Source organism: Mangifera indica, chromosome 1, assembly GCF_011075055.1.
Source record: "Mangifera indica cultivar Alphonso chromosome 1, CATAS_Mindica_2.1, whole genome shotgun sequence".
Taxonomy (NCBI): domain Eukaryota; kingdom Viridiplantae; phylum Streptophyta; class Magnoliopsida; order Sapindales; family Anacardiaceae; genus Mangifera; species Mangifera indica.
The window spans coordinates 17,637,548-17,709,636 of record NC_058137.1 but is presented as its reverse complement, the minus strand read 5'-3'; the positions used below and the strand labels follow the sequence as shown (position 1 = coordinate 17,709,636).

The 72,089-nt window shown below is 31.5% G+C and overlaps 3 protein-coding genes across 5 annotated transcripts; 2 read left to right on the top strand and 1 right to left on the bottom strand.

Moving 5' to 3' along the window:
* The first annotated feature begins 23,459 nt into the window (after positions 1-23,459).
* Positions 23,460-24,107, top strand: LOC123209822 (histone H3.2). The gene has a single exon (XM_044627983.1). The coding sequence runs from the start codon at positions 23,566-23,568 to the stop codon at positions 23,974-23,976; it is 411 nt and encodes a 136-aa protein (XP_044483918.1). The 5' UTR covers positions 23,460-23,565; the 3' UTR covers positions 23,977-24,107.
* Positions 24,108-42,510: 18,403 nt separating this feature from the next.
* Positions 42,511-54,011, top strand: LOC123220589 (magnesium-transporting ATPase, P-type 1-like). Of its 2 annotated transcripts, XM_044642856.1 has the most exons (8): positions 42,511-42,843; positions 42,972-43,088; positions 44,041-44,267; positions 44,355-44,566; positions 44,694-44,796; positions 50,813-51,183; positions 51,424-51,910; positions 52,825-54,011. In XM_044642856.1, exons 1-8 carry the CDS (start codon positions 42,663-42,665, stop codon positions 53,971-53,973), a joined length of 2,847 nt encoding a protein of 948 aa, XP_044498791.1. In that variant the 5' UTR covers positions 42,511-42,662; the 3' UTR covers positions 53,974-54,011. The 2 variants fall into 2 exon arrangements, with proteins under 2 accessions (XP_044498791.1, XP_044498802.1); XM_044642867.1 differs by lacking the exons at positions 44,355-44,566; positions 44,694-44,796.
* Positions 54,012-54,019: 8 nt separating this feature from the next.
* On the bottom strand, positions 54,020-60,336 carry LOC123220595 (probable glucan 1,3-beta-glucosidase A). Of its 2 annotated transcripts, XM_044642883.1 has the most exons (10): positions 59,893-60,336; positions 59,670-59,785; positions 59,445-59,564; positions 57,828-58,013; positions 57,108-57,266; positions 56,361-56,530; positions 56,125-56,277; positions 54,857-55,209; positions 54,466-54,645; positions 54,020-54,339 (listed from the first exon to the last, which is right to left on the bottom strand). In XM_044642883.1, exons 1-10 carry the CDS (start codon positions 59,966-59,968, stop codon positions 54,254-54,256), a joined length of 1,599 nt encoding a protein of 532 aa, XP_044498818.1. In that variant the 5' UTR covers positions 59,969-60,336; the 3' UTR covers positions 54,020-54,253. The 2 variants fall into 2 exon arrangements, with proteins under 2 accessions (XP_044498818.1, XP_044498829.1); XM_044642894.1 differs by lacking the exon at positions 59,893-60,336 and having other exon boundaries at positions 59,666-59,746.
* Between the last annotated feature and the right edge of the window lie 11,753 nt (positions 60,337-72,089).

Here is a 72,089-nt window from a genome sequence, read left to right as displayed (position 1 = left end):
AAAAAATCCAAATAAAGAACGGGTTGGCTTGGCTGCCAACCCCTTGGCGTTAGGGTTTGGCATCACCAGCCCCCGAATTTATTTTTTCCCTATTTTCTTACATTCCAGTCAATTTTATGTTGTTTATTGTTGTTATTTTATGTTGTTTTTATTACTTAAAATTGTTATAATATTGTATTGATGGTTATAAAATACGAAAATTCAAGTCTGAAAAATTTTTAGACGAAGAACGGGTTGGTGTCACCAACCCCTTAGCGCCCTTAAATTTATTTATTTTTCCTATTTTCTTACATTTCACTCAATTTTATGTTGTTATTTCATATTGTTTTTATTATTTAAAGTTGTTATAATATTGTAATGATGGTTATAAAATATGAAAATCCAAGTTTAAAAAATTTTCAGATAAAGAACTGCCAACCCCCCAAATTTATTTATTTTTTTCTGTTTTCTTCCATTACACTCAATTCCTTTTTTTTTTGTTTATGCAAGCTTATTGTACATTCACGTGAATGAAGGAAATAAGCATTTGAAAGTATTCCCTGTAAGTTTCTCTACAATATTCCTTGCAAAAATATTTCCCGCTATATTCGCTTTGCTTCTTAGGGTATTATATATATATATATATATATATATATATTATATGATGTATTCTTTGCATATTCAACGCCAAGTCCTTCAGTATGTGCTCTTCATGAGTGGCTTCTTAGATTATCTTTTCATGTGTTGTTTCTATATGAGATTGACGTCAAATAAAATTTAGGAAGATAAGATCAAGTGAGTTTATAATTTTTGTAGATTTAATCTAAAAAATTTAAACTCAAAAATTTTGAATTCGCTTGATCTTATTAACCCAAATATATAAATTTTGTTTCAAATATTAAGACTAAATATCTACACATGTTCTTTCTCTGTAATATATAAAAAGAAAGAAGCAATATTGTTGCCTTTGTTTTGATTTTTTAAGATTGAAGATAAAAGCAACTCAGGTATTTTAACATATAAAGTGGTAAAAATGTTTAGAGTGTAAAAAATATGATACAATTGTATATGTGGGCCTCAGTTAGGGTACAAATTTCAATTTTCCAATGTTTAATCATGATTTTTGGCAAATTATTTTATGCAAAATGCTAATGATTTCTCAAATGTAAGTTTTTGCACTGTAAAAACACCAAATATGCTTTCTTCACAATTTTCCTTCAAAAATTTGAAATACATGGTCATGCCTCAGAAGTACACGTCTGTTTACTTTTGAGATTTTTAAGTTTCCAGTTCTAAATAAATACACACCTGTGTACTTTTGGTACTCAACAGACACATGGTCATGTATCATGGTTTTTAAAGAAAAGCCTGCTTCCTTTTTCCTCATTTTCACTCAATCCAAAACCCTAGCCATCGTATGCCTCTATCGTAAAACAACTCCAACAACTTATTTCCTATCAAATTGAGGTTGGCAATGTCTCTCTGACTGACATTGTCTTCTTTCTTCATGAAATCAAGTTTCAAAGTCATCAGGTCTTCATCTTTATCGAACATGTCACAAGTTCTTCCATTATTCAAGCAAATTGATATTGGACTTCGTTTTTTTAACCACTATTAGCATCGTTCTTTGTCTATAATTGGCCCTCAAGCCTCAGTTCTCTTCATTCCCATCCACGTTGCAAAATCTCCCTCAAAATCTAAGAAATTGAAAATGACACCAAGAAGAAAAACAATTGCTCAACATTAGGCATACGAAAATAACTTCAGGATTGTAATGAAAATCAAGAACAGTGATACAAGCATCAAGAAGTCCAAGCAAGGGTATTTTTAATGGCCGTTACTTTGATGTGAATATTATGAATAAAATTGGTGTTAGAGGTGAATTAATAGAGACAATTAGGAGGATCAGATGGGAAAAATTATTTATTATGCATTTGGATGTTTATGAAGACTTGGTGTATGAATTCTATAGTTCTTTATCGATGCATATAAATAATCACAAAAAGATTATTGAGTATATAATGAGTTTCAGAATAAAATGTGATGATTACAATGTCACATCTGAAACATTTGTTGAATAGTTAAGTATGATAACAAGGGCATTCTGAATACTCTGACAGGGTGGACATTGAATTTTGTATAGCATGATTTGGGTGGTGTCAAGCCATATTATGCAAATTTGACAAAATCAATAGGATTTAACCTTTCGATCATAAGAATATTACACCGGATATTGCCTTTCACTTTGAACATAGGAAAAAGAACTAGTGGACATGTATCGTTATGGGATTTAGTTCTACTAAAGGCCATAATGGATGGAAGACAAGTGAATTCGGCTAAATGGTTAATCCATAAGATTTTTTAGATTAGGGATGAGAAAGTGGAGATTTAGTTCATGATGATTGTCACTTTTATTGCAATAAAATTGCAAGTTTCTCTCGAGGAAAGTGACAAAGCATTCATACAAAAATTTAAAGTTAATCAATAGATTAACAATGATCCACTATTTAAAATGAGATTGATTGAAAAAGCTCAAGGTGGAGGATGGCATTTGATCTTGGTTGGAGGAAATCAGGAAGAAAATCAATCGAAAGATGAATAGTTGATTGAGGAAGAGCAAAAGGTGCTTGTTGTGCTAAGTGATCCTACAATGTTTGAATCCAACTCTAGACAAAGTAAAAGAACAAAGATAGATAAGGTTAAAGAGGAGATATCTCCTAGCTATATGGATCGACTAATGCAATATATGGAAAGGAGATTTGATACAATTGAACTATCCCAAAATGTTATGAAGTCAATAGGATCAACTTACTAGTCTGAGAGAAGATTTCTATCGAGATCGGGCATTGAGATGCCAAGATGATTTTCCCCTACCTCAGCCATGATAGTTTTCATTGCATCTCATTTTGATCTTACTCATTGCATATCTTAACATTTTTTTAAGAACATGATTTTTTTTTAGTACTCAAGCTTACTCTCGTATTTATTTTGTTATTTATCTTGCTTATAGCTATAGACAACATAGATATCTAGGTATCAATTTTAAAACTATGTATCGATACCTAGTTGACATAGATAGATAGTTTTATTTTGGATACATTGTGGATGAGTTGATATACTTGTTCAAAATCTTATACTTGATGATAATAAATATTGATTGAATGGATTATTTGCAAAATCTTGTATTTTAAGGATTGAAATTGAGTTGATTATTTGAGATGAATAAAAGTTTGGTGTTTGGAAAGAAGTTTGGTTGATTGAATGGATTATATGGAAGTGCAATTTTTGTTGTTTGAAAAAGGGATTTATCAAAAATATAAGGAATACTATGCCAAAATTTTTCCAAAATCTTACCAAGTGAACTTGCTTTGACACCGAAACTTGGTAATTATATTTGCTAAAATGTGTCAAAGTAAGAGAGAGCATATAGTCATCAACTAAGAGAGAGAGAGATTGGTTTGTTTTAAATGATAATGAATTATTATTAAGTTAGAAATGAGTTTGGGTTTTGAAAAGTATTTTTTTTAAATGGTTTATGAAATGAAATGGCTAATGGAATAGTTTTATGAATTGGTTTTTCTAAAAGGTTAATGAAAAGAGTAAACGAAATTGATTAATTGCAAATGATTTTCTTAAAATTGAAATTCAAATGAATCTTGAGTTTAAACTTATTATTACTTTTTGACTAATGCCAAAAATTGATGGTTTGAATATTGCAATTTTCAAGCTTGAGAAAAATGTATAAATTTGCGATAATGTTAGAGGGAGTTTTTTTTTTAATTGCATATTTTTATTCAAACTTGGTTTTTGTCAACAATTATAATAGGGGGATTGTTGTTTTGATGATGCTAAAAACACAATTTGAATATTTAACATTGTCTAAGGAATATCTGAAAAACATTACTAAGTAGACACAATTGAAAAATGCAGAAACAAAACATACACGCCCGTGCATCATGACTACACACCCACGTATCAAGCCAACATAAGAGAAAAAATGGTAGTGTATCCTTTCCATACAACTTTAGGCAAAATTTAACATACATGCCCATGTATCAAGCTAACCTACGAGGAAAAAGGTCATGTATCCTACCCATGCAGCTTTTGGCAAAAGTTAACATAGTCAAATAAAACACACGCCCATCACACTACCTATCCCTTTCCTGTCCTTTTATGTCAAAAACGTTTTTAGAATTATAAAGGTGTAAGGTAGAACACCTATCTCAAAAATAGGGATGCTTGCCCCTCAAATGGCACATTCAAAAATTTGACCATTGGGAGCTTTGATCAAAGATTGACCAAGCACAAAAAGTGAAAATTGAAGAACACACGCCCATGTGTACGTGGATTTTTGTAGAAATTATTTGTTTTGATGCCCAACGGATGTATTATCCTAACCAATGGTCATATGAGTTATTCCAGTCATCCAAGACTATAAAATGAATACTTTTTGATTGGGAATATGTTAGAAATTGCACATGTAAAATCATATACTCATTTTTTCCTCTAATTTCTCTCTTAAGCTTACAACTCAATTATTTGAGAGAAATTCTTGTAGTTATTTCTTGTATCAGCCTTATAGAAGCATTTACATTCATTTTTCAGTACTTAAACGAAATCCCAGATAAACTATAGTGGTGGGTGCAATCCTGAAGAATTAGTGTACATGGGTAAAATCTTGTAAAACTATTGTAAAGAGATGTTATCTTTACAAGTGAAACTTCAAATGGGTTGCCTGAAGAAGTGGATGTAAGAGACTTGGAAGAGAAAGCTCCAAGCCACTATAAATCTTGAGCATTTCCTTTCCCTACTCTCTCTACTTTATATTTTATGTTTTGACAATTTGTTGATTGTTGTTGATGTTTAATTACTTGAGTTTGTTGGTTATTAGATTCGCTTGAATATCTTGTTGAATTTATTTGTTTAGATGTGATTTTTTATAAATTTGCTTAAGGATTTTTATTTGGTCAAAAGTTTTTGATAATCTTATTCACACCCCCCCCCCCCCCTTTAGGATTATTAGCCATTTAGAGTTTTCCAATTTTTAATTTAGTCCTTTTGTGTGAAATTATGATTATATCTAAATTATCATGGAACTAGAAATTTAGGAATTAACATTGTAATTGAATCTTTGAATTGAATTACATATTTATACATGTTTGTATGAATGAGATATAAATAGGATGAATATGTATGTTAATTTTGTCAATATAAATTGTGAAATATATCTAGGGATTAAGATGATAATTGACACATTTATGCTTGTAATTGATTTGATATTTGTAATTGTAATTCATCTCATTAATTAATAAAAAGATTTATAGTTATTCAGTTCTTATGTTTGTTTATTATATGATTGTGCAAATAACAAACCTTTAGAATTATAGAATTATGACAAGGGGATCAGACGACTAATCGTGGGAACTTTATCCATACATTAAGTGACCATTTTAGAAATGTCTATAATCCCAACATTATAATGACTAAGGGCACATGTAATAGTGATGAGATTATCATAATGTTAAACGACTCCACTGAAAGCTGGTGAAAGTTTTCACATATTAAAGTTGTTTGCTAATAGTTTGATGCAACATATAAATGCACGTTATAGATGTATTCATTGGATTGACCCCACCAAAGGGTATACATATGGATAGTTGCTCTAGTGCTTATGGAACAAATTCTCTTAATAACACGAATGTATGTAATCCTTTGACTTGAGATTATTAGACCATTTAATGTAAAGATCAGATGGTTTGATACTATCCAATGTATCACCATAATAAAGGTATCATAAAAGTAGTGATTGGTCATATTGTGAGATACGTAGACGTTATAGTTTATCAATAAAGGATTTGTCACTCTTAAGCACAGGAGAAGATATCTCATATGCCAATATTGAAAGATATTCATGACTACTTGAATCTGTGGCAACAATGTGATGAGGTTATTGCCTAATTTGTGTAAGTCGTATAAAGGAACTACTAAGATGACACACTTTTATATCTAAGCCTCGAGAGATATCTTTTGAGTAGCCATGACACTTTGCTAAAGGCCAGTATTGGTTTATGTTTGAATTTGACCTGAATTTAGACACTGTTAATTCAATAGAGAGCTTATAGGTCACATGCATTAAGGGGTTGATACGAACCAATAAACAAGGATCATTTGATGATAATCCTTGGATCATGGAAAGAGAGAAATGAATGGATGTGTTTTGACTGGAACCATTTGGTGTGTACGGTCTCATGTGGCATCATGCAAGTTAAACCCATTTAAGAGTCCAACTAAGCAAGGCCAAATGATGGATGAAGTCAACTAGTTGAGTTAACTTATAGGTAAGGTGTTTTAGTTAAACAAGGATTCTTTAGAGTCCTTGTTTGATAAAAAGTTTAGATTAAGTTGGAATTCTAATTTCATTAGAATTTTAAGATTCCTTTTTATTAAAACTTTCAATAAATTAAAAGTCTTAATTTAATAAGAACTTTTAGACACTTCATCACCTAAGTAGTTAAAATCCTAACTAATTTAGGATTCATACACACCTTATAAATAAAGGTGTTTAGTTTAAGTAAAAGGTTTTTTTACAACAAGCCAACACGTACATCCTAAACACACATCTTCACACCTAAAACCTTGTTGACGCAAATGCCCATTATTTTGACCTTCTTCTCAGTTTGTCATGATCTTATTTCCAAGATCTAGTTGATAGAAGCCCTAGTAGCCTTCTTTCTTGATCGCCTTACATTCGTGTTTTGTGTGGATACCAAGGTGTCTCCTCAAAAAGGTTGGATAGTGATCTTTACATAGTCATGTGAAGTCTTGGATAAGGCAACAATGCATGTATAATTTCTAAACACCCTATATGTGTTCAATATATTCATGAATCTATACATTAAATGAGTATCCTGGATGGGTTTTAGGATCTTTGATAATTTTTAAAATTTTAATTTCATTGTGATATCAGTTAACAATGCTCTAAAACCGTACAAGTATAATGTTGTAAATCATGGTGGTGGTGTTTGGTAACCTAGAAAGCGAAGAAATCAGAGACGAAATTCTAAAAATTTCTAAACACACGCTCATGTATCTTCAGGAAAATTCTACCCTTGTAGGTTAAAGACATAAGAGTATGGAATTCAGAATGGACACATACTCATTTGATATGGGACACACGATCGTGTGCCCTATACCAAGGATATACTCCCATGTGTTTTGAATGTATGTTGTGTGGTTTGAGCAATATACCCCCCATGTGTGATGGATACATACCCTTATGCTTTTGAAGAAATTTGGAAATAAATATTAAATCTATTAATAAATATATGACACATTGAACAAATAGTTCAAATCAATGGTACTTATAGCACACCAAAAAAAAAAAATAAACTACAAATAGTTTTTTACAATTTTGCTAAAAAGAGTTATTAATTTAAAATGAATATCTTCTAGTGATGCGAATTTGGTGTTTGGTGATACAATGTCAATTTTAATAAATTTATTAATAAATATATGACACATTAAACAAATAGTTCAAATCAATGGTACTTATAGCACACCAAAAAGAGAAATAAACTACAAATAGTTTTTTACAATTTTGCTAAAAAAAGTTATTAATTTAAAATGAATATCTTTTTGTGATGCGAATTTGGTGTTTGGTAATACAATGTCAATTTTTTTGTTTATTCAAAGTAAGGGTAGAGATTTTGTAGATTAAAACTCTTTCTATCAAATGAAGAAGATAAAGGATATTAAAATTTTTTTATCATTATAATGTTATATAATATTTTGTTTAAAATGTTCGGGTTAATTCAAGTTGACTTCATGTCAACCATATTCCAATCTGATATTTTAAGGGTAAATTCGAACTTAACCCAAACTACTTTTTATATCAAAAATCATAACTCTAACCCTATTTTTTTCATATCAAATTAACAAGTCATGTCAAATTTTGTTAAGTCAATCTCTATATAGTTGTAATTACTCTAATTATTCTTGATTTTTATTAAAAATTTATTTTTCTATTTGGAGAATGAGATTTGGTTAATAAGAGTATTAACATGTTTTAAAGATCTTAGTATATAATTATTTAGATCATATGTAAATAAGATAAAATTTTATATTGTATTTTTGTTAAGAGTAGATTTGGGTAATTCATTGGATAAATTAAAATGTTAAAAATAGTTTGATTTGGTTCAAACTTAGCTTGTAATTCAATTTAATACATCAAAATAATATCGTTTTATCTATTATTGAATAAAATAATATTATTTTGTTAATAAACTATAAATTTGAATTACAAATTCAAAGTCATGAATTTAAATTAAACTATTTTTAGTCAAATCGAACTCAAATTACCTTTAATTTTGACACAACAAACTTAAACTAAATTTAAGCTAAACATTTATTCATTCAAGTTAAATTCAAATAAAAAAATATTTAAATTCGATTTAGATCATATCCTTCCTTAGATATATGATATATTATAAGTCATCTGATCACTTATTTTATTCAAGAGTTTCCCTCCTCCCTATAAAATTTCCCTCTCACTAATTCCACAAAATATTTAGTTCCCTCATTCAATAACTTGGTTATCTCAATTATCTCAATTCCAAAGTTTTCTCTTACATCTTTATTAAAAAAATATTGGAAAATGTTTAGCAGATTTCTTTGAATGTTTGACTGTTTTTAATAAGTTGTGCTTTAATTATTAAGAAGTAAAGCACACTTTTCTTCCACAATTCGCGCTTTTTTCACTTTCTGCCACTTTTGATTTCTATAAGTTGGAGTTTATCAATCGAATCCTTCATTTTTGACTGTTGCTTAACTCCCAAGTTTAACCGGATCGTTTTTCACTCCCACGATTGTTTCAACTATTTCTTTTTCTCTCCGGTAAGTTTTTCTTCTTTAATCCTATCTTCAGTTTGGACAAATTAATGTTGTTAAATTTGTCTTGTGCATATTAAGTGTTTGTGAAAATTGGTGCGAAATTTTGACAATTACTTCTTTAATTTGATAGTTAATATTTGTGTACTAGAATTTGATTGTTAATGTACTCTTAATATCTCAATATTCAAAGATAAAAAATTTAGAATGTTAAATACTTTTTGCATTGTATTTCGAGTCTGGTGTAGGCTAAACGAAGTGGACTTGATAAGAACAAACAAAATTTTAATAGGTCTAACCCCCAATTGACGGCCTAATTTCCATGCTTCGCAATTTTAGAAGAGGCGACAAGATTTATTCGTACTTAGGGGTTAGTCTGTGAAATTTAAAATATCTCATCTAAAAGAAATCAATTTAAAAAATTTTATTCGTCAAATTTGAAATTTTTAAATACTCATTCATTATTGGTTATCATTATCCAAATTATAATTGTAATTATGCTTAATAATATTAAATTATGTGTTGCTGAATTATAGATAATATTTTCTAAAATAAATCAAGGAATAAAAGAGACTGAACAGGGATAACGTGGCTATCTACCCTATGTTTGGTCAAATTTCATTGCTTTACCGTTTGTTTAAACGGCCATTGTTGCCTTTAGAATCGTTACGGCGTGTACTTTTCCACAACTCGCCGGCGTTGGACAGTGCCATCCTCAGGCGGACGCAACAGAAGAATGTCCTCTTTTGCTTACCCATAAAGAAAGAGAAATGTCGACCCAGGTGATGAGAACAAACGTGTCAACTTCAATAACAATTGACAATTCACAAAACTTTGTTCGATTACCAGTGCAACCCTTGTATCTCCGATCAAGGAGCTGCAGAATAATCACTCGTTCTCTCTTGTGATTTTGATCGTTTTACAATCTAGCATCTATCTTTCGAATGGAGGCCAAGAGAGCACTTAGGGCCTTCCTTCCCTTCCGCGAACACCATCCTCAATCTCTCACTTGAATCAATCAAGATCTGCCATCACATCGGAGGTATGCAGCTAGCCAAAGCCAATTGTCACAGGCTGAATTTTCTCAACTTGCCTATGCGGCATTCTCGATGGGTCGTCTCTATAATCAGTCTTGCATGCACCCATATTTTAGCTTAGGATCACTAGTTTCGTCCTGCCTTGGACTCATCACGGGAGCGACTCTAACTCCCGACCAGTTTGTACAAGGTTGGCCTAGTCCCCTCTTAATGCGCTATCACAGATTGTGCACGCCCTATGGCTAAAGCACTCCCAACTACAATTACTACATCCACGAACCCAAAGATCACGTACACTCACTTTTAAACTCCCCATCACTTGTAGATGTCCAAAGCCCTGTCACGGCTCCCAACCTGAGCCGGTGACAAACTCCCCCACTCAAAATGGAGCACGCCTTCGTGCTCCGCTCAACTCGCAAAATACCACCAGTCCTCCATTGGCTGCATCAAATGACCACAAGATGAGTGTCCCCCATATTGGCTAACATGCAAGGTAGTCCAGCCAGTTCAAGCCCCATGCAGTTTGTCCATCTGTCTAGCCCCTATCGTGTATCTCCATTCACTTGGCTTTTGAGCTTTGTTTCCAACTCACCAGTTGGCCCTCATGAAGAGCTTAACTGAGCTTACATCAGCCTGCCATTGCTTGCCATTTGCCAACCCATAAGCACCCACTTGGAGCCCAAGTCTATAAGCCACTTGTATGCTTGTTTGTTGCCAACTAATACTTCCTTTAGTTGGTGCCCAGCCCACCAACGAATTTTGTTTTCACCTTCAAGCACATTTTGAACTGAAACCCACATATTCGAAAATATGGCCATGCCCACCCCAGCATAGTGCATAGCACCCAAATCCGCACGAGCACATAGTCAAGTTTGTTTTGATGCTAACAAACCCTCCCCCCTCTAGAGAAGCTAGACACCATTGTCAATGTATTCTACAAGTAGTCTTGAATCTGCTTTTCAAACTACCATGAATTAATATCCCTCTCCCACACAGCATCCTCATCACCTTTTTATAAGACTAGCAAGTTTGTCCTTCTGTTTTTCTTGCTAGCACCCAGTGTTATGTGATCCAAAACATTAGACAGTTTTCTACTGTGATCAACCCAAACTGTGGGAGGAGCCCTTTTTGCCTACTACCTTAATTCATCACCATCTGAATGATAAGGCTTCAAGAAGCTCACATGGAAAGTTGGGTGAATTTTTATCCTCTCTATAGTTCCTACCGATAAGCCATGTTGCCAACACGTTTCAGCACCTGAAATGGCCTATCATATCTTTGTATTGCCTCTTATGGTATCAATTATTCATCACCTTCTCCCAAATTTGAGGGTTTAACTCCAATTTAAGCTCGTTTGAGCTTAGCTTGTTTTAAGCTTGTTTGAGTTGAGTTCGAGTTCAAATTCGAATAAGCTCTGTTTGAATCCAACCCTACGTCCACACCGTTTATTATAAATCACAAGTCTTTATAGAGTTTCCTCAATTAATCTTCCACATAAGTATTAAATGGGCTAATACACTATTATATTGAGACACATCCAACTCTAGAAATTCCCCAAAGCATGTATGTCGGAATAACGCCTTTGATCATCGTCAGGCCTCATTCTAATCTATTCAAAGGCCTCCTTTTTCCTTGTACTATGATGTAGACTCTAAGGGGCTGTTTGGTTCCAGTTTTTGAAGATTACCTTGGTAATCTATCTTTCATTCCCTTGTTTGGTTTATCAGTAATAAAATATTACAGTAATCTTCTATTACTAATGTTGATGTGGCAGGTAACATAGATGGTAATCTGATTACTATATTTTGAACTAAAACCCACATATTCGAAAATATGGCCATGCCCACCCCAGCATAGTGCATAGCACCCAAATCCGCACAAGCATATAGTCGATTTTGTTTTGATGCTAACAAACCCTCCCCTCTCTAGAGGAGCTAGACACCATTGTCAATGTATTCTACAAGTAGTCTTGAATCTGCTTTTCAAACTGCCATAAATTAATATCCCTCTCCCACACAGCATCCTCATCACCCTTTTATAAGACTAGCAAGTTTGTCCTTCTGTTTTTTTTGCTAGCACCCAGTGTTCTGCGATCCAGAACCTTAGACAGTTTTCTACTGTGATCAACCCAAACTGTGGGAGGAGCCCTTTTTGCCTACTACCTTAATTCATCACCATCTGAATGATAAGGCTTCAAGAAGCTCACATGGAAAGTTGGGTTTATTTTTATCCTCTCTACAGTTCCTACCGATAAGCCATGTTGCCAACACGTTTCAGCACCCGAAATGGCCTATCGTATCTCTGTATCGCCCCTTATGGTATCAGTTATCCATCACCTTCTCCCAAATTTGAGGGTTTAACTCCAATTTAAGCTCGTTTGAGCTTAGCTTGTTTTAGGCTTGTTTTAGTTGAGCTCAAGTTCAAATTCGAATAAGCTCTGTTTGAATCCAACCCTACGTCCACACCGTTTATTATAAATCACAAGTCTTTATAGAGTTTCCTCTATTGATCTTCCGCATAAGTATTAAATGGGCTAACACACTATTATATTAAGACACATCCAACTCTAGAAATTCCCCAAAGCATGTATGTCGAAATAACGCCTTTGATCATCGTCAGGCCTCATTCTAATCTACTCAAAGGCCTCTTTTTTCCTTTTACCGTGATGTAGACTCTAAAGGGCTGTTTGGTTCTAGTTTTTGAAGATTACCTTGGTAATCTATCTTTCATTCTCTTATTTGGTTTGTCAGTAATAAAAGATTACAGTAATCTTCTATTATCAATGCTGATGTGGTAGGTAACATAGGTGGTAATCTGATTACCAGCTTCACCTTAGGTATTTAAATATTACTAGGGTAATCTTGATTTTATTATAATTATATTATTATTTATTAATTTTTGGGACAAAAATAAATTTATTTTTAATTAATATGACAAATAATATAAAAAATATCTAAAAATAATTATATTCAAAGACATTTAAGTAAAATAATTTACTAGTAATCTTTTATTACTTTTAACCAAACACAATAATTATTTATACCTACCAAATTTTATCAAACATAGTAATTATTTATACCCAGTAATCTTTTAAGTAATCTATCTTCAAGGTAATATTTCTATTTTGGTAATAAAATATTACCCAAACCAAACGCCCCCTAAATTAGTGAAGAATTCTTCTCATTAGCTCGATTGGTTTCCCCCATAAAAACCAAGCATTTTTTTTTTTTTATGCGAAGCTAAGTTTTATAATCCAAAGATCCATTCAATTGGTTAATTCTAAAGAAGGAACAAATTTACTTATATATACAAAATATGAATCAAAATGTTGAATTCAAATTGAAAATAGTTAATTAAAGTTGGAATTTACCTGAGATTATATACACTTTGGTAGTATTTGGTTTGAAAAAAACTTTATTACTAAAATTTAAATATTACTTTAAAAATAAATTACCTAGAAAATTATTAGGTATAAATTATTATTGTGTTTAATAAAATTTGATAAAAATAAGTAGATATAAATAATTATTGTGTTTAATTAGAAATAATAAAAAAATACTAAGATATTATTTTATTTAAACACCTTTGAATATAATTATTTTAAAATAATTTCCATGTTAATTGTTTATTAATTGAAAATGATGTTTTTTTGGTCTTAAATAATTAATAAATCAGAAAATAATTATAATAAAATAAAGATTATTTTAGTAATAATTTAATAGTAAATGTGAAAATAATAATCAGATAATTCATTATATTACTTGTCACATCACAATTAATAATAAAAAATTACCAAAACTTTTTATTACTTTATAAATTAACCAAAATAATATTAATAATACTTAAACAAATGCCCTTTCATGTTTGTATACAGCAAGACTCAAATATCAATAACCCCTTATTTGCGTGTAATTACTACATTGACGGCTCATTCTACCCTCTCAAGATTTTGAATAATTCTTACTCTTCCTCCTTTTGTATGGCCATGTCAAAAGGAATATTACTTTTGTATGGTGTGAAATTATAAAAATTCGTCCTAGATTCCATGCCGATGAATATGCTAAGTTTAAATTTATCGGCGTTTCAACAATGTTTCCTCTATGGATTAAAACTTGATTCAATTCCATGTAAATAGATTCTTCTTATTTTCAATATCAACAACATGTTCAACTCAATTGTGTTCTAAAACCTTAAAATCGTCAAACCACATTCATAACTCAATCACAAGTATAAAAATCACCCAACACATGTACAGTAGAACACAGAAAAGTTCACGAATAACTTTTCTTTCCTGTCCTTTGGAATTGAAAATCAATAGTTATGTTCAAAGCATAATGACCCTTCACTATCATGTCAGCAAAGATTGCCAGAAAAAATTTAGAAAATCGAAGAAGGGCGTAGAATAAGATTGATTAAATAATAATTGATTTTCTAGACATGTCAATTTTTTTGTCAATTGTTTGCCAAAAACAAATCTGGAAATGTTGAGTCGAAATTTCTGAAAATAATAAAATTATGTATATAATTTTTATGTTTAATTTTATATATAAATAATTATATATTATCATATAATTGTATATTATTTTATTTTTAATTTTAAATTATCTAATTATATAATAATATATCATTATTTATATATAAAAATTATATACATAATATTACTCTTTTTGAAAATATAGGAGAAAATGTGTTAGAAGTCACATTACATAAGGGGACAATTTTGTCAGTGCAAAATATGATGTATGAGCATACTGATTGGCTTTGTAGTTATTTTTGTGTAAAATACACCCTATACAAAGTGGCTATTTTAATTAGTTTTTTAAAAATTAGTTCCAAATTTTTAATTAAAAATTTATAAAAAAAATTTCTTTTATCTTTTATTCTCTCTATCATTTAAAAAGTTTATATAAATTCTACACGAAAAACTAAAAATTTTGATATATAAAATATTGAAATCAGAGTTTTGTATACTGATTTAGGGTATTTTTTATATTTAGGTCTAAAACTAGATCGATCGGCCCGAATCATGACCCGATTGGAGGTCAGGGATGACATTCATATGACGTGTCAGTTGCAAGTGATTTTTGCAACCAACATGTCATGCGCATCTCCAGTCTCTTTTGTATTAACCCTATTTAGTTGACATGTCATTTGCATTTACAATATGCAAACGACATGTCATTGATCTCCTGATAAAAATAACCTTTATGTTCTAACGTGCAAGGTTTGCCATCAGACCAATTTCGTTTATTGAGAATACTGGAGTAACGACATTTTGTTATACGTTTCTTTGCAAAATGTTTTACAACAAAGTTCTCTTTCAACATGGTATATTAGAACCCGAACTCTTTACTCCATTGCTTGCATTTGGATGGAAAACCATTCAGCAACTCAGTACTTGGCTTTGTTGCGACTGATCTAATATTTTTAATTTAGTCATATTGAATTTTTATTTTGCAAATGTATTGAGTTTCTTGCGACAGGACATGGAATCCTAATTTACTGACTCAGAGCTGGTTTTCCAATAGGCAAATGAGGTGTTTCATTGATTCAAATTTTATACTTTTATTATATTCGTTTTATACAGTGTGCTGCTAAATTTTTTATTATGATTCATACATGAATTAATTTGATGCATAATTAAGGTTTTGTTGAAATTATTTTTTAATAATTTCTTAAGGAATATATGCATAAATTATATGTCAAGTGATTGGTATGATTTTAGTTAGTTAAACAGTAATCACAACATCTTTGATTATATTAAAATTATATATTGAATATCTTGGGATCATATATAGTTATGTAACATAAATTATAATTAATCATTATAAATATGATAAATTTTATCCTCCATATTTTTTGTTATATTTACATTATTTTTTATGATGAAATAACAAAATTATTTTTCTTAATTTATCCACAGGAATTAAGAAAAATGACATAATTTGGTAGTTTCATTATACGGTTTTAATATATGTATATAAACTTATTTAAGTTAAAAACTTTGTCCACAGACAATTTTTATGTTATATGGTTTATATATTTGTAGCATGTTTATACATTAGTAAAACATGATATATATATATATATATATATATATATATATATATATATATATATATGTATGCCTTAATTTTGTGACATAAGTATGTATGTATATATTTAGGCCAAAGGACCCAAGTTTAAGTGAATTTCCAAAGTCACACCCATGTGGTTTAAAAAATCTGAAGTCTCACCCATGATGTAACTGCCATTAAAATTCTCAGTTAAAAACAAGGGTAAAACCATTATTTTATTAATAATATTAAAAAATATAAAATTCATTAAATTTTCTCTCCTAAGTTTTAAAAACTAACAACTTCACCTCTACCTAAAGTTTTTTAACTTTGAAAAATCATATTTTCCCCTCAAATTTTTTCTTCACCTCTTCGGCCACCATCTCCAACGCCTACAACCTCTACTCTTTACCTTAAATCATTGGTCGATGCACGTAGACAAATCTGAAATGGATCTCTTCGTCAGAGATGAAAAGATCTGATGAGATTTAGGAGAAAAGATCTGGATTTCATCTATAAAGACATTTGAATCTCTTCATCGATAAAGATATCTGGAATCTCTTTGCTCAGATCTCTTTATCGACGAAAAGGCTTCATCGTCATCCTTTCCAGATCCCCAGAGAAAGTGGTTGGAAGGGAAGAAAAAATTTCTAAGGTTTTGTGGAGGGATGAATGCGATTTTTCAAAGTTAAAAAACTTTAGGAGGGGTGAAATGTTAGTTTTTAAAACTTAGGAGAGAAAAATGTAATAAATTTTATAGTTTTAATATTATTAGTAAAATGATAGTTTTACCCTTGTATCTAACAAAAACTTTTAATCCAAGTCGGTTAATGGTTGGGATTTCAAATTTTTCGAATCCCATATGTGTGACTTTGGGATCACACCTAAACTTGGGTGAGAAATAGTCCTTTGGCCTTATATCTATTTGCAATTATTCAACCTGTGAATTTCTCTGATAATCTATATGATGTTTTTATTTTAAGTGGTGATAACTATAAGATTTGGAAAGAAAGAGTTTTTGTTTAATTAGGGAGTATGGACATTGATTATGCCATTGGGAAGGATGAACCACTTGCACCTACAGAAATTAGCACTCAAGCTGAAGTCGTCCTGTATGAACGATAAGAGCGATCTAATCGTTTAAGTATAATGTTCATCAAGACACGCATATCTGCTAATATTCGTGGTTCAATCCCTAAGTGTAACAATGTCAGAAAATTACTAAAGGTTATTGATGAATAGTTTGAGTTAGATAAAGCTCTTGCCAACACTCTTATGACGAAGTTATCATCAATGAAGCTCACCAGTGTTAGAAGTGTACGTGAGCACATCATACAAATTAGAGATATAGCGGCTCAGCTTAAGGCTTTTGAGATTGAGATGTTTGAATCTTTCCTTGTGTACTTCATATTGAATTCGCTTTCACAACAATACAAACCTTTCAAAATCTCTTATAACACACATAAGGAAAAATGGTCAATTAATAAACTTCTGACCATGTGTGTATAAGAGGAAGGAAGTTTGTTGATGGAAATGGGTGAAAGTGCACATATGGTTTCACAGGGAAAGAAGAAGAAAAACCAAGCTAAGTATAACAAAAAGGATAAAATATCCATCCAGCCCGAATTCAAGAAGGAGTCCAAATGTTTTTTTCTGTAAAAAGAAAGGACATGTGAAGAAGAATTGCTTTAAATTTAAGGTTTGGCTTGAAAAGAAAGGGAATTCAATCTTACTTGTATGTTATGAATCTAATATGGTTGATATTTGTCATAACATTTGGTGGATTGATTCTGGTTCTACAATCCATGTTTTAAATATTTTGTTGTGTTTTTTAAACTAAAGGAAGCCGATAGTCAGTGAATAGTGCATCTATTCAGGAAACAAGATGCATTCACATGTGAAAGCAATCAAAACATGTAGATTAGTTTTATATAATGGTTTTATGTTAGATTTGGAAAGAACATGTTATATTCCAAGTTTCTTTAGAAACTTGATTTCAGTTTCAAGACTTTTACTTTTTGGATTTTCTTTTTCATTTTATGAAACATCATTTACTTTGTTTTATAAATTTGTAGTTGTGGGAAATAGTACATTGTCTGATTGTTTGTTCTGAATTCACGTGCAAAACAATGTTTCATTCAATTTGATACATATTCAAAATAACATTGGTATTAAAAGAAGTGTTATGAATGCAAATTTCTCTATGTTGTGGTATCAGAGATTGGATCATATCTTCATAGAAATAATTAAAAGGTTAGTAAATAATGAGATATTAGATACTCTAGATTTTACTAATTTTGATACTTGTGTGGATTATATAAAGCGAAAGCAAACCTACAAGTCAAAGAAAGGTGCCAAGAGGAGTTCGAACATATTAGAAATCATATATACAGATATTTGTTGTTCGGATATAGATGCTTATGGTCAAAAATACTTCATCTCATTTATTGATGATTAGTCATGATACATGTATCTTTACATGCTTCATAACAAGAAAGAAACATTAAATACCTTTAAGGTTTTCAAGGCAGAAATAGAGAAACAATCTAAAAAACAAATTAAAATTGTGAGATTAGACAGAGGTGGAAAATATTATGGTAGATACACTTAAGATGGACAAACACCTAGTTCATTTGCAAAATTTCTTGAAGAGAATGAGATTATTGCCCAATACACTATGTCTGATTCTCTAGACCAAAATGGTGTAGTAGAAAGAAGAAACGAACTTTATTGGACATGGTACGGAGTATGCTTAGCAGCTCCAAATTTCCTAAATTATTGTGCTTTGAAACTCTTGAAACGACAGTGTATATATTAAACCGAGTTTCAACCAAAGCTATTTCTAAAACACCATTTGAGTTATTTAAAGGTTGAAAATTGAGTTTACGACATATATACATTTGGGGATGCCCATCTGAAGTAAGAGTTTATAATCCACATGAAAAGAAATTATATATTTATGATTGTGCCTAGATAAAAACACTCATTTATGTTCAACATATGTCACTCTAAAATTTGGTTAAAAAGGTGTTTTACCATATATAACATTAACTGATCAAAATATCCATCAATTTAATAATTATATAAGGATGATATAATATAAATAAAATGTGATAAAAGGAAGATTCATTTCAATTATGTTTTTCTACATTAAATAAATAATTTGAATTATATATATTATCTATGAAAAAATAACTTATTTTTAATTCATTGAAAAATTGCAAATGATTCAAAACGAAAAATTGATGTAATTCCAAGAAAAGGGGATAAAGAAAGAGCTTGATGTATTAATAATTAAAAAAAAAAAATGGAAGAAGAAGAAAAAAGTATAGGCCACATAAAAGTGAAGAGAATACCCTTATAATAAGTTAGACCCTTATAATAAGTTAGAATGCCAAACAAGTCAAATCACTAAAAAGGAAGATTGATAAAATAATAAATTTAATTGGATGAAATTAATGAAAGAAAAATGTTGGACAACGAGGATTTTGACGAATTATAATAAAATATAAAAATACTAATTTTGTTAATAAATAATGAGAATTTCGGTAAGTATACCCTTTAGAATTAGAATAATTGTTCAAATAAGTGGTTGAAAGAGGAGTAGACATGAATTGAATTAAGCTCAAACATCTCTTGCCTTGAGTTTATCGAACCAACACTAAAAGTGGTTCAAGTTTGATTCAAATAAAAATAATTCGATTTAAATTCAGTTTAAGTTTGACTCAAATTTATGATTTAAGTTTATGGTTTAAATTCATAGTTTAAATTCGTAACTTATTAACAAAATGACATTTTACTTAATAACGGATAAAACTATATGGTTTTAGCAATTTCTTAACATAATTCAAATTGAATAATGAGCCAAGTTTGAATCTAATCGAGTCATCAACTTAGTTTGTGAGTTAGACCGAATTAAACTCTCTCTAACTTGAGTTTGATTTGATTTTAAAATAAACTAAACATTCTAACTTAAACTTGATTCGAATTCAAATAGACTCAAACTGATTTTTGAGCCTAAGCCAATTTGGTTTTGCTCTAGCTTTAGTTGAAAGATCACTACTTTTGAAGATATTGAGAAAAGCTCAATTCAATTTTTTATAAATAAAACTATGTGAACAAATATATCTTACTAATTTATTTGTATAAATTGAAATAATAATGTATCATTGAAGCATGTGATTATTATTATTATTATTATTATTTTACTTCAAAATCACCAAATTACATATTATTTCATTAAATTATATAAATAAATTAATAACGCTGGATAGTCTCCATTTCATGATTGATACAGGTTGTGATAATATAAAAACAAGGAAAATTAAATTAAATGGCCTCAATTAATATTCCCAAAGCAAAAATGTCTAACATTATTTATATAAAGCGAAAATACCTATGTAATGTGAATGGACTAAAATGCCCATTATATAAACAAAACAAAAATAGCACACTCAACCCAAATTTATTGTGAATTACTTGTGATCCCATGAATTTCATTGTTCACCATTCACCTGTGAGGCACTCTCTAGAGGCATAGTCGAGATTCTTGAATAGCTTTTCTCTGATAATTTGTACAATTTTTTGACCAAAAAAATAACAAATAAGGTTAGTTCATCATTCTTTATCATGTTTTATTCATTTTGGTGTTAAAATTTATGTGATTGAAAGAAGATTTAATTGAGTTTTAGGTTAGGATTTTTAGATTTGTATAATTGATTATATAGGTTGATTTTTGAATGTTTTAGATGAATTTGTTAATGAGTTTTATATTAAAATATGTGTAGATTTGATTGTAATTTCTTTAGATATATTATTTTTAGATAATTAATTTAATTTCGAATAGATAACTTATTATAAACAGTAAATCTGTGAATAAACAGTAAATTCTTCCGTGAATTTGTGGGACCACGAAGTGAATTTGTGATAAATTTTGGTTAGATGTGTCTTTTTGTGTTTTTTTAATGTAATGGGCTTTTCAATCCATCCACATTAAATGAGTATTTTGATTTTGTATAAATAATATTAAATATTTTTACTTTGGATGCATAAATTTAGGGAAATAAATTAAAATAGATACGAAATTAGTCATGTAAACCTTTTTCATCAAAATTTTAGTAGTTTTACCTTTTTAAGCAAATTGTATTTTTTATGCAAGAATACCCTTCATCCTATTTCTTCACACATAGAGTAATTTTTACTAGAAAATCTTTTTTTGAGAGTCTACTGATTAATTTTTCTGTAATTGTTAAGATTTACATATTCAAAATAGATTAATTTCTGATGTAATAGTTGATATTTATGTATCTTTACAAAATGATGAATATAACTACATAGAGTGCGTATAGGTTGTGCACAAGTGTGAAAATGAGCGGAAATGGTGTGAAAATGTGCGAAAGGGTGCGAAAATGTGCAAAAGGGTATGAAAATGTGTGAAAGGGTGGGCATTTTTCGAAAGGATCCACATTTTTCTGAAAGAGTATGAAAATGAGCGAAAGGGTGTGCGTTGTTTTCGAAATGGTGTTAAAATGAGAGAAAAGGTGCGCATTATCTGAAGGGGCCGCATTTTTTCAAAAAGGTGCATATTTTTCTGAAAAGGTGCGAAAATGTGCTAAAAGGGTGCATGTTTTTCCAAAATGGTGTAGGTAGGTGCGAAAATTAAAAACCCTTTCGCCCACAATATCAAACTAAACCAAACATAGAATAACGAAAATCTATCAATTTCAAACAAAACCAAAATTACCCACCGTCAATTCACATTTAGCAAACTGACATCGATAAACATTACGACAATGTCGTTTAAGTCGTCTGAGATAAGTGTTTCCTTGTACATTGTTAACATTGAATAAAGTTAGGGATATTTGAAATGGGATTTTCGTTGGATGTTTGGATGTTGATAGGTTCTTATTAGAGTAGTATTAGTTTGGATTATAATGAGACTGATTTTGCCGGATTGCTTCGTCGTTGCTAAAGAAAGAAAGGTTATTCTGGCAGCACTGATGCACCTTTGCGCACCCCTTCACACTTTCACGCATCCCTTTATACTTGCATGCAACCCTTTACACTTTCATACACCCTTTCACACTTTCACGCACCCTTTCATACCCACTAGCACCTTATTTTGGATTGATTATTTTATTTGATGGTTTAAATGATTTAATTTCAACGGATTTATCAGGGAATTGCAGTTAATGAGCAGCCTAGAGAAAGAAGGTATAATGACGCTCATAATTTTATCGCTAAGTTAACTATTCAGAGTCATGTAGAAACAGTAAAACATATTAGAATTACTCTTAATCATGTTCAGAAGGATTTATTCAGAAAAAGTTGTTTTGGACAATTTTTAAAGTTGGAAACTTTGAGATTTTTAATTTTCACACATTTTTAGCACATTTTCAGAAAAACACAACCTTTTTGGAAAAATGCACACCCTTTCGAAAAAACGTGTACCTTTTTGCATATTTTCGCACCCTTTCCCTCATTTTTGCACCCTTTCAGAAAAACACGTATCCTTTCAAAAAATGTGCACCCTTTTGCACATTTTTACACCCTTTCAAAAAAACACGCACCCTTTCAAAAAAATACACACTCTTTCACACCCATTCACAACTCACACACATTCTTTGTAGTTATGTTCATCATTTTGTAAAAATATGTAAATATCAAGTATTAAATCAAAAATTAATCTATTTTGGATTTGTAAATCTTAACAATTACAAAAAAAAAAAATCTAAAATTAATCTGCATACTCTCAGAAAAAGATTTTCTGGAAAAAATTACTCTAAGTGCGAAGAAATAGGATGAAAGATATTCTTGGTATAAAAATATAATTTGCTTAAAAAAGGTAATACTACTAAAATTTTATCGAAAAAGGTTTACGTCAGAAAAACGCACACTCTTTCGCACCCATGTAGAACCCACACACATTTTATGTAGTTATATTCATTATTTTGTAAAGATACATAGATATCAAGTATTACATTAGAAATTAATATGTTTTGAATTTATAAATCTTAACGATTACAGAAAAATTAATCTGTATACTTTAGGAAAAAGATTTTCTGGTAAAAATTACTCTAAGTGCGAAGAAATAGGATGAAAGATATTTTTAGTATAAAAACTATAATTTGCTTAAAAAGATAAAATTATTAAAATTTTATTGAAAAAGATTTACACGACTAATTTCGTGCTTATTTTAATTAATTTCTCATAAATTTAAGACATTTAATTTAATTGCCCTCTAAATAAATTCTTGGTGTAATAGAAAGTTTTCTTTTCTTTACATAATTAGAATTCAAATTTCACGCTTCTTTTGGAGCCAAGAATTTATCCATGGGCGCTAATTTATTTTACTTCCTTAAACTCGCGGCGCCTTATTAAAATCCTTTTACTGGCTGTTTCAAGTTTCACGCGGATCGGCATCGGAGTCAATTACTTCTAAACACTATCAGCCGTCCGATTCTGTTTTCATTCAAACCATCAAAAACACTTTCTCTTAACAACTTCCCGCCTCTCTGCTTTCCTTTCTATAAATACGGAACACTCACAATTCCAAATTACAACTCTCATTCTTCCACCTTTTTTAAGAAAAGAAAAGCTTTAACCTAATGGCCCGCACAAAGCAAACCGCCCGCAAGTCAACTGGGGGCAAGGCTCCGAGAAAACAACTGGCCACAAAGGCCGCCAGAAAGTCAGCTCCGGCCACAGGCGGAGTGAAGAAGCCTCATAGATTCCGTCCAGGAACGGTGGCTCTCCGAGAAATTAGAAAATATCAGAAGAGCACCGAGCTTCTCATTAGGAAGCTGCCATTCCAGAGGTTAGTGAGAGAAATTGCTCAGGATTTCAAGACAGATCTGAGGTTTCAGAGCAGTGCCGTGGCGGCGCTTCAGGAGGCGGCGGAGGCGTACTTGGTGGGGCTGTTTGAGGACACAAATTTATGCGCTATTCATGCGAAGAGGGTGACTATTATGCCCAAGGATATTCAGCTTGCTAGGAGGATTAGAGGTGAAAGGGCTTAAACAGGAATATGAGATATCAATGTTTAGGATTGGATGGTGGATTAAGATTAGGTTGGACTTGGTTTGGTTTATATTGTATGGCATGTGTTTGTTAAAATTCTTGTGAATGCGGAACTTCATCCTTTTATTCATGCACCAAAGAAACTTGATGTGGATGGATCCTTAATCGAAGAAGAATAAGAAAATTAAGGACATGCTAATGCTTTTTATTAAAATGACTGATGAGAAAATGTTTTGATCAATGGGAAAGAATTTAGATCTAATAATCATACCCATCAAATCAAAATTATGTTAAAAATAAGATTCTTATTATTTTCTAAAATAAGATTGTGTTTGCCTGTCATCGGCAAGTGGGGCATCGGCAGGCAGCTATGGCAGCAAGCGGGCTACTTGCTCTAAACTATAATCCATCGAAGAGGGCTAAAGCCTGGAGTCACAACTAAAGATGGTGGTGCGTTGTGTTAGGCTGGCTTTGGTGTAGTATACTATGCCTAGGTTTGGTTAGGCCAATGTTTGTGGGTTGGGTTGGTATGTTAGGATTGAATGGTTCGGAGTATCACTTAAGGGTCTTTGGGTTATATTTTTGTAGGTTTTTAGTAGGTGAATGTGTTTTTATGGATTGGTCTAGAAATGTCGTAGGGTTGGGTTAGCTTGTGGCATGGTTTGGGTTCTTTTGTTTTGGCTTGGTAGGGGTAGACACAACTCATTATTGTAGTGAGTTGTGTTAGGCTTATGGTCAATCTTAGTCATGTTATGGGTTTAGATTTCATGCGCACAGATTGGTTTAGTACAATTTGCTAACACAACTCATTATTTTGTTAATTATTATTATTTTTAGAATATTTTAATAATAAAAAAATTAATATATTTTAAATGGAAAATGTGTGTAAGTGATTGAGACAATTTTACTTTATAAACTTGATTGACAAAGATTAAGTGCAATGTAAACATATTGTAGAGTTATTTGTTTCTATAAGGTCTTTTTATAATGGTTACATTATACTTATTATTAGTCAATTGAGTTTACAAAAGTGAAGTCATTATAATCGTTTGAATACTTATTTCATTTAAAACATATTTAAATTTATTCATTATCAAAGTATTTTAAAGAAAAATAATAACTAAAAAAATTGAAAAAATAAAATGAAAATTGAGTTATTAGTCATTAAAGAAATGATGAAAGTAGTAGATAAAGCAAAAATACAATAAAGTATACTATTTGACGAGCATGCATGTGAGTTACTTGGTTCTTACTGGTAGACTGTATGTATGAATAACAATTGTTTGAGTTCAAACATTGGGTAAACTAAGAAGATATAGTTAGAGAAAACAATTTTCAACGTGATTTTATTAATAAAATGAAGAGTTTTTCTTAATTAGAATATGCCAAAAAGTAACAGGAAGTAATTTTATATCATTTGAAAATATATATAAAATGTGATTTGAAGGATCAATTTGCAATTTACGATCCTTAGTTGTATTAATTTGAAAGGAAATATGAATTAGTAAAATTTAATAATTAGTTTTTAAAATTATTTTTTTATATAAATTATCGGACTGACTTGCCATAAGGGCTTGACACGACATTGCCTTATTATATAGGGCTATGTCATGGGCCTTAATTTTTTTTGTTAGCTAACTTGACATGCAAGGCCCGCTAATGTATAGGCCTTTGTCTGGCATGGCTCATAGGCACGATGGGCTGTGTTAAAGTCGGTTCAACCTAATCTATTGTTATGTCTAGATTGCTTTATCAAATTATAATTTTTAAATAATTTTTTAATTTTTAATTGATTTTAGTTAATTTTAATTTTTCAATATCTTTTAATGAGTTTTGTTGGGTTGGCTTGTAGGCCTTACCTTATGGCTTTAGCATGACCCACATGACTTGTAGGTTTGGCACGATTTATTACACTAGAGGATCGTGCTTTTTCGGGTTATGTTAAAAAAGGGGTTTGAGTCATGCTACAAGCTGACTCGCCCCTCTTAATATGTTTAGTCACAAGTCTACAATTACAAATTATATCACTAAAGAGAGGTTTAGTAGTGACTGACTTTGTTTGATAAACGAAGAAATTGAAGAATTTAAATAGGAAATACAACTAAATCTAACCATAAAACAGAGAATGCGATGAACTGAGAAGAAAGGAACTCTTTGGAATCTAAGAGAGAGAAATTTTTATTTTTTTATTAAAGTTGTATTAAAAAATACAATAAACGCCATTTATATAGTTAGTGGCATAAATGCGCAATAACCCCACATGTTTTAATAAATGACACTAAGGCCATCGCATTTTATTGAAAGAGCACCTAAGTGCAACATAATTGGAAAACGGGGCACTTTCACCCTTACATACCATTATCCTCCCATAAGTTTGACCCTCTCTAGGTCTCAACATTTCCTTTTAACAACACTCTTTTTTAAACAGTAACTAAGTGCACTTTAGTTTGAAAGTTAGCATTGATATTTTAGAGAGAGCCATTAACCTCTTCTAGGTTACAACATTTCAATTTCATCTTCAGAGTCACTAGTGCATTGTACTACTCGAGCAGCATATTTGTGACAACAGACTTAACAGACTCATTTTTTTTTCATTTTTCTTTCTTTCTTTCTTTTCTTTTCTTATTTTTTTCCTTTTTTTTCTCTTTTTTTTCTCTTTCTTTCTAATTTCTCTCCTATTTTTTGTTTTTATTACATTTTTCTCTTTTTTTTTTTTTCACTTCTTTCTCTTTGAAAAGAATAACAAGTAGAATAAGGTTAACATCATACCTAAGGTATACTTGACTTTATGCACAAAGTAATTACTCAGAAGTGAAGTCCCAGACTAGAAATAAGTGGTTAGTTACAGTACAAAGTAAAAGAACTGCAAGTTATAAAGTAGAAACTGCATATTATAGAACAATTTCCTTTGGTAGAATAACTTGTTGACAATCTGTGAGTCTAACAATAACAGATCATAACTAGGCTACAACATGAAGAAGAATAGTTATTAACATGATATGTTATTGTTAAGTGTAATCAGAGATCCTTCATATTAGACACAAATTCTGCATAATACACATCTAACAGCTCATTATTAGTTTAAATCAACTTAACTCAGTAGTTATTATTTCAAACATCTTTTATTCACAAAAAAAAAAAAAAAAAATACTCTAATAAAGATCAAGACCACATAGATATTTGGAAGGCATTTTAGAGAAAAGTTACCGTTCACTCATTGTTCAAAAACCAAATAGATGAAGTTAGCCAAACTAATACCAAACAAAAAGAAGAAAAGAAAGGAAGAAAAAAAGGACAAAAAGGAGAAAGAATCAGAGATGGAAAAGAACAATAACACTTCAGAGCAAAAAGTATATATGCAAATATATTCGACCAACACTTATGCTCACATTATTGCAAATTCATATATGTAGACATTCTAGAGTAACAAACATATATGCAAATATATTCCATCGACAATTTGGTGCACAAGTATTCCAGATTCAGATATACAAATAGATTAGTGCAATAAGCATATATGACTAATTCATACCAATTTAACCATAAAGGTTAGTACAACTAATTAGAATGTCTACCTTTTGATGTTTAGTGTAAACATATTGAACAACCACATTTTTAGCAGTAACTTGGTCTCTTATATAGTAGACATCAATTTTAATATGCTTAGTTCATGCATGAAACACAAAATTAGAGTTGAGAGCATTGACACTTTGATTGTCACACCAAATGATAGAACGTTTTGTAATTAACATACCAAGTTCAGAAAACAGAGTTTCCATCCATGCAATCTTAGTGGTTGTATATGTGAGTGCTCTATAGTTAACTTCAATAGAGAATAGAACCACCACTTTCTATTTCTTCGAACACTATTGTACTAAGTTAGTGACAAGGAAAACACAATAACCAGTGATAGACCCCTTTCATGAACATTATTGCCTAATTAAAATCAAAATCAAAATAACATTCAAGTTGTAGGCTAAAGGAAGAGTGAAATAAGAGACCATAGTTTAAGGTTCCTTTAATATACCTTAACACACGTTTGCAAGCTTTCCATTGTAGTTAAGTAGGAGCTTGAAGAAATTGATTGAGTTTGTTTACAGAATAAAAGATATCAGGTCTGGTTAAGGTCAAGTATTGCAAGACTCCTATCATGCTTTTATACAATGAAAGGTGTTCAAATTTTTCACTATACTCAAGAAAAAAGTTTGGTTTCTGTGGCTAAAGAAGTTGTGTAAGGCTTTGATTCTTACATATTTGCTTTGACCAGTAGGTCTTTTGCATATTTAGTCTGACTCAAGTGTAAACCATTGGATCTTTTAATGATTTCAAAGCCTTTAAAAAAAAAAAACAAGGGCCTTAAATATTTGAATGCAAATTCCTTATTTAACATGAAAATGATTTGATTAATGAGTGCATTGTTATTACTAGTTAGGAGAATATTATCGACATACATAAGAGCATAAATAATAACATGTTCAAATTTTTAAATGAAAAGACTAGTGTCAACAACATAAGAGATAAAACCCCAGGGTAGGAGGACAATCTTCAGCTTTTAAAACCAAGCTCTAGAGGCTTGGTTGAGACCATATAATGTCTTTTTTAGTTTACAAACAAAATTTAAGTATCAACAAAACCCTCAAGTTGGTTCATAAAGACTGTTTCAATGAGATCACTATTTAAAAAAGCATTGTTGACATCTATTTGTCTGATGTCCCAGTTGTGATTAACAACAACACTCAAATTAACCTTAATAGTGGTAGACTTGACAACAAGACTAAAAATCTCAAAGTAATCTACTTTAGGGGTTTGTTGAAACCCCTTGGCCACCAGTCTAACTTTGTACCTTTGTACAAACCCATTAGAGTTGTGCTTAATTTTAAAGACCCATCTGCAGCCTACAACATGCATATTTTTAGACCAGGGAACCAAAACTCCATGTGTTATTGGAAATCAGGGCATCATATTCAACCTGTATAACTTGTTTCTAGTAAGGATCAAACAATGTTTCAGACACAGTATGAGGTTTAGTTTTAGGTGTGAAGGGGACTATTATATTAGGACACATAGATGCAACAGTTGGGCATTTGATAACATTTGAAGTGATGCATTGTCCAGGCTTTGGTAGCTTGCCAGTCTTAGTTCTTGTGAGCATAGGATGTACATCAGTAAAGATAGGACCATAGATGGTTTGTTTAAGAGATAAAGAGTTGTGGTCATGCAAGGATGGTTGTGGAAGACTATAACTAGATGAAGGTTGACTTTGTACAGACTGAGGTTATGTGAACATAGAAGCAGAGAGCATAGGTGATGACTGAATAAGATTAAAAGAGGAGGTACTATTGTTTTCAGATGTATGTTGACTAAAACCAAATGGATTAGCTAGTGAGCTACTTTCTGAACAACTATTCACTATAGGTACAAATGTATAAAAAAGGTCATTGTGGTACTGGTATTGAGTAGACAACATGAGAGGAGGAAACTTAAATGTATGTGCAGACTTTAATGTACTAATGTCATGTTGAAGATACAAAAGTATAAGTGCACTTTGTTTAAAATGAACATCACTAAAGAATGAAAATTCTTTTTCATTAAATATAATATTTTGAACAATATAAACTCTTTCAGAAACATTCATACATTTATATCCTTTATGATTAAAGCTATTGCTAACAAACATACACTTTTCTGTATGGAAACTAAACTTGTGTGATTGATAGGGTCTTAAATAAGGGAAGACAACATAACTAAACACCTTGAGCCTTGAGTAGTTAGTAGATTTGTGAAACAACACTTGAAAATGAGACTTAAACTTTAGGACAATAAAAGGAAGCCTATTAGTTAAGTACACTAAGGTTTGGAAGGCAAATAACTAGAATTTTTGTGGCATGCCACTATAAGCTAATAAAGCCAACCTATTCTCAACAATTTGTCTATGCTTACATTTAGCTCTACCATTTTGTTGATATGTATGAGGACATGGGTGCCTAAACAATATTTTATGACTGGTCATATATGAAGTAAGTGGTATATATTCACCCACTAGTTAGATTAAACACATTTGATTTGTGTATTAAATTGCCTTTCAACAATTGTATGAAAGTTTATGAAAGTGCTTTTAGTGTCAAACTTGAGTTTCAAAGGGAAAATCCATGTGAACCTACTGTAATCATCAATTTAATGCATGAAATATTTATACTTTTTTGATGAGAAAATAGGTGAAAGTCCTTAGAGATCAGTGTGTATGAGTTCAAGAGGTTTGGTAGCCCTAGATGTTGACTCTAGAAAATGATTTTGCTTAAGTTTACCAAGTTGACATGCTATACAGAAGGATTTGTGGTTAGAGTAACTATATGAAGGATATAGGCCTCTAAGTATATAAGATACAACTTTTGAACTGGGATATCCTACTCTATTATGCCATAAATCATGAATAGACAAGATATTATGTGAATGAACCTCACTATTTCTTTTATTAACACTAGTAATTGAATTACAATAGATGTCACACATAGCCATTGAAACAGTGCTATTAGTGTTAACATGCAAAGAAGTAATACTAAGATCATTCACATCAACTCCAGTATTATTATTATCATGCATATAATCAGGTGCAATAACACCATATCTAGAAGCAGAACAATTAACAACAAAGTTATTCATAACATGTTCATTATTAACATATACAAGAGTAAAAATAGTAGCATTATAGCATTTAGGTAACCTAAGACTAGAAGCTATGTATTAGGAATCATGTCCTTTGCTAACTTGCATATGGGAACTAGATGGCTTGGGAGGAGCTAACATATAGAAACCATCTTTAAGGGTTCCCTATAATAAAACAACATGGTTTAACTTATCTTTGATCACACACTTATCAGTAGAGAGTTTAATTAACACATTTTTATCTTTGGTGATTTTGGATATGCTAACAAGAAACCTAGCAATATAAGGTACACAAAGGATGTTTTCTAAATAAACAACTTTGTCATGATTGAAACTTGGCAGACTTAAGTGACTAGTGTGATAGCTTTGTCAAGATAGAAAGATTTTTACCATTGTCTACTTGTAATTGATTACTGCCGCAATAAGTTGAGGTTGTAGCAAGTTGGGAGAGATCTGAGGCAACATTATCAGTGGCACCTGAGTCTATAAACCAAAAGCCATCTGACATAATAAAAGGGTAGCTATAAGTGTATTGGGTATACCTACATGAGTAATAGAAATAGCTCTAACAAGACTGCTATTGATAACATTAGGTTTATAGTAGTTATAAGTAACATAGGCTTAGTGACCACTAGATGGGTGATAGTTTAGTGTAGTAGGATTAATGTTTATGTAATGACCAGGTGGAGTGTTTGCATTATATTGAAGTGTATTAGGAACATATATTGAATGAGACTAGCCAAGGTGTGGGTGTTGATGTGTATTGTACGATAAAGGATGACTAGGCATAAAAATAGAGTATGGCATATGAGAAGAGTTTACAAGACTAGTGTAAAACTGAGGGATGACATTTTAGGAGTTGTAACTCTAGTCATATCTGTGATAGCACTACAAGGCAACATGCCCTAATTTATTACATAGTTGGCAAATGACTCTACTTCTACCACCACTTCTATGTTTACCTCTAAAAGAACCATTATTAGGTTAATAGAGAGGTTTATATTGTACGGAGTAGCTAGATTGAGCTCTAATAAACTGAGCTTGATTGTAATAAGGTAGAGGGTATGATTAAAGGCATTAGGTTGGTTAAGATAGTTTAGTAGTCTAAGTGATGCATTGGATGGTTTCTCAAGGTGTTGAGGTGGTGAGGACTTAGTAGAGAGAGTTTTATTTGAATGGTCAATAGAATCACAAGGTTTATTAATAGATTTCATTAGGTTTGCTGAATGAGCTTTATAAAACGTAAGGAGACTTTAAAGGTAAGGGATTGTTGTGCTTTGGCTAGCTTAAGTTCATGTTTTTGGATAAGGTATTGAACATCCTGAAGAGAAGGCTTGTCATATCTAGATTCAATTCATGACAACAAAATCATACTCAGAATCCAAACCATCTAGAATGTGACTCAAGACTTCATCATTAGTAATACTATAGCCCCCAAATAGAAGAATCTCTACATACTCTTTATTTTTCTCAAAATACTCATGTTATTCTTTGTAGTGTTTTGTAGAAAGTTTTTGATAAGCAAGAGCTAAGATTTGGATTTAGCCATGAATTCATTTTCTAAGGTGACCTAGAAATCATAAGTATGCTGACACTTGGATATGACTTTAAATATACTTATAGAAATGGAAGACAACAACCAGCTCATGAGCTATTTGTCTAATTTCATCAGAGGGTCTACTTAAGGTTTGAATTTTTTATGATAAGTTGACTTTAGTTTGGATTTGTATATAAGAAGAAGGATAACTAGAGAACCCTAGAAGGTGACTATTTAACCCACTAGCCCCAACAGTGAATATAACTTAAGACCTCTAGAAGTTGAAATTAGTTCTATCAAGTTTGGTATTAATGGATTAAAAGTAAGAAGAGCAACTTGAAGGACCTAACTTGTGAAGTTGCCTTCAACCACAAAATTAGCAGTTTGGTTTGGTGAATTTTTCCATAGGAACAAGAATGGATAAAGAGTCTGCAAACTTATGAGATTTGAAATAGACTTCAACAACACAACAGATGATGAGATTACAAAATGACAACAATATACAAAGGAAAGAAAACACATAAAAAAAATGTCAGTTTTAAAAGAGACATTCACACTACACAATTACATAACATTATTGAACATAAGAAAACATTGAATTACTGTTGTAAGTCATTGTTGAAACTTGCACCATTGTTACAAGGCTTTTTTACATTTGGGAGAATTACGTTTTAAAGAAACCTTTTCTTTTGCTCCAGTAACATTGCACTCTTTGTGTTGCCAACTTATGTAACAATAATGCAACTTACACAATGATACAACAATAACCACCACTTAACATTAACTTCATGCAATTATACAATTCACACATACAAGTAGCATGTAATCTACACCAATTTATTCAGCATAACACAAATCAAAGGGAAATATCAGTACACAAATCACAAAAAAAATCAGTTAACTAACCAAACCTTATATACCTAACACACAAAAAAGATATACAAATTATGTACTACCTTTTAGATACATGCTTTAGATAATGGATTTACATATGTATGACCAAACTTATTGCATAAACATCCAAAAAATACAGAACACACATACAAATTTGTAAAGAGAACTCAAAATCTACTAAATTAATGCAAGATTCATCACTAGCATGCACTCTGGCTTAAAGACGATCAAGACAAGCAAACAGATCATACAAAGATATGTTTTTAACATGTAGATTTGATGAAAATAGAATTTGATCTATGCAACACACGAATAGATATGTAAAGTTAGCACACAAATCTTATGGATCTATGTAAATAAACCCTTTGATAAACCATAAATGATCTTTAGTTGATTACATTGTAAAATTATGTAAATACACTATGTTAAGAAAGGGTAAAAGTTAAAAATCTTAAACCAACTACCAACAATGCATACTTTATCAATAAAACTATGCGTTCCTATATTGAATACATAAATAGATATACACTCATGTATGTCATCATATGATCAAGTGATTTTAAATTAATGATAAAGTAACTTCAAATCATATGATGATGTATATAAGTGTGCACTAATTTGTATACTCAAAATAGATACGCATATTATTGCTTATACTTTATATCCATGTGACTAACATTTTACATTTTGTAAAAATTACTCTTATGTATAAACCCAAATTTCAATTATTTTCTAAATTTAAACTTGATATACATGTATAGTATTCATATCTCCATCCAATTTTTGGTCAAATTCCATCATGTCAGGTTTAAGCTTTTGCTGAATAAGATTTTAATGTTATTTGAAGTTTTTGTTTGTCATAATTCACCATTTCCACATTGCTCATTACATTTATTCACCATTCATCTAGCTTCTTCACTGTTTTGTGTCTATTTCTTGTTTTTGAAGTATGTTTTAATGAGCAAAATGGGAAAAAGTTAGTATTTGTAATTAAAAAGCAACATTTTATAAATTTCATATAGAAATTAAGGTTTTAAAGTTTTTTATTTTAAATAAAGTTGGGGTTCCTTGTGTAAATCTGTGACTTAAAAAAACTAATAGTGGTAGTCTTGTAATTAGGATAATAGGCTAGGGCAAAGTTTTATCTTTAATTATTAACCAGAAGCAGTTTAGTCACTCGACCGGGAGATTATCTAATGGGTAAAAACCAAGCAATGGCTTTTTCAAAGGGTTTTAATGCATAAGTCATTTAGTCATGAGTTCTTTCTTGCTGTCTGTATTCTTTGAGTTAAGGTTTTGATCCTAAGATAAATCCACTTGTTTCTTTACCAGTTTGGACTTCTCGTCCTCGAGTTAGTGTTGTGCTTGTTGTGGTTCTTAATTTGGGTGTGATTGTGGTTTGTTTGGTTAAGTTAAAGAGAGTCAGGTTCTGTAAATGTATGATTTTGATTTATAGTGGATTTTGCTAGAGGATTTCTCTACCCTAGATGAAGGGTTTTAATCATAGGTCCCAAACCAAGTATATTGTTGTGCTATTCTTTATGCATTGTGATATTATATTGTTCTTAGGCGATCAGTAATATGAAACTTGATTGATATTTGAACTTGGTAAATAAAAAATGTTAACAAGTGGTATCAGAGCCTTTTTGAGTCGGATATTGTTATTCTTGCTTGAAATAATTTGTTTGGAGTGTTTCTTGACTAAAGATTGGGTTATCTTGCTGCTTATTATATTCTGTTACTATAGCTTGAAAGATTTGATAAAGAATTGTCTTTCTATTTGGTTACTGTGACTGTGTCTTCTTTCTATTTGATGTATTGTCATCGTGGCTAAAAGAAATAATAGCTATTTTTTGCTCTGTTTTCTTTCTGTTTATTGCGGCTTGTAAAGAATTGGATTAGAAAACACTTGAATAATAACAATGACTCAAACAAAAATAGATGTTGAAAGATTTGATGGGAAAAATGATTTTAATATGTAGAAAAAGAAAATGCATGTTGTTCTTATTCACCAAAAGTGTGCAGAAGTACTTGTTGGTGAATCTACTCTCTCTGAAAATATGGACTTTGATGTGAAATTTGAAATTTTGGAAACTGTTTATAGTCTTCCTATCTTGTATTTATCTAATAATATCTTAAGACAAGTTAATAATGGGAATATGCTGCAAAGATTTGGTTGAAATTAGACTCATTGTATATGACTAAGTCCTTGACTAATAAAATCTACCTGAAGGAACAATTGTTTCGTTTCAAAATGGATTCTGCTAAATTATTTGATGAAAACCTTGATGAATTCAATAAAATTGTCATTAGTTTGACTAATATAGAAAAAAAGATATCTGATAAAAACCAAACTATAATCATCTTGAACTCTTTGCTTGATTCTTTTAAAGATGTTAAAGCTGCAATAAAATATGGTATGAAGTCTCTGTTTTTAAATGATGTATTGGGTGCCTTAAAATCAAAAGATTTGCAAATTAAATTTGAAAGAAAGGCTGTTAATAAAGGGTTTCAGGTTAGAGGTAAAACTGAAAAGAGGAATAATCAAAAAAATAGGAAAACTTCTAGATCCAAATCTAAGAGTAAGAAAACCTATTGCCAGTGTCACAAAAAGGGTCATTTTAAGAAGAATTGCTTAGAGAGAAAGAAAATGTATAATAATATAATAATAATTCTGAAAATGTAAGATTGGTGTTTAAACTAAAGAGGAATTTCATCTCTCTAGGTTTGTTAGATTCAAATGGATATGCTTTTAAATCTGAAAATGGTGTTCTTAAAGTAATGAAAAATTCTTTAGTGATTATGAAAGGAAAATTCAATTAGGGATTGCATATTTTGGAGGGTTCTGTTGTGTTAGATTCTATGAATTTTACTCCTAAATCTGATTAAACTGTTTTGTGGCATAAAAGACTTGGGCACATAATTGTTGTTGGATTGCATGAGCTTTGTGAATAGAAATTGATTGATCCTGACAAGTTTGGCGGCTGTTTTAGATTATATACATTCTGATTTGTGAGGATCTCCACATATCCCCAATTCTCTGTCTAATTCTCATTACTTTATAACCTTTATTAATGATTACTCTAAGAAGGTATGAGTGTTTTTTTTAAAACATAAAGACTAAGCCTTTGATTGTTTTAAATAATGGAAAACACTTGTTGAAAATCAAACTAACAATAAATAAATAAATAAAGGTTTTAATAACTGATAATATTTTGAAATTTTGCAATAAATTATTTTCAGATTTTTGTAAGAAAGTAAGAATTCTTAAGCACGGGACATGCAATGAAACCCTTCAATAGAATGGGTATGAATAAAGTTAGGTGTATAATGATAGATTCAAGCTGAAGCAAAAAATTTTAGGCAGAGGCAATTGCCATTGCATGTTACCTGATTAATAGATCACCCTCATCTGCATTGAATTTTAAAACACCTATGAAACTTTGGAATAAAAAACCACCATTATTAAGTCATGTGAGATCTTTTAGGTGTTTTGCATATATTCATGTTAATTAGGGAAAATTAAATCCTAGCGCTTTAAAGGCTATTTTTTTGGGTTATCCTACTGACACAAAAGGATATAAATTGTGGTTGATTGATGATAAGAAATGTGTGATAAATAGAGATATAGTCTTTAATAAATTAAAGTTTTAAAAGATTTGTTTACTAGTAATCAATCAAGACATGTTCAAATTGAGGTAGAGACACCACAGTCTAGTTTTCAAAGTCTATCTCAAGAGTCCAATGGTGAATCTAAATTGGGCTTGGATATAATTCATACTTCAAAGTACAAAGTGTTAGGCTCAACCACCACTACAAAGTCAAAAAGAAAGTCCTCAATCTTATAGTTGTCTTAATCAGCATTATTATCAACTTGCTAGAGATAAGGTCAGAAGGGAAATTAGGTTACCTTCTAGGTATGCACACATTGATCTTATTTCATATGCATTTCAGATAGATGATGCAATAGAAATGGATGAACTTTTTAATTTCAAGTAAGCATGTAAAAGTTAAGACAAGGATGATTGGATGAAAGCCATAGAAAGTGAGATGACTTTCCTATAGAAAAATCACACATGGTCACTTGTGGATAGACCCAAAAGTCAAAAGATAATTGGATGTAAATGTGTTTTCAAAAGAAAACTTGGTATACCTAGTGTTAAGCAAGCAAGGCTTAAAGTGAGAGTTGTTGCAAAAAGGCTTTTCTAAAGAGAAAACATTGATTATAAGAGGTATTCTCTCCTATTATAAAGCCTACTTCTATTAGACTAATTTTGTTGAATGTTATTCTTTTTGATTTAGAATTAGAACAAATAGATATTACTACTACCTTTCTGCATGAAAAATTGGAAGAACAAATTACATGGAACAACCTGAAGGGTTTGTGAAACTTGGTAATGAAAATAAGGTTTGTTTACTTCAAAAATCTTTGTACGGTTTGAAACAGTCTCCTAGAAAATGGTACAAACAATTTGATGACTTTGTTCTATAAATTAGATTTTCCAGATGTAGTTATGATTACTGTGCTTATTTTAAGAAAATTGAAAATGATATTTTTGTATACTTACTAATCTATATAGATGACATGCTTATAGCTTCTAAGGATATGAATGTTTTACTTGATTTGAAATATATGTTGAATTTTGAATTTGAGATGAAAGACTTGGGTCTTGTTAGGAGAATAGGTATGGATATAAGTAGGAATAGATTCAAACGGTAATTGACTTTATCTGAATCTGTTTATATTAGAAAAGTAATTGAGTTATGTCATATGATCAATACAAAAAGTATAAATGTTCCTATAGGTGCTTATTTTAAATTTAAATCTGTTGGTTTATTATCTTATGATGAATTTGATTTCATAGAGAATATATATATTCTAATATGGTTGAAAGCCTAGAGTATGCAGTGATAGGTATTAGACCAAGCATAACATATGCAATTAGTCATGTTAACAGGTTTATGAGTAATCTGCGTAAAGAACATTGGAATGCAACAAAATGGTAATTGAGATATTTGAAAAGGACATTTGATTATGGCTTATCTTATAGTACTAATGCTACTAATTTGTTTTCTATGAAAGGATTTTCTGATTCAGATTTTGTAGTTGACCTTGATAAGAGGAGATCCCTCATTGGTTATGTTTTCACTTTTGGTAAAAATGTTATGAGTTGGAAGTGTAATTTGCAACACATTGTGACATTTTTGACAAATGAAGCTGAATACATAACATTGACTAAAGTTGTTAAGGAAGCACTATGGCTAAAGGGAATTACTTCTGAGTTGAGACTGAATGTTGGTGTAACAGAGGTCTTTAGTGGTTCATAGGATGCTATCCATCTATTTAGAAATCCTGCATTTCATGAGAGGACTAAACACATTTGGCTCTCCACTGTTTATTATGTTCCCACTGCATGCAAAATTTACAAAATTATGGCTTTGTAATTCACTGTGACAATCAGTAAATGAATTGTTGAGCTTGCTTTTGTCTTGAATCTTGGATGAATGTAGTTATTATCAATGTCGTTTGGAGCGTAGATCGGAAGGCAAGGCAGGCAAGTTGACATCTTTTATTTATTTAACTTTTTTATTATTTTGATTTCTGTTAACAAATTTGGCATCTTTCAAACAAGCAAGCAATTTGTTGTTCCATCAATAAAACGAAAGAGCATGATTGATCCTCTCCATTAAGAAAACAATAATTTTGGTGGTAGGTCGGCAGCCGGCAGCCACCGTCCCCATGCCACATGCCCCCGACTTAGTGGGGCTGTGGCTCGCTGTCCTATCGATTCAGCTAATTCCAATTTTAGACCATCCAACAAATATTTCATCGTCCAATAAAGACTCAGATGCTAACAGAATGGTAATTAATGGGATTTTTTATATAAACTTTTGTAATTTTGATGCAACTAACTAAAATGTTGATCATGTTCATCAATTTAACTTTATATATCTCTTATCGCCAATTAATATACACCATTTTTAGTTTTAACTTAAGATATATTATGATAATAACATTATAAACTTGAGGAGACTGGTCCGTCTGTGCCATTTTGGTGGGAATTATGAAAAATAGAAGAAGAGAAGGAATAAAACACCAGAGTTTTAACTTGGTTTGACTCAATATATATAGAATTATTGAAAGAAAAATTACGTTCAAATTAGTGTAATTTAGGATTCCTAATCTTTCTGAGATTTCAACTAGTGTATTTCGATTTCAAGTGAACCAAAAAGAAATATTATGGATATCATAAATATACTAGTGAGGAAAATGAAAGCCGTATTCAAATGGTGTAGGAGAAAATATGTGGCAGATCTTTCATAGTTTCATCTTTTAATGAAAGTTCATTAATTATTTTGTGCTGCCAATATTAATTAGGAATTATTTGATCCTAACTGGATGTTTCAGATTTATTCAAAGGCGAATCTCAGTCTGCGGAGTGTGGGCTGAAAAATTAACGTAAAAATGACAAAACAATCTTCAATTATTTATGACTAACTTAAAATACACAGTGACATTTCACATCAAGAAAAAGATATGTGATCCCTGCCATGCAACAAAGTATACAACTCTGGAGGAATACTTAAGAAAATAAAAGGGCTTGTCTTCAGAAAATTATTAAATGATTTAGTTAAAATATCTCAGAGAATTCTCGAAAAAAAAATCAGCTGCTTTAGTCTTATTTGTCTTTGGACAAGTCTTGAGCAAGAATATATGGTCTAGGTAGCCAACCTATATTTTACATTTACAATATACTGTGAGTGACAACATTATATTGAATATCGTCGTCCGTATACTTAAACATAACTACTTCCAAATTTATGAATACACAAATACACTTTCAAATTAGAGTAGAGATATTTTATGTAGCATTAAGCGGGTTTATATTTATTACATGAGGTACTGTTGATTCCTTGTGTCGGTTAGTCAAGAATAAATGGACAACCGAGATTATGTGATACTGTACGGCGCACATGGATTTGAGTTGGTGAGATTTGAGGTGTTGGACAGGTCAGACAGAAATTATTTGGATGATCTTGGGGGTTTGGGTTGGAATAATTAATAATTTAAAATTAATTGGATGCCAAAATTACCCAACTCAGCTTATCTCCTCTCTGTTTCTTCATCCAATATTATTAGGGATTGTTTGATTTAGATAATATTTTATTATAAAAATAAAAAAATTATCTTAAAGATAAATTACTTAGAAGATTATTGGATATAAATGATTACTATGTTTGATAAAATTTGATAGGTATAAATAATTATTGTGTTTGGTTAAAGGTAATAAAATATTACTAGTAAATTATTTTACTTAAATTCCCTTGAATATAATTATTTTTAAATATTTTTTATATTATTTGTCATATTAATTAAAAATAAATTTATTTTTATCTCAAAATTTTAATAAATAATAATATAATTATAATAAAATCAAGATTAACTTGATAATCTTTAAATACCTCAGGTGAATATAGTAATTAGATTACTACCTATATTACCTATCACATCAGCATTGATAATAGAATATTACTGTAATTTTTTATTACTGACAAACCAAATAAGAGAATAAAAGATAAATTACCAAGGTAATCTTAAAAACCTTAAACCAAATACCCCCTTAGGATGTCTTCATTATCCAAATCATCTTACTCTACCATAAGAACAATTTATAACTTGTGTTTATAGTCATGGTTTGAGTATTCTTTGCCTTTATCACAAACACAAATTTTGTTCTCTCACCGTTCTCAGATTTTCTACTGTGTTAGTCGTTAAACGAGTTTTCATTATCCATTATTATTTAAAATGATATCGAGTCTCTCCATTTACAGAATTGAGAGTTTTGATACCATATTGTTATGAATGTACATTAAAACACTTTCATTCTCTTGTTCTATTCTCTCCAACACCTCACTCGTTGTTTAGTTTTTGTAACTCAATAATACAACGGTGAACAACACAACTACACAAAAGCAATACTATCAAGAATATATATAAAGAAAAGAGATAACACTTATGCATTGACTGATGATAATTTCAACACAAGTTCACTACAAATTGCATTACAAAATTACTATACTACCCAATAGAACATTACCATATTGTTCTCCCTTACATCCAGCATTCGAGAGGCTGGTTCGCTCCGTTTTCCCACCTAATTTATATTTTCTACCCGAGGAACCTTCAGATCTCTCCATTGCTGCTTTATATTTCTTTTTGCATAATGTCTCTCCATTCTCAGCTTGCCACGTTCCCCCTTGAGTATCCTGGTGATCTAGCTCTCTTTGCTGTTGCACATCTTTACTTTTGCAGCTTGGTTGTCCCCTGATCTTTTTATGTGAGTTTGCCATCGGTTATCCTCATTAATCTGCCACTTGTGCCAAGTAACTCTTCCCTTTGTTGCTTCTTCTTCATCTTGAGAAGACATATACGTGAGCTCTAACACGTACCAATTTTTAGAATTGTGGAAATGAATGATTGGCTTGACATTGGGTGACTGGCTAATTGCTTGAGAATTCTAAAAGTAATTGAAAAGAAAATTTGTTTCTATGAACAATATCGAGAGGACTTGGAGTCCGTCAGATAGATTCTAGGTGAGAACCTTTCCATATAAGTTTCTGTTTCTAAAACTTAAGAATCAATCAATTCTGATTCTGATACATTTTTGGCATAATACTCAAACTTGTTCACTCCTTGTTTTTTCAGTGGCTTAGCAATGAAAGATGAGGTGGAATGTGGGTTTGTTGGATTTGAGATCTGTAACCACTGACTTTCATTTTTCTCTATGGCAATAGAATTGGTTGGGGTTTGCAACAATGAAATTGGTTGGTCATGGTGGCGGGAATGTTTGCAAGTTGTTGAATTTAGGTGGTTAGTCCAAGAGGTGGATAATTAGTTAATGCATTTAGAAATGAGATGCCTATATATTAATTTAATCCAAAGTTTAAACTTCATTATAATTTGATTAGGATTAGGATTATGATTGGCCAGTCAATGATTTATGATTATCCAATATTTTATTCCTGATTATATGCTTTTTCCATCCTAAACTAAAATAAATAAAAGTACTTATCTAATATAAATGTTGTTGACCTTTCTCACATGGTGATTTAACATTTTGATTTTAAAATTCATTATACCCATTTCAAGTAGTGTTAAATTTATTTATAAGTTTTTTAGATAATTTGTTTCAAATTTCTATATTATTTATATAATTAGAGATAAAAAATATAACAATAAATCTATGTTTTATTTCTGTGATGTAGATTATATTATATTATATTGAATTCTTCCATAAGTTTGAAATAAATGAAACAAACAGAGCAACATGAAGAAAACAGGCTAGTATGACTAACGGTTTTTTGGGCCTAACTAACGGTCATTTGAAGTTTGGTTGTTGAACTTAAAACTCATTACTTTTTATCAATTAATTAATTGCTCTTTCTTTTTCTTCACCTTCTTTTCAAATCTTCAACTCCCTCGTTGCACATGAATTATGCTCTCTTTTCTCTTCTACCTTTCATCTATCTTCTTCTCTTCCTCTACCGCTTCTTCCCGATTACCAAACCCATTACATTTACCTTTCCCTTATGGGCTCACTCAAATTCTTCTCCATTTTCTCTTTACCAAATAACACTCGCAACAACAATGGCCTCTTACCCTCCTCCAATACAATCCGCCAAAACCTAATAAAAGATTCAAATTCCAACAACAAACGAGATGACTCTGTTAATCCAGTTCTTCGTTTCTTGCGGCGTCTTATGTCTGGAGGTATATTTTTTCTTATTCGCCGTTTTCTTTCTTTCTCTCTCTCTCTCTTTTTTTTTTTTTTTTTTTTGTATTTTGTCTGTGGAGAGTGTTTTTGAGGTGGGTTCTGTATTTTTTTTTGAGATGTGTAGCGAAAATTGATGGAGGGTCTAGAACAGAAGAGGAAGAGAAGGTATACTCTTGGTTATACACGTTGGCGCAGGCGGACAGAGATATAGTTTTTGAGTATGTTCGATCAACTGAAAGGGGTAAGCACATTCATAGTTATTTTTTTATTCAACAAGTTTGCTTTTCGAAGTACTTGGTGTGCTTGATGAAATTTCTATTTGAATGATGTACATAGATTCAATTGCCGTAAGCTCAATTCAAGTGTCCTATTTAAAGTAACGTCGAACTATCTTACATTATCAATAGGTTTCCTATTTCATAACTTACTTTTATAACTCGCTATTTGAAAAATGTGGAATTTCTATTGCTCTGGCCCCTTCTCTGCTTTTGACTTCTCTCTTTCATGCTTTTCTTGCTCCATTCCAAACAAATTCAATTGACAATTTAAGATGCTTGTTATGGCCTTCCTCACACTTCTTCAGAATTGTTCATCAAGTTGATTGACAAACACAGGAGTTATTTATCTACTTTATTTCTTATCAAAGGTATTTAATTCTTCAAATTAGTCCTTCAAATTTGTGCAATGATCCACTTGTGAAAAATGTGGTGGGCATTGGTGATTGGTGAATGTTTTCAGCTGAGTCATTATGTACTAATCTGTATGCTACTGAAACTTCATAAAATGAGGAGTTTCTTCTTTATTTCAACTTCATCCTGGATAGCAAAGTTTTGACTGAAAACATAAATGTACTACAGGTTTATATATATATATATATATATATATATACACACACACACATATGTATGCATGTATCTGTTGAAGCCCTGAGTTTTGTTATGTTGAGCTTGCCCAAGTGATCAAGTTAGGTTTTGAATGCCCATAAAAGAACATCAACAACTTTCTAATTTAGCATAAATCTGGTTTTTTAACTAGCTTAGGATTGAACTCCTCTAATTTGTTTCTCACCTATCGATTATGGGATGTGAAAGGAATAATATGCTTAAAATCTAAAAGGAGGAATTCTTCATTTTTGGCAATCCAGTTACCTGTTCTCTGTTTCCTACCCTGGTCTTTATTTTTGGTGTGTACAGGACTGAGTTTCACCGAAGCTGAAAGGAGATTAAGAGAAAATGGCCCAAATGATCCTCTTCAATATACATTTCCTAGCTGGTGGCATTTTCTTTGGAAAGCATTTTTTCATCCTTTCAACATCATTCTGATTGTCTTGTCAGCACTCTCATACTTTGCCAGTGACAATCCAAATGGATGCATCATGCTAGTCCTGGTTCTTATTAGTGTTTGCCTCCGCTTCTACCAGGTATTTCTTCCTCGTTCAGTAAAACCAATGCCTTGCATTTACATGTCTCAAACGTGGTCTTCAGTGATATATCCATGGACATTTTAGGAATATAGCAGTTCGAAAGCAGCCATGAAACTTTCAGAATTTGTAAGATGCCCGGTTAAGGTTCAAAGATGTGCAGGTCGGGTTGTTCAGACTGAATTAGTAGTTCAAGTTGATCAAAGAGATGTTGTTCCAGGTGACATTGTCATTTTTGAACCTGGGGACCTTTTTCCTGGTGATGTGAGATTATTGTCCACCAAAAACCTGGTTGTGAGGTACAGTATCTCATAAACTGACTTGTTTTTCTTAATATAAATTCGGGTATGTGAGTTCTTTCGTGTCCTTTTTCCCTTTTACACAGCCCTTTATAGAACAAATTATCACATCCTGCTTCTTGAACAGCCAGTCCTCATTAACAGGAGAGTCTGCAACAGCTGACAAGACAGCTGACATTAGGGAGGACCAGAGAACTCCTTTGTTAGATTTGAGGAACATATGCTTCATGGTAGGTATAATTATTCCTATGTTGCTCCGCTTGTAGTGGAATTCTACAGCTTTTTCTGTTACACTACTTAGCCAAGAAAGTATGTAAAAAATAGAGTTATACATGATACTGAATTAGGCATTCTTGTCCAGTACATCCTATTCCATTCAGGCCTTGGTAGACATAAGAATAGAGTTTTGGTTATAGTTATTTAGATTTTTCTATTCTAGTTTAAGTGACACAAGGATAGTCTCCAACTTTGAGACAACCCTTGGAATACTTGAAAGAATATCACAGCATGATGGTCATGTCAAGCCAAATTCAGTGTGGCCCATCGTGCCAACACTTATCAATTGAGAGGTGTTGTGAGGTAGGCTGGCCTGTAATAGTGGCAAGGTCCATGGCATATTCAAAGACACCTAGGCCATACTTTTGTAGGTTGGCCTACTATATTATATTTTATTATTTTTAATTATTAAAAATTTGTTATCAAACCATGTCGGGTTGACCCATGGGCCATACTCGAAGGTCCCCAACACCACTCTCGTGGCCTAGGGCTTGGTATAACCCACAATTTTGTGAACCATACCAAAATAAAAGGCTTAAGTTGTGTCATTGACCGGACCCAACCCCCTTAACATGTCTAACCATTAGGGTGGATAAACAAGAAGATGAAAAACATAAAATCATTTGTTAGGTTTTATATTTTGGACTAGGGAGTGCAAAATAGCCCAACCTAATTAGGCATCACATGTACAAGAGGAGGAATTAGAGGAAAAAAGGGATTCCATTATTTTGGGACGGCCACTAGCTCTAGCTAGGGGGAGAAGAGTTTGTTCTTCAAAAGGAGCTTTGCTCTTGGAAGGATTAACTCTTAATCCTTTAAGGGTTATTCTCTAGTATTGTATTTAATTTTGTATTAGTGCAATTTTCACATAGACTAAGACATTCTCGTCCATTGATTCTCTATTTTGCTTGTTTCTTGTGTGTATCGATTCTGATTGAAAGCCTAGGTTCTTTGTAAATGGTCTGACTTGTTGGCACAATAATGAACACCAAAATGGATGTTTCATTGGAAGCTTTGGAGAAATTTGTCACTTCCTTTGACATTGAATTGCAAATATATTAATTATGATCATAAACAAACACAATTGAAACTTCATGTGATTTATTGTGACCATGGTCAAAAAGTTAAGAAATACCTAACAATGATTGATGATCTTAAAGGGATGGTGGATCGTATGCTGTGTGAGAAGCATTGGTTACAATCCAAGGGTCCGACGATGGCCATAAAACACATTTAATTAATGTTGAAGACTATGGATTTTCTCGGTTAGTCATGACACATTTACAAGGCTTGCATACATTTGAAACGACAACTATTGTGCAAAAGGAACTTTATATGACAGGAAAGAAAATCTAACTTTTGAGGTTCGATGGCATTGACACCAAGAGTTGGATTTCTTGCATCGAGTAATATTTTGAATTCAAAGAACATATCTAGTCAATCATGTCAACTCATATGTGTAAGCATGGAAAGTACAGTAGTTCATTAGTTTCGATAGTTACGAAAGAAAATTCTTAGTTTAATATGGAAAATTCTTACAATAAAGCTTATTACGGGCTATTGTAAATGAAAGATGGCCAATCCTTATGAGCGTTTGACGTTGCTTTAGCAAGACTCTTCATTTACGAATAAGTTTATTGACCACCTTAAACAACCTATACCTAGCTTTTGGAACTCCTTGAGGAGCAATACTTGAGAAATTTCTTAAGTCACTTCTAAGACAAAATTAGGTGTTTGGGTCCATACCCATAATCCCATGGAAGTCACTCATACTATTGTCCTAACCAGAGATGTCAAAGGTAAGTTTTATGCTAACCTATGTTTCTTTGGAGTAATGAGAACAATGTGGATTTTCATTTAGGGTTAGTCGTGTGTGGACTACCTTGAGTTGGCCAAACACTTAGGTTTAACACATAGGTCCAGCTCGCAGGTCTAACCCTTTCTTTGCATTGCTCCAACAATGATTTCAATGAGGGTTGAAAATGACTCTTCTTTCATTTGATTCCCTAACGATGAATTTCTAACCATGGAGGATGAATTGGGGATTATTGATTTGTAAATGTCATATGACTGTGCCACAGTAATTAAGTATGAGGCTAGTCTAGTGAAGATACTCCTCCATCGATATGCCCATAGTCAAAAAAATGAGATCAAAAGGTTGATCAGAGAGATTTTATTTGTTGGTATTGTTCAATCTAGCTCTAGCTCGTACTTTAGCCTCACTAGTCAAGAAGAAAGATGGGGGTTGGAGCTTCTATGTTGACTATAAAGCTCCAAACACCATCAATATACCATCCAAGTCTCTTATCCTAATTATCAAAGAGTTTCTTGATGAGCTACATGATGCTCGTTATTTTTTTAAGTTTGATCTCAAGGTTGATTACCACAAAATTTAGGTTCGCCATGATGTTTTTCCTAAAATGGCCTTTCACACTTATCAAGGGCATTATGAATGATGCTTTTCACATTCCAAGCAACCATGAATGATGCTTTTCATCGTTGCTTGTGTTGATTTGAATTTGTTTTCTTTAAAAATATACTTGTCTATAGTCACAATTGAAGTGATTATTTGTTGCACTTATAGATTGTTTTGTTGATTCCATTGGATAATGCTTTGTGGCTAATAAGGAGAAATGCCAATTTGGAAAACTTATAATTGATTATATCAATCATGTGATTTTGGAAAATGGAATGGTAGTGGACTTGAAGAAAAAGGGAAAGCATTCAACATTGTTTGGTGCCTAAGATGGTCAAGGGAGTTCATGGTTTCTTCACAAGTTTATTAAGGAAAATAGGAAAATTGTCAAACCTCTTAGTGATATCAACTATATAGATAACTTCCACTTGACTTATACTACTCAAGATGCTTTCGACAATCTTCGTCACTTGTTATTTACCACCCTTTATTTTGAGTATATGAGATAGAAAGACTTTGTAATTGAGTGTGATGCATCAGGAAATGATATTAGAGTTGTGTTAATGTAAAATGGCAAGCCTTTGGCTTATTTTAGTAAAACATTAACTAATTGTACTTTTTCTACATCTATTAATGAAAAAAAAAAAGCTCTTGGCTTTGGCTTAGTTATTAAACAGTAAATTCATTATTTACTTGATCACAATTTTAAAGTCCTCATGGATCAAAAATCCTTGGGTCATTTACTATAGTAGTAGATTACAACACTAAATCAACAAAATTGGCTTGCCAAAGTTTTAGGGTGTCACTCTGAAATTGTCTACAAAGTGGGCACCTTGAATTGTGTTGTTGATGCCTTATTGCTTATTTACGAGAAAGGCACATTACTAGTTATTTCTCATCTTGAATGGTTGGATATGGATCAAGTTACTTCGACGGTCAAGGATGATCCTTTCTTAGTATGTTACATAGTTATTAGAGTATGACCCTTTATAGGAGGATGTTTCCTTTTTTTAGTTCAATTCCTTAACTTCAGTTATAAAACCCTTAAGCAACTCCCACATTAGTAAAGCCCGAAAGAAATGTTAGGTATATATGCATATCTCACATCATTTGAAGATGTTAAGAGAACATTGGTTAAATAGTCTATAAGAGCTCTAAGCTTTTAAGATGTATTTTGTGTTGTAAAATCAAAAAGTAAAACTATGCTAGACTATGTATCCAAAGTGAATAATATCTTGACAAAGAGTCATGTTATTTGGACCAAGATGTTATAAATGGTATTAGAACCACTTCGCATGTCTTTTTGAGTGATGGTAAAGCAAAAAATTTTAACGAGAAAGTTGAGTTTGGTAAAGGGGTGAATGTGACACCTCTAGACAAATTCAACATTGACAAAGTATAAGAGAGGTGTTGGACATGTATGTGCATCTTACATCTCCTTGAAATGCTAAGAGAACACTAGTTAAATACCATATGAATTCTTACATTATCAAAATGTATTTTGAGTTGTAAAACCCAAAAACAACATCATGATGAATTGTGTATCCAAAGTAAAAAATATCTTGATAGTGGCTCGGGTTATTTGAACCCCATGTTACATGAGCCTTGATGACAACATTGTTCTTCAAGGAAAAGGCGATGTAAGGTCTGATTTTTTGGGTTAGAGAACGCAAAATACTCTAGTCTTATATAAGCCACCTATTTATCACATGCATAAAAATAAAGTTTAGGAAGAGGACAAAAAAGGGATTCCGTTTTTTTGAGATAGCGACTAGCGAAGGGGACAAGAGTCTATTCTTCTTTGTAGGGAGTCTTTGCTTTTCAAGGGATTCTCAATCCTTTGAGATTCATTCTTTAATTTTGTATTTAATTTAATATTTTTTCCATTGATAGAGACATTCTTGTCTATTGATTCTCTATTTTGCTTGTTTGTATGTATATATTTTGATCAAGAGTTTAGGTTCCTATCATCATTACTAAAGAAGCAACTCACTCTAATACATGTTTCAGTTAATATTTCAATCTTGACATTGTGATTCAAGCTATGGCCTCCTAAACTAGCTATTTGATATATAAAAATAAATTAAGCACATGTAGAAATATCAAATTATTCCATCTATTGAACAAAAGTTTATAAAGCTACATATTGACTAGACAACTGTGACTAAACAACTAATTTGTTGAAGATTATGCTATGTGGGAGAAAAAGACAATACCAACATAAATTTGAGTGTCAAAGCCATGCATTTTATTACTTAAAAAATGTTTGTTCTGACTAAGGCAGTGACAAGATAGTAACTTCGTTAATATATGTTAGATGCATAGGCAATCAGTCCTGAATGTTGAATATGACAACACATATTTTCTTCTTCACTTAGCTATTTTTTAAACTAAATACAAGAATTCATTAGGTTTTATATAGGCCAAAAGACTTATTCCCACCCATGGTTTGATGTTTTCCCAAAATCTCAACCGCTAAGTTTTGAAACCCTAAAGTCCCACCCATCAAAGGTTAAATTGTTGGTTTCTGTTAGTTTACGGTTTAAATAACTATTTTACCCTTTATCCAATGAAATGACACTATCATCAATTGCCAAAACATGAAAACTTTGCTGTAATTGTTGTTGCTTTTTCTCATCTTCTTCTTCTTCTTCTTCTTCAAATATTTTAACTTTTTGGGTATCTTTAAACTCTACAGATTCTTATTTCAACTCCATTAAATAAATGAATTAGCCTTAAAAACACTCAATGTTTGTTTATATAAAAAGAAGAAGAGGTGAAAGACAGAAGGCAGGTAGCATGCGTTGGTGGGTATGATTTATGAAAGATGAAGAGAGTGGTCATCGATTCTTATAATGAGGTAGATGAGAGAGAAAGGAAGTGTTTTTAGTTGCCAAATCTCTCAATAGATTTTGATTTCATTGGATATAAGGTAAAATAATTATTTAAACCCTAAACAAACAAAAATAGTTAATTTTAATCACAATAGACAGAATTTTAGATTTTTAAAACTTAGTAGGTGAGACTTTAGGATAGCATCAAACCATGGGTGGGAATAAGTCTTTTGGCCTTTTATATATACATATTCTCCTACCAAAGCACCAAATGCCCTTTTTGGTTTAATTTAGTTCTAACTGTGTACCTTGCTCTATGTTAGAGACTTGGACTTATTCAGCTTTTTAACTTATAATCAGAGAATGCCACCATTTTCTGAATGACATGATATTATGGAATGTAAAATGGCGTTACTATTCTCTAATATGAATACAAATTTGATACTTAGCAAGCAGACCAATTCATGACCAAATTGTGTTTCTTTAAGAAATGTGTTCCAAGTTACAAGGTGAAAAATTGAAGAAGCGAATCATAATCCAAATGTCATAATAATAACTAAAAAAGAAAAAAAGGTTTTCCCTTGAATTTTGTAGCTCATTAATTTAGTCTCCTAGCGTTTCTGTGGAATTTTTTTGGTAGTCATTCAATAATGTACCTAAAAATTTGTCTTCCCTTGAGTGAAATACTGAGACATATATGGGTTTTGAATGATGCTTCAGGGAACAAATGTGGTATCAGGAAGTGGAACTGGCCTAGTGGTTTCCACTGGATCCAAGACTTACATGAGCACCATGTTTTCAAATATAGGGAAGCAGAAACCACCAGATGGCTTTGAGAAGGGCGTCCGCAGGATATCTTATGTGCTTATTTGTTTTATGATAGTGGTAGCTACAATCATAATATTGATTGACTACTTTACGTCTCAGAATCTAAGTGAGAGTATTCTTTTTGGAATCTCCGTTGCCTGTGCGCTCACTCCTCAGATGTTTCCCCTCATTGTTAATACAAGTCTTGCAAAAGGAGCACTTGCCATGGCCAGAGACAGATGCATTGTCAAAAGCTTAAATGCCATACGAGAGATGGGATCCATGTAAGTTCGCTTTACTTAGCAATATTGTGGTAGAATATTAATAACATTGAAAAACTTACAATGCATGCTATACTGGACTTTCTGTCGAGATCTGAAACTTGATGTTTCATATTTCTGTCCATTTCCATGTACTTGATAGTTGAAAGCACTAATAATTTTAGGTATTTGATTCATCGAGATTTTTATTATTGAAACGAGCAAGTCAGGATGTATTTCTTATATTTGTTACTTGGGCAACAGGGATACCCTATGCATAGACAAAACTGGTACATTAACCATGAACCGTGCAATCATGGTAAATCATCTTGATAGCTGGGGATCACCAAAAGAGAAGGTTTTACGTTTTGCATTTTTGAATGCTTACTTCAAGACAGATCAGAAATATCCTCTGGACGATGCTATATTGGCATATGTATATACAAATGGATACAGGTTCCAAGCTTCCAAGTGGAAGAAGATAGATGAGATCCCATTTGATTTTATACGAAGAAGAGTATCAGTCATCACAGAAACAGAATCAAATGGCAGTGAATTCCATGGTAGATTCATGATAACTAAAGGAGCATTAGAAGAAGTAATCAAAGTTTGCTCTTTCGTTGAGGATTTTGGTGATGGTTCAATTACTGTACTCTCTCCAGAAGATCATCAGAGAATATTGAATATTGGGGAAGAAGCAAACAATGAGGGATTAAGGGTTATAGGAGTTGCAATGAAGACACTGCAAACTGTAAGTCTGGATTTCTCGAACCACCATTTTCCATTCTCCACCATTTATTCATCTCCTGTCAAATTATATTTACATGTCTACAAGTTCAGTTAGCTTTACATATTCCAGTTTAAATGGCAGTTATGGCTTTGTTTCAGGCATTAAAAGCTCCAACACACTTAACTTTAGAGCATAATTTGATTTGCTGGCATTTTTGCTCTTACAATTAAAGGGTTTGTTTCAGACATTAAGAGCTCCAACACACTTTATTCTTGAGCATAATTTGATTAACTAGCATTACACTCTTACAGTCAACCCAAACTTATTTTAATCTTAATTTTCTGTTATGAATTTGCATTTGAACTTCACAAACAATTCCCAAATTTTGCTGCTTATCACCAACTCACTCCAGATTTATCTGAATTATTATTTATAGAACAAATCTGGCACTTGGTGGATCAGATCCCAGATTCTCCAGCACCTCTTAGTAAAATATGTTCTATAGTTCAAGATCTGATACTGATAAAAAAATAGTGCTGCAGACGTACATAAGTCAGTGGCTTTAATCCAAATCGAAGGATTTAAATTAAATGAAAATAGATTGATAAAATAAATCAGAAAAAAAAAAACCCTGTCGTTCCCCTTATGTTCTTTACTTTATTTGTTGTTCATCTGTACAAAGATATGCATGTCTTTTGTATCTATAAAATGTTGGTCCTCACCATGCATTAACATGCTAATTCGTCGTTCTCTATGTCAGTCTTATCAGCTATACCTTTGCTTCCACGGAGTTTCCAACACAATATGTTGGAGCCCCTGGAACGAAGACTGATCTTTAGAACAGTGAGGATCTTGTTTCAGCATCAAATTCATGCAGAAATAATCAATTATGTTAACTTGCTCTCCTTACATTACTGTTCTATATCCTCTTGCAGCCAAAAAGTGGTTGGAACAGCAACTGTGAGGATACTGTTGAGTCGGGCATGGTGTTTCTAGGCCTTATAACATTCTTTGACCCCCCTAAGGACACGGCAAAGCAAGCTCTATGGCAGCTAGCTGAGAAGGGAGTGAAAGCAAAAGTGTTAACAGGTGACTCACCCTCCCTAGCAATAAAGATTTGTCAGGAGGTTGGCATCAGAACCACCCATGTAACTACAGGACCAGAACTTGAGCTACTCAGCCAAGAATCCTTCCATGAGACTGTTAAAAGAGCTACGGTACTGGCTAGGCTCACCCCAACTCAGAAACTCCGAGTAGTACAGTCCTTGCAGACAGTCGGTCAGCATGTAGTTGGGTTCCTGGGAGATGGTATAAATGATTCACTAGCATTGGATGCTGCAAATGTTGGTATATCAGTTGATTCAGGAGCATCAGTTGCAAAAGACTTTGCTGACATTATTTTACTTGAGAAGGATCTCAATGTTCTTGTTGCTGGAGTTGAGCAGGGTCGTTCAACCTTTGGTAACACCATGAAGTATATCAAAATGTCAGTTATTGCCAATGTAGGAGGAGTTCTTTCACTCTTGATTGCGACCATTTTCCTGCAAATTGAACCATTAACTCCAAGACAGCTCCTGACACAGAATTTCTTATATAGTGTTGGTCAGATTGCAATTCCATGGGACAAAATGGAGGAACATTATGTGAAAACACCGCAGATATGGTCTGAAAAAGGCTTACCCATGTTCATATTATGGAATGGTCCTGTATGTACACTCTGTGATGTAACCGCGCTTCTTTTCCTGTGGTTCTATTACAAAGATTCTGCAAAACTGGATGTTGTATTCTTCCGCTCTGCCTGGTTTGTGGAAGGATTACTCATGCAGACATTGATTATCCACATGATCCGGACTGAGAAAATCCCCTTCATTCAGGAGAATGCCTCATGGCCTGTACTTTGTTCTACACTCATAATTTCGGCAATAGGAATCGCAATTCCATTCACTGAAATCGGAGACTTCATGGGGTTTACTCGCCTGCCATTTTCATATTTTGGGTTTTTGGTTTTGCTTTTTTTAGGATACTTTACAGTTGGCCAGGTGGTCAAGAGAATTTACATTTTGGTTTACAAAAAATGGCTTTAGATAACAGAATAAAATCATGCGAGAGTATTGCACAAGAAGCTCAGAGTTCAAATAATTTTTCATTGCATATTACTGAGAGTAGCCCCCAAGTTCTTACAGGATCATTTACATGTCCTGTGGATAATTTTTCTCTAACAATTTTACTGCAATTGCCAATTTGTAAAACATATGAATGTGGTGGTTGAGATGCAAAGAAATTTTAAAAAACAAAAAATTAAGAAAAGTCACATTTATGTCTCCCTCGATGTTTCTGGATCATTCACAATGTTTGTGTGGTCGGTCACAACATATGATGCAGATATAACCAGGTACACACTAATCCAAGCAACACTAATGTGTCGAAAATTTGGGGTTTTGGTGAATTACCTGCATGAATGTAGTTTACGTGCTATTTAGAAGAAAAATTTATTGATTGTAGGCTGATGTAACTGTAATTAACTATCGGAGTTCCAGGAAACTTAAGTACTAAGTTAAATGAATTTCAAACATTACCCAATTGGAGATAATGGTTCCTTATGTTCCATTCAAAATCCCAGTGCTTTCTGTCATTTTTAAGGGTCCAGTATGACCATCCAAAGGAAGCAGCATTATAAACCTCTAACTGAGCCCTCCCGAAGTCTTGATAATCCTTCTGAGAGCCACTTGTCACATTCCACTCATTCACCCATTCCCCTGGAAACAAATCATGTAACAAAGTTAATTCACGATAGGAATAGTATTTACTAAATATGATCTTATCAGTTGGAAGTGTGTGAATCTAATATAACAATTTAATTATCACTACTACAAAGAAATGGTTGTGGATCCAATCCACGCATATAATTTTGATTTAAGATTAGGTATGAAATTGATGTAGAGGTAAAAATTAAAAAGCATGATTTACCAATAAAAACAAGGGGACCATTTGCGCTATTTAAGGCTTGTAGCTGAGTTTCCCTGCTTTCGTAGATGAATTGGATATTATCCATGGCACTCATATTAACAAAGAAAGGATCAAATAGATTGTAGTAATGAAGATCCACAACTAAATTGTGAGAGCCTATATTTGCCTGATAAAGTTCCAATGGATCAGCATTGCCAATTCTTTGGCACATTATTACATATGCTGTTGATGAGTGTTTCCGAACAATTTGGTAGCCTTGTTTGTAATAGGAAACTAAAGTATCCAATGGAACTGTCCCAGCAGATGGTTCATTCAAAAGCTCAATTCCAAGCAAGGCAGGATGCTTTGCATACCTATCAGTGAAAAAAGTAAAAGTTTTTAAAATCGAATTTAGAGGTGAGAAATAACATAGAACAATCCATTTACAAGACATTAGCTATAATTCAGAAAGGAAATCATTGAGATTTCGGTAAGTTTGTTCATTGTTTTACATTAGAGCACAAAGCAACAGGCTTTACATAATTCTAGGCATTGATGAGCAGTTTCATAAAAATATGAAAATCCATAGAACTTTATGATTCATATTTGAAATTAATACCTTTGACGGTTGATTGGATGAAAGTGCTATATCCATGACAGCCATTAGGATTAAAAAGATTAACAGTTCATGTCAAATGCTGGTGAAATAAACATTAAACTCCAACAGCAGCAAAACAAAGGATGAATATTCTAGCTAGAAAGAAGGCCGATCTTTAACACCATTTTTCATATGCAATAATGGGTAAATTATGGCTGGGAGAGAGTACACATTGGGTAGGCCAACATCACCATTAAGGACATAAGTGGGGATGTTTGCTGTGGGGTCTACATGTGTCCTAAAGACACAAGCATGCTAAAACGCTCAGTAATCTAAAAACTGAAAGATTGTATGAATGACTGAGTGAAGTCCACATCCAAGGATAAGTTCAGTCAAAGATTTGTATATAAGGTTTAGGCTAATGTCCAATTATTTTTGGCTTTTGTAACTAGAGGGGTTGATAAATCATGTATTAGATGTAATAGTCTGATAAATACTTGGCATTGAACTCCTCCCGATACCAACAGCTGACATCAAAAACCATTTAAGTACTGATCTATATTGACGTTCATTTCAATTCTTTCAACACTATTAGATGTTTCCCATCCTAATGACCACCCATCAACACTATTAGGTGCATTGTAACAAGTGTGAACCTGCTTAATAACCTTACAGAACAACCAGCGCATACCTTGAAGCTAAGAAGTCTATGACATGCAATGTTTGTGAGATATGATCAGAAGTAGGCCACTCTGTCCAACCATCTCTACTAGCACTATGTTCCATCCCGTTTTGGGAGCCAGGAGCAGCATGAAGATCAATTATGCACATGATATTATACGCTCTGCAACACAAAATTTATAAACTTGTTAAATGTATAGCTTGAGACTTTAAACACAAACAGAATGTCATGAGAACAAGACCTACTGTGCCCAGGAGAAAGCATTATCCAGAGCTTCTAAAGTTCCCCCAATAAATGGAGCTGGAGGATTAGGATCATAAGCAATCCACCAGCCAACAGGTATCCTCACTGTATTTATTCCATGTCTATACAGGAAGTTGAAATCTTCTATAGTAATAAAACTGTTTCTGTGCCTCTGCAGTTAAAGAAAGTAAAAAAAGAAGATATTAAAGTATTATAAATTTTTCTTTCTACACAGAAATCCCCCAACTTTTCCTATGTTCACCGAATTCTAAAAAGGGGGCTACTTCGAGACACTACATGACTTGACAGTTGAAAAACTTGTGTGGTATAAAATCCAAATAGAAAGTCTCTAAGGTGAATTTGGACACTTGAACTCTAGATTATCCAAGGGAATAACATTATAAAAACTTTCAACTTCCAAACCCTATAGAAGATCTGTCATTCTCATTTATGAACAAATGGCAAGCCTTCAATAACTGAAAAAGTAACCAAGAGTTGCCTTATCTCTAGCTACATGATTCATGAAGATTGAAATTTCCTATCCATCAACTAAAAAAGGTCATTTTAATAGAGGAAATGAATCTGCAATCCCATATACTGTTGATTAGCAGAACTGAAATGAGATAGATAAAATACCATGATACAATGATTCAATTGCCAATTATGTTCCCACTCAAGGACCCAGTGTCTATTACATTGGTGTAAAAGTTCAAGATGTAACAATGAAGGTGTTCACGGAGTAGTGTTACCTTTAGAACCTCTTTGGCACGGTTGTGTCCATATCCATTTGCAAGTTGGTAGTCTCCATGCAAGATATTTGCTATAATTGTCATTTCAAATGTGGCAGCATTAGCATCCCATCCTGGCACCCCTGGATAGTCTGCTGTGAGCTGGTTTGATAAGGTAGCCTAAGAATGAAGGGCGTTTTATGATTTTTCCTTATTGAGAGCCTCAACTTCAACAACAAGGCAATATACAAGACTGGGATAATCTCAAGGGCCATCTCAGTTGATCCTTGTCGATTACAGACATGTGGGTGCAAAAATGCTTATCATAGTATTTGATGGGTAAGAGTGCAGTAAGTGCCAATCAATTCTGATAAATAAACTAACTGATTGTCATGTCAGATGTTTTTGGAGAACCGTGTCACGAGAACTTCTCCAAGCTTTTAAATTTCCCAAATTATGGCAAAATTTCTAGGTGATGCAATGTAAATAAACCCAAATAAAATGCTTGATGATTATATTAATAAAAGCATTAACTTTCAAACTCACTTCTAGTGGTTTATTATTCTTTTGCAGAATCTTGACCTTGATTGGCTTCTCAATATTTAGTAGTAAACCAAAGTTTTCCATGCATATGAACAAAATTCTAAATTAAGCCAGAAATTCTGAAACATTGGATAGCATAATAAATTTTATAAGTCTATATATCTTTTCCTAGACAAGGGAAGGAGATAGAAATGATACCTGCAGATAATTCCCACTCTTAAGTTTGATGTGAACTCTACCATTGTTGTTTCTTTCAACTATAAATGTTTCTGATGTTGAAGGTGATTTTGCTGTTGCAGACAAAGTGCAACCTTCACCATCACATGATAGAAACTGTCCTTGAGAAGTGCGGAACTGAAATTCTGATTCTGTGACTCTCCATAACTGTAGGGGAAGAAATTACATTATAGCACTGATGTCAAGCAAAAAAAATACTGATATACCAATCTCTAAAGACCAGTACCATTCTAAAACTTAAAATATCTAACCATATATCATCACACAATGCAATTTGTTACAAACTTGATTTTATTATCATCACTTGAGAAAGTATCATAACTACAAGAACTTATTTTTTAAGGAGTTTAATGTAGCAAACAAACAATACATAAGATAAAACTTAATTAGTGTAGAATATAATTTCTGGGATAAGGTGAGTTACACTCATTTAAGTCTTAATAAGTGGTCGATCACCAAACAACCTCACCAATTATGTGATCTCTTAATTGGTTAGATCTCTAGAAATTAAAGTGAGAGGTATAAGCACTAAATTTTCATCTTATCAATCCTGAAGGGGATCATTTAAACTGTGTTCATGAATGAGGAAGAGTGGGGTGGGGCTCTATGCTAAGTAAAAAAGTAAAAGAAAATGAAAGAGAGGCAACAGTAATTAACTTTTCTAGTGAGATTGTAGCATCTTCACTAAAAAATTCTGTATTATAATATGTAAACAATAAATTGCAGTAAGATATGGGCATCCAGGATGTTGGAGAAAACAAGTGATATAATCAATATCCCATTGCACAGATCTCAACTCATTTCATCTCTAAAGGAAAAAAACACAGTAACAACTAAATGTAGAACATAAAAGCAGGCTGTCATCTTAACAACTACAACTAACAAATGCCAGTATCTACACTTAAACATGAATCAAACTCACATCCTGCAAACAAGGATTTGGAAAGTCCAAAAGCCTTTTCCAAATAATAAAGTCCTTGCATACACAGTAAGCCATGTAGCTTCATTTTAAAGATGGTCTTGCCAGTAGACACCGTTTCATGCAGGTTTGTCTACCATAGAAATTAATCCAACATCAAAAATATCTTGAAGTAAATGATACATTTCTTGTTGATGAGGCTTTTGACTAAAATGTGCCCTGTAATGCTCAATTCAACAAGATTCATTTGACACCAATGAAGATTGCATGAAGTTGGAATCTCATACTGACGCAGCTAAAGACATTTATCATGCTAGATCAATATCCCGATCAACATGAATATTCAGAATATCAGTCAACTATGAACGTGAGCCAAATTGCACAAAGTAATTGCACTTATTTTACCTAGAACTATTCCAGCATTACAAAGACACCACAGACTAATAAACTTAAGTAGTCTAAAAGAGTCACATACTGAACAAACTGCTGTGTAGTCGTACATAAAAAATTTTAGACCACTTTAAATGTGGAAAAGCCAGCAGTATTGAACAAAATTTTATAGCATTAACATACTCGACTATGAATTCAACATGCTCGAAGAAATGAACAAGTTGAAGTAATAAAATTTAAAGAATAAACTTATTAAAAGGGGATCTTACACTGAAGGTTTCCCAAGAGAAGGCAACATCTCTGTCCACTGAAACACCCATACCACCCCCGTTCTCCGCAGAAACATACTTCTGCAATATTATGGACTTGAATTGGACCTGTGTTCCATCCTGCATTTTGGTTTAATAAAATTACTTGCTCTAAAAATCACTATGACAAAAAAAAAAAAAAATTATAATTGAAAATCACATCTTGAAAAGAAGAAGCTTACTTACAAGCATATCCCCGTTGGGAATGCCATTAAAAAGAGAAGGCTTAATCCAACCTTCTATAACTAACCACCCTCCCAAATTCACACCTCTAACTTTAGCATCTGCATGCAGTCCCTCCACTTTAATCAACAAGTACGGTCAAAGAATCAGTTCTCAAGAAAAAAAAAAAATAAGCAAGAAATTCAAGAATATAAGAAAAGCAATAAAACAAAAGCTCCGACTTTACCTGAGAGTACTACATAGAAGATGAGCCAACAGGAGAGTGAAAACACAAATACCCATTTGCCACAAACAAGTTCCATGAAGAATGCAGGTTGCTACAGCATCAAGAAAGCTAAAATAACACAGAATCCATACCCAAGAAGGAGGTGGATTTATCAAAGTTTATTTGAAGAGGTCTGAAAGCAGCCCAGTTGGGAGAATTTTTAATAATTCCTTTCTTATGAGTCAATTAATACCAAATTCAGCCTTGTAAACAATCATAACATATGCAACTGAGTTTTCCCTTATTAATTCCATATTCTTTTATTAAATTATCAATGCTTCATATGGGGAAGAAGAAAAGAACATTTTTTTAGAGTGCAGAAGAATGAAAAGTGAAGTGAAAGAGTTCATACGTAGATTAGTGTGCAAATCTGGATAAGAAAATAAAATATAGGAAAAAAACAAGAGAAAAGGGTGTCTTTGCTTCAAGATTTGGGTGGCTTTGTTTGTTTTATATTGTACTAGGAGGAGACTTAAGGTTAAGAAGGTAAAAGCAAAAAGGCTAAGAAGGTAAAAGCAAAAAGGCTAAGAAGGTAAAAGCAAAAAGGCATAATTTGACAAGTAGAATTATGAAAAAGGTAAAGTAATGCTTCCACGCTACAATTATTTTAACTAAACCATCAAAATATAGTTACATCATTTAATATCTTTATTTACAGTTTGGTTTTCAATTAATAAAAATTATTTTAATGGTTTATTTTTTATTTTTTATATTATTATATTTAATTTATTGATTATAAAAAATTATGATAATATTTTATTATCAATATTAATATAACAGATAATATAGGTAGTAATTACCACATTTCTCTTAAGTATTAAAAGACTATCAAAGTAATTTTGATTTTATTATAATTATATTTTTATTTATTAATTTTTAGAATAAACATAACCGTATTTTCAATTAATATAATAAGTAATATAAAAATATTTTAAAATAATTATATCCAAGAATATTTAAGTAAAATAATTTATTAACATTTTTTATTATCTCTAATCAAATATAATAATTATTTATACCTAGTAATCTTTTAAGTAATATATCGTTAAGATAATTTTTAAATTTTAATAACAAATAATTACTCAAACTAAATACTCTCTTAAAGTTAAATTAAATTTATAAAGGGAAAAATAAATAATTATTTAAATTTAAATATATTTAAAAATTATTAAAATTACTAAAAAATTATAAAATTAAAATTAAAATGTTTGAAAAAAAGGCCAACTATTAGCCTCTGTCTTGAATAAGATTAAATTGGCCTTGACCTCTAGCATTCCAAAGAAAAAAAAAAAACTTTAATTCTTATCAAAACATTCTCTTATGATTTCTACTTTTATTTTAAATTCTCAAATTCTCTCCTATTCATCAAATTTCTCTCGATTTATATTTATTATTTTTTTGATTAATTTAATTATGTTAGTATTTATTAAATTATAGTAATTTATTAGAGCATTTATATTTTTGTTTTTTAAAACTAAAATTCATAATGGATTTTCAAAGTATTAGAATCAGAGGATCATTTTCTTCCTAAATTTGATGGTGGTGATTGTTACATTCTTTTTCATCTAAAGAACTAAATTCAAAGTATTAGAATCAGAGGATAAAAAGTTATGCAAGATATGCAAAATTTATAATATTTTTATTAGCGTTGACAAGAGGACATCCATAATAAGGTGATGTTTAGAGAAGAAGCATGTTAAACTCGTCAAACAAGGTTCAACAAACATATAAATTCAAACTCAACTTGATTTTAATATGTAATCTTCAAATTTTCACGTATAACATTACAATGCACACGTTGCACAAGAAAAAACAACATATTTGATAAGTTCTACGAATTCTCCCAAATTTTTTTATCAAAAATAATTTTTTTTATTGAAATGATTAAGATTATTTTTTTGTCCATGATATAGCATTGTTACTAAAAGTACAACTAGAAGAGATATATTAAAACTTTGTAAAAAAATTAAATTTCAAACTTAAAAAAGAATTTGAAAATTTTCAAAAAATATTTATTGTATTTACTTCTAATATTTGGTATGTCAAATCTAAAACAGATTTTTTAAGTGTTACAATACATTACCTGAAAAATAAATTGCGTCTACAATAAAAATTGATAGGTTTTAATCCATTGTATTTTAAATATAATGCTAAAACTATTTATGTAACAATTATTAAAGTCTTTAAAATTATATTACTATAACTAAGAATGCAACTACTAATATGACAACAATTTGTCATCAGTGGTATATTTGTCACATCATCAATTCAATTGTTAAAGCAAGTTTTGAAGATATAAAGAAGTGGATAGAGAATGTACATACAACTATTGAATTCATTATTAGTAACAGTATAAGATGAGAGTAGTTAGTCATTTATTTACAAATAAGAGGATTTTTTCATCAAATGATTAAAACTTAGTTGCGACATGTCTTTTGTTGGAACTCAACATTTTTTATGTTAGAATAAGTTCTTTAAAACACATGTCAAATTGTGTACTTCGTCAACCAAAAGAGTTCCTTGGATATCGTCATCGATGCATTCAATTAGAGGATTTGTGAAATATTTTTTATATTTCTTAAATATTTTTACAATTCCACTAATCTATTAAGTTATATTTATCATACTATAACTAATTTAGCGTTAGATATTTTGCTTCAAATTTGTAAAACATTTAATAGATTTACAGATGATTCTTACTTGTGTACAATCGTTTCTGATATGGAAGAAAATAACCATAAATATTAGTTAGATTTTTCATTTTTATATAGATTAGATTGTGTTTTAGATTTTAGGTTAAACTAAATGTATTTATAGCTATAGGTAGCCAAATAAGTCATTATTTAAGGTATAACTATAGTTTTTTATTTAAGACAATTTGACAACAAAGTGAACAAAATTTTTTTTCTCTTATATCATAATGGACATAGCAACGTGACGATCAATATAAAAGATTAAAAAGATTGATGAAGACATTAATCAAGTATGATTGAACATTTGATGTAGGGTTGAAGACTTTAGATTAAGAAGTGGTATTAGATGTAGTCACATTTATAGCACATACAACCACTAACCAATTGAGCTATAGTGGTATCTTCAAAAGGCACTTGTTATACATGAACAAAAAGAAGAATGGACTTATTTTAATAGTGAAACCAAAATGCAAATCAGTTCCCTATTGTAGCCTAAATAGCATGTGACATTTTATCCATTATAGTTTATGTGATCACATCCAAGTCAATATTCTCAAGTAATGGTTGTATCATAGAGGATTGAATATATTCTTTAACTAACAAGATAGTATAGTTGAAGTGATTATGTATTTATGCAATTAAATTTATGGTGATATGAGACTATAGTACTAGCATGAAAGTCCCAAACTGCTCAACTTATTCATAGGCATAAGTTTGAAAGACAATGTAAGTATTTTTAATGATTTCCCTTAAAGTGAATGATACATCTTTGTTGTATGTGGCTTGATTGAACAATTTAAAACTTTTATTCTTTTCTTCAAAATTTTGAAAAAGTTCTTAATTGATAATATCTTTAAAAATATCTAATTATTATCATTATTATTATTTATTCAATCAAACTAATAATAAATATTAATGTTAAATTAAAATTAAAATAACATTTAATCTTATATTCAAATATTATTATTAATATACAAATTATTATCTTTTTTATTTAATCATACAAATTAATATCATTGATATAATCTCAATTTATCTATATTATATATAAAATATGAAAGTTAAGTTGGGCGCTAAATGCTGTTTTCGAGATTAATAGCCATAAACAATTTTCGTAATAACATTTTTGTTCGTTTACTAATGCAATTATGAATAAACATGATATAAATAATCAGTCATATTCATAAATAATTAATTTCTTTTTTATGAGATGACGACATATAAATATATAAAATTGGATGAACGGTAGATTGCACCAGACGTTACCCCAGCCAAACTCAAGATCCAACGGTTGAATGGGTAGCTGAAATTAAACACCATGCTTGGCATATTTCCATTGACAGAGAATCTATTAACTCAGGTAAAGACTTTTGACAAAAGCAATTGCAAATGGGACCATACCTCTCAAATATTTCTACCTTTTTTTATTTTTTAATTCTGACCAAATAGAGCTGGACAATTGGGACTCGGGACAGGGGGATCGGTTCGGCCATGGCTTCAAATGCTGGGCCCGGTCCTGGGACTGGTCCAAGCCCTATAGGGGATTGGCGAGGCGGGACCTTAAGTGATACTGTCTAATTATTTTAATCTTATTATACCATTAAATATTTTAATTTGAATTTTTAATTTTAAAAATATAAACAGTAATTTAAAGTTTAATTATAATTATAAGTATATTTTATATATATTGATTTAAACTTTGATTCCACCGTCGAAGTATATTCATCTCTTCTTTTTCTTTTTCGGTCATGTATAATAAGTCCACTTGAAGATACCGTTGTAGCATAGTTGGTTCAAGTTTGTATGCACTAAAGCTATTACATCTAATATCACCACTTAGTTTTACAAAAGTTTAGATGCTCGATCACACTTGATGCATGTTTTCATCAATTTCTTAATGGTAATATATATCAAACGTCTATCTGTTATATCTATTTTAATATAAAAGAAAGACTATCCAATTTATTGCCAAAATTTTTGAGAGAAAAACTATAGTCATATCTTAAATAATTGCACATCTAACAAGTTATAACTCCAAGTACTTTTTATTCTATACTATGATCTAAAACACAGCCTAATCCATTTAAGAATGAAGTATTTAATTCGATATCTAAAGTAATTTTACTTGAGTATAGATCATCTTTGTATCTATCAAAAGTTTTATAAAATCATATAAAAATTTAAGAAACAAATAATTATTAAGTTGACAAACCCTCAAATCAAATTCATTGACAAAGTTCACATTTGGTCTGTTATTAAAAGATCCTTTTCTAACGTCAAGAAGGTTAAGTTTCGCTAGATGTCTATATCGCAATAGAATTTCAATGGTTTGACATGCATATCCTCTTGTTTGCAATATCTAATATAACTTTTTCCATCTTGTATGCTACTGACAATGAAATTGATAGTAATATGCACCCTTTCTAATGGTTCTAATTGGAAAAAAAATTTTCCTTCAGAAAGCAAATCCAATTCCTTTTAAAAATAAGAAATTTATGTTGTATTAGTGGTTGCATTGTCTAGTGTTATTGCAATAACTCTCTCAATTATTATATAATATTGTAAAACTTCAACAACTGTAAAATAAATAGTTTCAACAATATGTTTAGAATAAAAGAGTTTAAAACCAAACAATTTTTGTCACCAATTATCATTCATGTAATGTTTTGTAACAATAAAAAAGCTTTGTTTTGATATGACAACTTGGTTATAGGAAGTTAATGCAGTAAATATATATGGAAAGTTTTCAAATTCTTTTTAAAGTTTTAAACTTAATTTATCATAAAGTTAAAAAAATATCTCTTCTAGCTAGTTGTTGTTCTTTTTTCCTAACAAGCCTATATTGTGGATAAAAATGTAACACCCCTTTTCCAAATACATACCTTTATATAAAATATGTATCCAAAGAGACATGTCAAATTAAATATTTTCTATGCAGAAGCAATTAGAACAAATATGGTTTATTAAATAAATTCCCAAAATCCTAAAAACATGTTTTTTAAATATTAAATCAAGTAACAAAGTCTGAGTAATTGAATCATAAAATCAATGTGTATAAAAAGTAATACAACTTAACATATCAGTAAATCCAGTCATATAAAAAGACAATAATGCCCATACCCTTATACACCTTTACGAGCTAACTAGTTGGCTCCCCCGTTGCTGTCTCGTTACTTTATAATTCTATTTGCAAAACCATTTAAACAGAACACATGAGTGAAACATACTTAGTAAGTAGTTAATCCATGAAACATAGTACATATTCTCATATTTGTACACAGTGAACTTTATGTGTCCTTTAATATTCTATTTGTGGTCCCACGGGTGTTTTCTTAGAATCTCATATGCCTATTCAGATTATCTCAACGTCCAATGCTCTTTTTTTTCAGTGATAGTGTCATCCCAAATGACTAGTGTCAAACAATGTATGTTGATGTCTTGGACATTTGGTGAAAACAAGTGACATCCTGAATAGCATCTAGGTGTACCCTATACATGTGCCGATCAGGATTGGGCTAAGGATACCATATCAAAAGAGCAATAAGACTCTGAGTCTCTCATATTATTGCACATGCATCCTAAATGCTACAATGCCTGTTGTCGGTGCATAATCATCTAAAGATATCAAAGTCATGCAAACTAATCTTGTTGCTTTCATTACCACACTACACACAACTCAATAGTTCAAACTAGTATAGTACATTGTTTCAAATTTTCAATCTGAAACTACTCTGATTAGGATATGTATTGTTGTCCATATAATTAGACACACCCATAATAATTCCCATCACCAATGGCCTTTGTTAGAGCCTTGTCATTGGTTTCCTTCATAATCTTCTCTTACAAAGGCTAAGTAGTCATTTCCAAACTCTCGTAATCATAATTGAACCCTATATTTCCTTTGCTAACTTCTTATGTATTTTTTCTCAAGTTTCCTCAAAAGTATATGAGTGTGTATCCATCACACACGACGGTGTGTTATTCAATCCACAAGGTGAAAACCCTAGGCGTACAAGTGTGTATCTTTGGGGTAGAACACATGATCGTGTGTCCCATACCACATAGACGTATGTCCATTCCCAAATCCACACTCCTGTGACATTGATCTAACACGAGGAGAATTTTTCCTAAATACACACAGGTGTATAACGCATGTTTTCCTAGAATTCGACAACAACTCCTTTAAGCATTCTAAACCACCAAAATGCCACTACTATACTTCAAAACTGACATATTTGAAACCAACCATCCTATCATGCATCCCTGATTCACAAAGTATCCCTGACTCCTAATTCTAGCATTACTGAAATGGCATAACACATACTCAATATCACCTTTTACTATATTATATATTATACATGCATCCATAACAATCAAACTCAACACCATGAACATGTCAACCCTTTAACGTCTTCATATAGTTCACTATAATGGATTTTACATGATCAACTAATCATAAACAAAAGAACCAATAATTGATCAATAACAAAGAATTCCACCGCAACTTAAATAACAACAGAACAACCTTTATCAACCCTTTATCCTCATTCTTGCACAAAAAAAAATGTAATTAGTCCGAATCTTTCATATTCATTCCTTTAACAAAATGTACTATATTACAGTTCTAATCCAATAGTAAAACCTTCTCCTCACCTCATCAAAATAATGCCAAACTTGCATGTATACACCATTGCACAAAAATCATATAAGTTAACATCAATCAATTTTAATAATTACTACCTGTACTTTTTTAGTCCATAAGCATATCCACAAGATAATTTCATCATCACATGATCACTGAATTATAGATCAAACACACAATACATAAAGCTTAGAATAGAAATCACCTACTTACCTCTCTTTAATGTCGCAAATGATCTTCTCATAGCCTGGATTAATCCTTCTTAACCTTCTTTGCATTCTTAACCTATAAAGCACTCAAGTTCTCTCTCACTCTTACTCTGAATTTTTCTATGAAAATAGGGTAAAAGCTTCAGCCAAATGCAAATGTGCTCTTTTATTTTCACTTCAGATAACAATACATGGGTGCGTACTAAAGGCAAAAAAGTGTGTATGCCATTGCACAAAATAAACCATGTTTTGAATTCCCTGTGAAACGCATCCTTATCTAATATTCAAATGTGTTAACCACATACGGGTGTGTATACCATTATGCATGAGTGTGTGGGTCAACCAAACTTGGCCAAATATCAATTAGCACATAAAAAAAATGATTTTGCCCTTTTTCACAACACACCCATGGTCGTGTGTCTCCAATTTCAAACTTATATAATTACTTAAGAGATAATACACTCACATAGCCAAAAGTTAAAAATAACCTTAAACATACTTGCAGATGTTACAAGAAAGCAAAGCTAACTATATAAGCAAAAAAAAAAGTCAAATAATAAATGGGAGAAACTATAGCAACCATGAATTTTGCTACTTTCTCTCATGCAGTTTGTGCATTATAATGTCATACTAAGAAAGTTAAGGAATATAGATTATTACTAATTTGAGTTTATGTTTGCTTACAAGTTGAAATTTGGTTGATTTTTATTGTTATCGCTTAACTGTGGATGTCTCGTTCTCGATGCTAATCAACATACTATAAATTTTGTATATCCATAACTTCTTTTCTCTCATATTGTTCTTCAAAGTTAATTTCAATTTAGTAAAATATTATCATACCTAATAAAAATTGTCTCTTGTTCGCTGTTTTTTTAGGGTTGTTGCTTATCTATGTTTGACTAGAAGTAGTTTCGATTATGTTTTGTATTGGAAAACATTTAAATTCATGCCAAATTCAATTATGTAAATACTATAAATAGAAATGCATACCCAGATTCAATTTTTATTCATGTGGTTCATTTGATTATGTTTTCAGGGTCTGACATGAGTAATTTCCATGGCTCTATTTGCCCAAGTACTGCAATCCATAAGAGACATGGTCCTTGGGTTTTCTGTCATTTTAGGTTTTGGGAGAAGAGAAAAGGAGAAAACTTTTTTCTTTTTGTTTTGTAAAATGCTAACGTTTTTGGGGAGACAATTTTTGGACATATTTATAATAGTTCAACTGTCTCCCAACTACTTCCTAATTGTCTTTTCACAGTTTTTTTTTGTCTCTGGGTCAAGTCGACCTATTATAGGTGGACTTAGACCTAACACTTTGATTTGAAATTTCTAGATCTTTCAAGTGAGAGAGTGAAAATGGATCAAATATTTCTAATTCTAAGGCCATTAAATGAAGGGAAACATAATAATCTTTACAATTGAATTGTGACGAAAGTGATCCTCTGACTCCAAATTATGAGGAATCCATTAAGAATTCGAGTATAAAATTAAAAAAGCTATGTATAGAATATCATAAAGTTGAGAAGATTTAAATAAATAATAATATAAATAAATTAATAAAGAAATGAGTTCATAAATATAAATTGAGAGAAAATTGATGAAATTAGAGAGAGTTTGAGAGTTGAAAGTAAGATTGCAGTAGAAGAAAAAGAAATTAGAATGTTTTATGAAGAATGAGAGTGGTTCAAAAGGAGGGAGATTTATTGTTACGAGGCTTTTAGGGGGTTAGGTAAAGCAAAAATGTAAAATCATTGGCATCAATCCGCATGCAGGTAGACATCGACTTCCTAAATTAAATTGGGGAAAACAAGACTTATAATCATAACAGAAGTTAGAAATGGGTTGGATTGCCTTGCTCGGGTACTACTTGTTGCTTCCTTTTAGTCGAAGTTCGTTCCTAGGATTACGACAACCTCAATTTGAATGTGACAACTTGACTCATCTTTACTCCTAAGGCCAACTCAACATGGAGAAAAAGCATGACCAACACATTAGACTTGGATGAAACTACCTACATATAAACAAGCCTTAGAATTATTTTTAACATTTGAAAACAAGCACACTACACTTGCGTACTTGGAGAAAATCATACATACTTGTTTCCAATAATATTTTTGGTGATTTTAGTTGCTTTTCGTTATTAAAATGAGAAAAAAGGTTAATATATCATTCATCATCTTGTTTTATTAATTATAATGTTGAGACTTAGCTACTCTTGCATAGATTCCATAGAATTCAAATGTTAGGTTTTGGTTGTTGTGTTTTTGGGTTAAATAGCTAGAATATTTTGTGATTTGCAAAAATCCTATCAATGGTTTTGTGTTTTAATAGGTATAGAATCAATTATTGGTGAAAAAGAACTTATAAATGGGTAATTTATTTTGGTTTTTTCATTAAGAGTGATTCACAGTCACTATATTGGTCACGCATCGGGGAAGCTAATAAAGGTAAGTAGTTTTTTTATATTTGCCAATGTGCTACACATATTGGGGGTCATTGATATTTCCTAGTATAGGGGGTTATTGATATTTTCAACATGTAAAACATGCATAGTAAGGGGTTTGATGATATTTTTCTATACACGTGTTTCAATTGATATTGTGATACACAAGGAGGGATTTTTTTTTTCAATTTCGGGTTTTAATATTTTCTAAATGGGAGAGGATAATTGATATTTTTCATATAACTGTTTTTGGACATTTTCTTTTTGCAATTAAGTATGATAATGTGCAAATATTATGAAAATTAAACGATTTGTTATATTTTTGGTGCAAAATGTAGTTTTCGATTACAAAAGAAAACATAAATCACCTATTGGAATTTAGAGATTTCTAGTATCACATTACTTAAAAGCGCAAGTGATGACTAGAAGCCACCGTGACATGGTTACTAGATTCGATCGACTTTGACATATGAATGGAAGAAACTTCTTAGAATTATATGTTTTAAAAAGTTTTTAGATAAAAGGAGTCTCGATTTAGTGGAGTATTAGCACACTTTGTTTTATTGAGAAAGATTGTCAAGGTGAACCTTGACAAAGAGTTTTGGATTACATTGAAAGGAGTTAATGTCCAATTCAACCTGTTTGAGTTTGTCATTCTAACAAAACTTTGATTCAACTATCAAATTGAGATGCAACATTATCTTTTCACCTCAATAGAATAGAGGATATAAGATAAAGACTTTTTTAATAAAGCATCAGTCATTCATTGAGATGTGATGAGGGTACTTGAGGCTAAGGCATGAGGGGAGAATGGCACCAACTCTATTAAAATGACTTTATTTTGTTACACATTAGATTGTTGGCCATAGATAACAAAAAGGTGTTTTGTAAGAAGGTGTTGTAGCTTATCGATCGCTTGAATAAATAATTCAGTGTACATGTATAGAAGATGATGTATAAATCCATTAGTGATTCAATTAGTCATTTGTTTGAGAGGTAGAGCTTATCCAGAGGAAGACCCTTATGCATTTGTATAGTTTAATGGCGTTTTCATTAACTCTCTAGGTAATTGTGTCTTTATTTTCATTAATGTATATTTGTGTAATAATATGCTAATAATCCATGATTAGCACTTGTAATTTTGTCATATTAGGTTGAATTTACAAGACATTTGAAATATTGTATGACTAGACAAAAATAGGATCATTGTTAACAATACCCTAGATGTTGAGGTGGTGCACTAGAAACATCTCAAGTTAGGTTGATGTCAACAGTATATTCAACAAGGAATCCATAGATGACTTCACATTAGTAGTTTTATTTATTTTACATTTCTATATTAAGGTTTTAACTAATGGATAATAGTGAATTTTGTTGGTTGCTACTTCATCCAAAAAAGGTGATTTGATGTCTTCACCTTCCATTCTTATAGCGAATCATCATGTAACTCCTATAAATATGCCTAAGGGTATTATTGTCTTGTCTTCTTATTTTTATTTACATTTGTAATTGTTTGAGAGCTTATACAACCACACACTATAGGGTTGTACATCGGTACATGAGTGTATGAAGTAAAAATGGTCATTTTGTGCAAGTTGGATATGTATGTTCGTACACCTAAGAAATAAGGAATAGTGTTTATAATGCGATGTATGCTCGAACATGAGTAGTGTACAATTGTACATGATGTTTAAATTTTAGATAATAATGTTTTGGTGATCACGAATCGTGGTTTTCACCATGAAATTGTTATAACCTATTACATAGAGTTAAGGCAGAGGATTTTCCATGAAGCCCACAATTTTCTTTACATGACCTATTTTGGGGTGTACAGATGTATTAGGATTTGAAGAAAAATTTTTAGTGGTTGAGAATGAAGAGAGATGTAGGATAATATGTAGTTAAGTGTCTTACATGTTAGTAAGTTAAAGCTGAATATCAGAGACTATTAAGGCTATTATAACCTTTAAATATGCCTGAGTGGAAGTAAGAACATATTTTTATGGATTTTGTTATAGGGTTTCCAAGGGTGCATGTGTAGAATATTTTATAGGTGATAATGGATAAGTTGACCAAGATAACCCATTTCTTGTTGATGAAGTATTTGACCTCTATAAATCAATTATGCCATATTTACATGAAGGAAGTAGTCAAATTACATAGGGTAC

What these genes read in the sequence shown, in the direction of transcription:
- LOC123220595 (XM_044642883.1), bottom strand. Translation starts at nt 59,968, where the DNA reads ATGGAACTTGTTTGTGGCAAATGGGTATTTGTGTTTTCACTCTCCTGT. An exon ending in CTTCTATGTAGTACTCTCAG is followed by an intron (nt 59,786 to 59,892) that starts GTAAAGTCGGAG and finishes TGTTGATTAAAG; the next exon opens with TGGAGGGACTGCATGCAGAT. An exon ending in GTGCCAAAGAGGTTCTAAAG is followed by an intron (nt 56,531 to 57,107) that starts GTAACACTACTC and finishes CTTTAACTGCAG; the next exon opens with AGGCACAGAAACAGTTTTAT.
- LOC123220589 (XM_044642856.1), top strand. Translation starts at nt 42,663, where the DNA reads ATGGGCTCACTCAAATTCTTCTCCATTTTCTCTTTACCAAATAACACT. An exon ending in TTTGCCTCCGCTTCTACCAG is followed by an intron (nt 44,268 to 44,354) that starts GTATTTCTTCCT and finishes TGGACATTTTAG; the next exon opens with GAATATAGCAGTTCGAAAGC. An exon ending in ACCAAAAACCTGGTTGTGAG is followed by an intron (nt 44,567 to 44,693) that starts GTACAGTATCTC and finishes CTTCTTGAACAG; the next exon opens with CCAGTCCTCATTAACAGGAG.
- LOC123209822 (XM_044627983.1), top strand. Translation starts at nt 23,566, where the DNA reads ATGGCCCGCACAAAGCAAACCGCCCGCAAGTCAACTGGGGGCAAGGCT.